At 41.3% G+C, this 71,307-nt stretch overlaps 2 protein-coding genes across 2 annotated transcripts; both read right to left on the reverse strand.

Moving 5' to 3' along the window:
- Positions 1–4,017: 4,017 nt before the first annotated feature.
- Positions 4,018–58,634, reverse strand: LOC143736368 (uncharacterized). Its single transcript, XM_077227107.1, has 11 exons — positions 58,262–58,634; positions 56,940–57,272; positions 44,457–44,786; positions 43,481–43,765; positions 27,397–27,415; positions 11,806–11,822; positions 9,830–10,156; positions 9,014–9,325; positions 7,791–7,916; positions 7,634–7,662; positions 4,018–7,002 (listed from the first exon to the last, which is right to left on the reverse strand). The coding sequence occupies exons 1-11, from the start codon at positions 58,428–58,430 to the stop codon at positions 4,018–4,020; spliced, it is 4,932 nt and encodes a 1,643-aa protein (XP_077083222.1). The 5' UTR covers positions 58,431–58,634.
- Positions 38,933–42,876, reverse strand: LOC143736308 (uncharacterized). The gene is made up of 4 exons (XM_077227052.1): positions 42,819–42,876; positions 41,988–42,134; positions 41,819–41,850; positions 38,933–40,162 (listed from the first exon to the last, which is right to left on the reverse strand). Exons 1-4 carry the CDS (start codon positions 42,874–42,876, stop codon positions 40,019–40,021), a joined length of 381 nt encoding a protein of 126 aa, XP_077083167.1. The 3' UTR covers positions 38,933–40,018.
- Positions 58,635–71,307: the final 12,673 nt, after the last annotated feature.

The following is a 71,307-nucleotide window of genomic DNA, read 5'->3' on the forward strand; positions in this document are numbered from 1 at the left end:
TGCAAGACCTAAAGCGTATTTTGGGCATGTTCAATTACTTAGGGAAATACATTCCAAATTTGTCTACAGTGTGTCAGCAACTTTATGACCTGTTAAAGTCCAAGTCAGTATGGACGTGGGACCACTATCAGCAGGAGGCATTCCAGCGGATTAAAGACATCCTGTCCACTTCTCCAGTCCTGAAGTTTTATGATGTGAACCGGCCTACTGCTGTCTCAGCTGACGCCAGCAGTTATGGCATAGGTGGAGTACTGCTGCAGCTACATGAAGGGGAATGGAAACCTGTGGCATACTGCTCACGTCGCCTGTCTGATGCCGAGACCAGATATGCACAGATTGAGAAGGAGTGTTTGGCGAGCGTCTGGGCCTGTGAGAAATTTGGAAAATACCTGTGTGGCCTTGAAAACTTCAAATTGGTCACTGACCACAAACCTCTGGTGCCACTCATGAATCAGAAAGACCTGGACAACGTGCCAATACGGTGCCAAAGACTACTCATGAGACTTATGAGATTTCAACCGATGGCAGAATATGCACCAGGGAAGACCTTAACAGTGGCCGACACACTCTCACGGAGTCCACTACAGTGCCTGGAAACAGAGACTGACACTCACTCGGACGTAGCGTGCTATATAGCAGCCGTTGTAGATGCCCTGCCTGCAACCCCACGTAGGCTTGAGGCCATAAAGACAGCCACAGCAGCCTACCATAACCTACAATTGGTGTTGCAGTACATAAAGTCAGGGTGGCCAGAGTATATAGGCCATGTCCCAGCAGCAATCAGAGAGTATTTTCCCATGAAAGCTGAATTATCTGAATGCAATGGGATCGTCATCAGAGGCAGCCGTATGGTAATTCCAGATGTACTGAGAACAGACATCCTGAACCGAATACACGACGGACACCAGGGTTTGACAAAGTGTAGAGAGCGAGCCCATGCGTCCGTATGGTGGCCCAGCATCTCATCAGCAATCAAACAAAAAGTCCAGTCCTGTCAGGTATGCTGTGAGATGAAACCCAGCCAGCGGAAAGAACCTCTCATCTCTACACCCCTTCCTGACCGGCCTTGGAAGAGACTTGCTATGGACCTGTGCGATCATAACAAACACACTTACCTTGTCGTGTCAGACTATTTTTCCTGGTTCTTGGAAATACTTCACCTGCCGACAACCACTGCCTCGCAGGTAATCTTGAAGTTGAAGACAGTGTTTGCAAGATTTGGCTGTCCAGACGAGGTCGTATCTGACAATGGGCCTCAATTTTCATGCCAGGAATTTAAAGACTTTGCGAGAGAATTTGACTTTATACACATCACTTCATGTCCACACAACCCCAAAGGGAACGGACATGCAGAGAGAGGGGTTCAGACTGCTAAAAGAATCTTGAAGCCTAAAAGGAAAAAGCCCTCATGTGCTTTCGGTCAACGCCTTGCACCACCACAGGTGTGAGCCGGCAGAGCTACTCATGGGCCGGAAGATAAAGTCAACCTTTCCAACACTGGAGGCAAATCTTCAGCCCCGATGGCCTGATCTGGAAACGGTCAGGACTAAGGATGCATGGGAAAAGGGGAAACAAGCGTTCTATTTTAATCAGCGCCATGGAACTAGGCCCTTGCCTTCTTTAAAGCCAGGTGATCCTGTCCTCATGAAGCTGGACCATCAGAAGGCCTGGAGTTCACCTGCCGTTGTCACTAGAGACAGCATCACACCACGCTCCTTTGTTATTGAAACACCTCAGGGAGCAACTTTGAGACGCAACCGGCGTCACTTGCAGCATGTTCTTCCGGTGGTTGGAGACACACACCCTCTAGCTCCAGATGGACTACAGCAAGGAGCTGCCACACAGCAGCCTGAACCTACAGTCTTCGCTGACGCTGCATCACCAACCCCCAGTGACAAACCACCAGAGACACAGACTGGACTGTTCCATACCCAGTCAGGTAGACTGATGTAGGGTATGGACCAATCAGACACATACTATTTATTCATTATATACAAAGGTTTATGAAACTCCTCACACAGCCCAAATGAACAAACACAAGTGAAAGAAACAGTGTCATGTTACAGGGCATGATAAGGAGATTTTACGACCTCCGAGGAATGTGGCCACATACTCAAGAGAGAGACTATGAAACAGAAACCCTCTTTAAAACAGACTTTGCTGCGTTAATCATAGACTAACTGATCTATAAATGAACATGCATAAAACTGTGAAAGAAACAGTGTAAATGGTTTACTGTCTCGTGTACTATTAGGTATATATTATGGTATGTATCCTGGTATACAACCAACTAACGATCAATGTAACCTCACCTGTATAATGCCTCCTACCTAAATAATCCTCATTTAATGACTCACACTTTGATGTACATCACCTTCTTCTAGAATGCAGTGTGGATGTGTTATAGCTATTTTAGCATTAATGAAGGTATAATCATATTATGGGACAAAGATCCGTAAATCAACTAAGAGCCACTTTCCCTCTCAGACATGTCCCCTTTCTGATTGGTCGAGTTCAACCCTTAGGGGAGGATCTTCTCCAGGCCTTATTAGAGACAGTCCACATGTGACCTCGCTCTCTTAGTTCTTTCATCCAGCCGGAACACTGTTCTGGTGTTACTGGGGAACCCCCTTTCCCCCTCCACGGGGGCCCCAGGGCCCAACAGGCCTCGATTCCAACCAGATATGGGCTCAGGCAGGAGAGAGATGACTCTCTCACAAAGAACCAAGGACAATCTCAAGAGTTTAGGAACAAAGACTCCAACCAACAACGACTCCAATCACCCATCCTTCCGACTTCCTCACTTCTCCTGGGTGCTCGGCGTGGCCTCAACAGAGTCCCAGGCCTTCACCAAACCAGTCATGCGTTCCTGGAGAAAGAGAACGCTCAACCAACTTCCACTTGACACTGCCGTAACCATCAACGACTCCAATTTTCAACAACTTCAAGAATTGTTCCCATTACAAATGCAAGTATTCAATTCAATGAAATGTGAAAATGAAATTCTGATGGTTCTTCTCATAGACCCTCTTCCGGTTTCCAATTTCATCCTATCACTAACCTATTTATGTATTCATGTGTGTATGTTGTTTAGTTTATTTATATTCATATAAATATCTATATTTAGTTAATAAAACTTGTACATAATATGTATTTGGTTCTGTTTTGTTTGCAATACAAGTCACTTCACGATCACGGTTTTTGCTACTGGCTCAAAGTACTGTACAGGCGAAGAAATAATTATTCTTCGGTGGCCATGGAAGATACCATTTATTAGAATAAATTAATAATCAAAAGAGTTCGTTGGAAGAACTGATTAATTGATTGTAATATTAATTCAGCCACTTCAAGTTAATCCAATTAACTGACCCAAATATTTATAATTAATAATAACAAGATATTATTGATTATTAATATTTCCAAAAAGCTGAGTTCCTTACACTGAGTAAACCAGTTGAAAGGTTGAATCTGTGAAGGTGTGGCTATTTTGTTCATTCTTCAAGCCATGGACTGTGGGGAGGGGGAAAAGAAGACTTAAGGGAATTGTTTATTGATTTTGTGGACTGAAAAGTTTATTGACACTGTGAAGAGAAATTATGTTTAATGAGTAAGCCTATGGATACCAGGGCCTTGCCGTTTAATCAATGCAGTGCTGGATATCTTTGGTAGCTTGTGTATTCTCAGAGAAAGAAACACAACTTAAAAGGGGAGATGTCATACAATGTGCACATGTAAATGTGTTTTATACCTTTAAGGACATTCTGCTACGTCGCTACGCACGTATGGGGGGTGTGCCCCCGAGGGAAGACGCAAGCTGTTGTAGAGAGTTTAGTTCGTACATGCCTGTATGCTACCTGCACGTTTGTTTAACAATACAAAGTATTCATTGAAGTCTAAGACTCGTGTGGACATTTGAATTATTTACAGACATCAGCTTAGTGACACCCGTCAGCGAGAACCTAGTTCTGATCACTTTCCGCTTAATTATTGACAGCCGGCAACAAGGCATCATTCTGATCACTTTTGAATTTGTTGACAGCCGGCGACAGAATCGTTCTGATCACTTTTCCCTTCTTTATTTAAAGGCGGCGACAGAGAATCGTTCTGATCAATTTTCCCTTCTTTATTGACAGCCGGCAACAGAGAATCGTTCTGATCAATTTTCCCTTCTGTATTGACAGGCAGTGACAGAGAATCGTTCTGATCAATTTTCCCTTCTGTATTGACAGGCAGCGACAGAGGCTCTTTCTGATCAATTTTCCCTTCTGTATTGACAGGCAGCGACAGAGGCTCTTTCTGATCAATTTTCCCTTCTGTATTGACAGGCAGCGACAGAGGCTCTTTCTGATCAATTTTCCCTTCTGTATTGACAGGCAGCGACAGAGGCTCTTTCTGATCAATTTTCCCTTCTGTATTGACAGGCAGCGACAGAGGCTCTTTCTGATCAATTTTCCCTTCTGTATTGACAGGCAGCGACATAGGCTCTTTCTGATCAATTTTCCCTTCTGTATTGACAGTCGGCGACAGAGAATCGTTCTGATCAATTTTCCCTTCTGTATTGACAGGCAGCGACATAGGCTCTTTCTGATCAATTTTCCCTTCAGTATTGACAGTCGGCGACAGAGAATCGTTCTGATCAATTTTCCCTTCTGTATTGACAGCCGGTGACAGTGGCTCTTTCTGATAAATTTTCCCTTCTGTATTGACAGGCAGCAACAGAGGCTCTTTCTGATCAATTTTCCCTTCTGTATTGACAGGCAGCAACAGAGGCTCTTTCTGATCAATTTTCCCTTCTGTATTGACAGTTGGCGACAGAGAATCGTTCTGATCAATTTTCCCTTCTGTATTTACAGGCAGCGACATAGGCTCTTTCTGATCAATTTTCCCTTCTATATTGACAGGCAGCGACAGAGGCTCTTTCTGATCAATTTTCCCTTCTGTATTGACAGTTGGCGACAGAGAATCGTTCTGATCAATTTTCCCTTCTGTATTGACAGGCAGCGACAGAGGCTCTTTCTGATCAATTTTCCCTTCTGTATTGACAGTCCGCGACAGAGAATCGTTCTGATCAATTTTCCCTTCTGTATTGACAGGCAGCGACGGAGGCTCTTTCTGATCAATTTTCCCTTCTGTCTTGACAGCCGGTGACAGAGGCTCTTTCTGATCAATTTTCCCTTCTGTCTTGACAGCCGGTGACAGAGGCTCTTTCTGATCAATTTTCCCTTCTGTATTGACAGGCAGCGACAGAGGCTCTTTCTGATCAATTTTCCCTTCTGTATTGACAGCCGGTGACAGAGGCTCTTTCTGATCAATTTTCCTTTCTGTATTGACAGCCGGTGACAGAGGCTCTTTCTGATCAATTTTCCCTTCTGTATTGACAGGCAGCGACAGAGGCTCTTTCTGATCAATTTTCCCTTCTGTATTGACAGCCGGTGACAGAGGCTCTTTCTGATCAATTTTCCCTTCTGTATTGACAGGCAGCGACAGAGGCTCTTTCTGATCAATTTTCCCTTCTGTATTGACAGTCGGCGACAGAGAATCGTTCTGATCAATTTTCCCTTCTGCATTGACAGGCAGCGACAGAGGCTCTTTCTGATGAATTTTCCCTTCTGTCTTGACAGGCAGCGACAGAGGCTCTTTCTGATCAATTTTCCCTTCTGTATTGACAGCCGGTGACTGAGGCTCTTTCTGATCAATTTTCCCTTCTGTATTGACAGGCAGCGACTGAGGCTCTTTCTGATCAATTTTCCCTTCTGTATTGACAGGCAGCGACAGAGGCTCTTTCTGATCAATTTTCCCTTCTGTATTGACAGCCGATGACAGAGGCTCTTTCTGATCAATTTTCCCTTCTGTATTGACAGGCAGCGACAGAGGCTCTTTCTGATCAATTTTCCCTTCTGTATTGACAGGCAGTGACAGAGGCTCTTTCTGATCAATTTTCCCTTCTGTATTGACAGTCGGCGACAGAGAATTGTTCTGATCAATTTTCCCTTCTGTATTGACAGGCAGCGACAGAGGCTCTTTCTGATCAATTTTCCCTTCTGTATTGACAGGCAGCGACAGAGGCTCTTTCTGATCAATTTTCCCTTCTGTATTGACAGCCGATGACAGAGGCTCTTTCTGATCAATTTTCCCTTCTGTATTGACAGGCAGCGACAGAGGCTCTTTCTGATCAATTTTCCCTTCTGTATTGACAGGCAGTGACAGAGGCTCTTTCTGATCAATTTTCCCTTCTGTATTGACAGTCGGCGACAGAGAATTGTTCTGATCAATTTTCCCTTCTGTATTGACAGGCAGCGACAGAGGCTCTTTCTGATCAATTTTCCCTTCTGTATTGACAGGCAGCGACAGAGGCTCTTTCTGATCAATTTTCCCTTCTGTATTGACAGGCAGCGACAGAGGCTCTTTCTGATCAATTTTCCCTTCTGTATTGACAGGCAGCGACAGAGGCTCTTTCTGATCAATTTTCCCTTCTGTATTGACAGGCAGTGACAGAGGCTCTTTCTGATCAGTTTTCCCTTCTGTATTGACAGCCGGTGACAGAGGCTCTTTCTGATCAATTTTCCCTTCTGTATTGACAGGCAGCGACAGAGGCTCTTTCTGATCAATTTTCCCTTCTGTATTGACAGGCAGCGACAGAGGCTCTTTCTGATCAGTTTTCCCTTCTGTATTGACAGCCGGTGACAGAGGCTCTTTCTGATCAGTTTTCCCTTCTGTATTGACAGGCAGTGACAGAGGCTCTTTCTGATCAGTTTTCCCTTCTGTATTGACAGCCGGTGACAGAGGCTCTTTCTGATCAATTTTCCCTTCTGTATTGACAGGCAGCGACAGAGGCTCTTTCTGATCAATTTTCCCTTCTGTATTGACAGCCGGCAACAGAGGCTTCTTCTGATCCCAGGAAGTCTCGTCAGACATCCATTTAGCAGTATCCATCTGTGGATTCTCAGGCTTATGAAGGGAGGTCTCATTAGTGACAATCTTTGATTTGTCAATAAGGGACTCCTAAAAGAAAGAAAACAAAGTCACAGTTAAAACAAATGTTCATGATGTTCAATGATTCAGTTACACAAACTCAAAAATGTGTTTTACCCTGTGATGTTTCATTAAAGTAAAGACCCCTGTTCTTCATTCTGAAGTGAAACAGCTCAAGATCAGTGCTCTCTTAAATACACCAATTATAATTGGTGTATTTGTGTGATGATTTCTGAATGAAACCACAAAACATTCACACAGAAAACACAAACAGATACACACCACCTAAGTCTCCATTATACTCATGGTGAAATTACATGACCAGTGATATACTGTATGCAAAAACGCTGCATGCACTGCTGAGAGCGAGTTTAGATGAATATGAAAAAATGTGCTGCACACTTTCCTCTCAATACTAAAAAGAAACACTCAACAAAAATTACAGGGGTGAGAAAACAGCCACATCTTAAACATAATCGCCACGAACCAAGGGAGTTTAAAGCAAGCGGTTTCAAAATCCCGGAACAAACTCCAAACAAACTTTGTTTGGCCTGATTTCTTTTTAAATGATGTCACTAATTCACTTTAACAGTTCTCACAGCTGTCAGTCTGCAGTAAATTCAGTGTTTTGCAGATAGATTTAGTGCTCACAGTATCTCACCTGATCATGACAGTATCGTCTCTGGTCTCCTGTTTGAAAAACACCATCTCCCAAATTAGAAAACAATTACATACATTAACATAATTTCTAAAGATTATTTTTGCACAATAAATCTCATAATTTACATGTTGTATAATCAACTGTACGTTATACTTGCCATGTTTCCCTGGTAGTGTAGTTTTCCTGCAGCGATAGTAAATCACAGCAGCGACTGCTACAGTCACAAACAGCAGAGCAACAGCAGCACTTATTCCTGCTATAACAGCTGAAGACAAACCTGAACCTGGAACAGACGAAGAAAGCAGTCATTATTAATAGAGATCAACGGGGAATTGGTTTTACCAATACTGTTGACTGATAATTACATTTATTTACAGTATGAAAGTCGCATGATATTGATTTAAAGGGGTGGTATAATGCCCTTTTCACAATAAGTAAAATAAATCTCTGATGTCCCCAGAGTGTGATTATGAAGTTTTAGCTCAAAATACCCCACAGATATTTTTATATAACATATTAAAGTTGTCTCTTTTTGGGGGAGCAAAAACAGAACGTTTTTGTGTCTGTCCCTTTAAATGTAAATAAGTTGCTGATCCCAACACAGAGGGCGGAGCTTCAAGAGCTTGTGTGTGTTAGCAGCTTCGATTACCTCACACAGCCATGCACTGAAAATTTCAAAAACTTTTAGTCTTTTATGTTCAAACCGGAGTCAGAAAAATGGAGAGACTCAAGAAGAAGTGACAACATTTCTTAATGATTAGTTGATTAATTTATGTAGCTTATATGTCAAGTTATCTTCTAGTCATTGATAGGCATATTCTGTCATGATAATCTATAAATCGCGTTCCCAGGGGTGGGGTTTATGTTCATTTTAGGGATGGTGATGTCACTAAGCAGGGAGGAATGTCGTGTAGTCCCTACCAGCCGTTTGTTGTAGTCCTTAAAAAGCAATTTCTTTAAAAGAAAATATCTCCCTTTGCTTTGAACTTTGAGCATCATAACTTAGCAGTTGTTGTTTATGCTCAAGCAGCAACATAACACACTGACTAAAGTTACTGTCAATCATGTGAATAAAGTGAAATCATAATCAACCACCCCTTTAACTTGTAAATTGCGCCATCTGTGTTTTGGAGCAACATCAGCTAAAACAGCATCAACTCTGTGAGCTCAACAGAAAACAATGTTCACAGGAAAACTGACTGATATTATGCACTTTTGTTATTAACAATAGACTTCAAAATTATGAGTCTGCTTTGAAGATGATAGAGAGGATCTCAATTATATTTTAATATTGAGTCAGAAAGCTAACTTTTTCAAACATTTACTGGGTTTCTAAAAATGCTCAATGGAAAATGTACTTAATGACTTAATGAGACTCACCAGTGACAGAAACACTGAAGATCTTTATGATGTCGCTGCTGATCAGTAGTTTATAAACTCCAGAGTCTGTGTTTCTGGTGTTTGTGATGTTCAGAGATCCAGTCTGATGATCCAGCTTCAGTCTGTCTCTGAATCTCTCTTTACACTGATCATCTGTACAGATATTACTCTGATCTCCAGTGATTTCAGCGATGAGAGTGTCGTTAAAATACCATGAAATCACATCAATTGTTTTTTTTATTACACCAGTGTATAAAGTGACAGATTCTCCCTCCTTTTTCTTCACTTCATCTCGTTCAGCAGAAGAAACACCTGAAACACAAACTAACAGATGCTGAAAGGATCTTGTTTTGAGGGACAGACAACATGAAAATGGATTATATGAAAGAGATAAAACTCTCTTGACTTTCAGTCTGAAAAGCAACATGTATTCACATTTTGTCCTTATAAACATATTTTACATCTAATCCTCTATTTCTGGTGAACAACAACAACAAAAACTATTGAGTATGAAATAATAAAAGCAGCTTATTTTAAAAGATGAACAGAGATGATATTATGAGAAACTGTCAATCACGTGTACCAGAACAAAACCAACTATCAAAACTAACAACCAATGGAAAAACTAACCAATTTAAATCATTATGATTAAAATTTACTTTCAGTAAATGTTTATGAAGAAATCTTCTTTATACTGCATGTGAATTAATATACAGGTAAAGAGAAAAAAAATGCTTCTGAATGCCACTGCAAAAGTATCACTAAACACATGAATGAAGTGATTTAAATGTACAAGACTTGCTTTTAAACACTCACCAGTGACAGAAACACTGAAGATCTTTTCACTGTCGCTGCTGCCGGTGATCCATAGTTTATAAAGTCCAGCATCTGTGTTTCTGGTGTTCATGATGGTCAGAGATCCAGTCTGATGATCCAGCTTCAGTCTGTCTCTGAATCTCTCAGTATCTTTATTACACTGAACATCTGTACAGATCTTACTCTGATCTCTATTGATCTGAGCGATGCGAATGTCATTATAATACCATCTTATTCTGTCTTGTTGGTTTGTTTGAACACCAGTGTTTAGAGTGACTGAATCTCCCTCCATCACTGACACTCTGACTGTATCAACACCAGAAGCTCCTGAAGAAGAAATAAACAGTTTATTAGGAGCTAAACAACATTATACAAAATGAAAGTACTGTAAAAATGTTTTTCTATCTGGATACATAATCTATCATGCAAACAAACAGCAGAAGAACATCATTGATTTACAGCCCATGTTCTTGGAGATCAACCTTCCTGCAGAGTTCAGATCCAATCCTGGTCAAAAACTCCTGTCTGTAATTATCAAGATCTCCTGAAGATCTTAAAGGTGTTGTATGTTACTTTTTCACTCTCCTAAAGCATACAAATACCATACTATGTTTGCAGATATTTAGGAAACACTGTAAGTTCACATACTTGTTTCTCCTAAAAACACTTCTACAGCCAGTTATTTTACTTATTATTTTACACGTTATTATTGTCAGTCGGCTTTTGTGATCTCAACCACTGCCAGTTCACCCATAAGTACTTTAACACCCCAGGATGCCAGTTAGCAGGAAACACAGCGTATTGCAGCCAGCAAACAAACTGGGTCAGAGATTGCAAATTCCACAAAACCTAAAAAGCCTCGGTATCATTTATGAACGAGAGTATATTTAAACGCGGATAGATCAACTCATTAACTTACAGTGTGTAAGAATCCTCTGCAACAAATTGCGCTCGTTCCTGTTGCGTGCCCTGAAACTGGTAACCCACGTGAGAGTCGAGTCTGAGGAGGAGAAGGCAGGGGAAACAACTCTCTCCAATATTTTGAATTTGGACTGCAGTACCAATTCCAACCACTAACTGTCATTCTTGCAGACAGCACCTTTAATTTTCAGCTTCACACACAGGTGTTTCCTATGCAGAAGTCTTTATTGTCCAGAAACCTGACGCACGTGTAAATTCTCCTCCCCCTTCACAACTGTCACAATCATTTTAATTTATGCTTTACTTTTGCAGTTTTAATAAACCCCACATCTCACATATTTCAACAGGGCATCTTGCTTTATTATTAATTATTATTAATTTCTTAAATAACCGAAATTCAGCAACGAAAGGACAGATCCTCTGAGCGCAGCTGATGATGCTGTGAAGCTCGAGTGATCAATAATATTCCACATAAGATGTCCCTCTGTCTTCATTTTCTTCCCTCACATCCTAAAACAGGAGCAGCTGAGACATGAGGAAAGGAAGCGAGGACACACAAATAAGAAATATGAAGCACTAATGACTTCTGTACTGTGCTGGTACCCAGAATGCACTGCAGCATGAAGCTTTTAATTTCATGTCATCATTGTTGAGATTCATACGCTGATACTTGATCTGTGTGTTTGAATGTCACTCCCTGAAATGAGCTTTTACAGGGTGGGATTTCAACAAGCCTAAATGTCTTACAATGGTCAAGTAAAAACACACACTACAAAATACAGATGATAAATGCATTTCTGTCGAATAGCCGATAATTCAATTAGATAAGAGAGAGACAATAACATAAGCTTAATGTCTTACCATGATTGATTAAACACAAGAGCAATAAAGGATATATAAAATGAAGCGTCATTTCCCCCACTTTTCCTTTAAAACATTACTGCATCTTTTGATACACAACAGTGCTGTGCTCCTCCTCTGCATCACGTCGACACCAAAGAGAAAGTAATATTTGGAGATGCTTACTGGTCCACTGTAGCGCGATGACGTATGACGATTAGTCACGTTCAACCTCTGACGCGTACGATCACATAATTGTTGCAAATATAATATGATTTTGTAGGTTTTACGGTGTTTTATTTTATTTGTGAAACGCAGCCCTCGATTGTGTCCCCGCGCCCTCAAACGTGTCTAAAACCATAACAATGTCCACATTGTTTTATCAGAATCACTCCCTTCCATTTATTAGCAATAATAAGGAATTAAATTACGTTGACCTAAAGAGAGATAAACAATTGTCTATCTGAGGTCGTGTAAAAATACGATTCCTGCGATTAAGACGACCTTTATTTTCACCACTTTTTTTTCCTCAGACAAATAATACATAACATAAGTCGTTCTTTGCTCTTCACAGGAGAAGCAGTTCTTGAAAAAAGCCTATAAACTGGGAACCTTCCTGTAAGGGCAGTAGCGTGATATTCGCAACAAACGTGATCTGTTTGTATATATTTTTTGTTGGCTAAATAGGACAATTTCTATGGCCATGCCCCGCTACTTTTACCAATGACGGAAATAAAACAGCTAAGATCGCAAAATACAGCTTTGTGAGAGAGCATTAGGCTATGTGACTATTAGGCTTTAGCCTATTTCTTTTAACAGGTAGTAATTGTCAACATTAAATCAAAACCAAGTTTCTTATAGTTTCTAAAAGAATGGGTTTAATGACTAGACTGACTTCTTGTTGCAACTGAAATGGTTATTATTAATAGGCTACGTTTAAAATGCGTGTGCACTGGTGGTCACATTACAGTTGTTTTTATTTAAATATCATTTTTCCACTGTTTTCAGCCGATATTGATATAGTTACTACATCAGTATTTTCCCTAAAATAGGCTTCAGTGGAAATTGTTTTAAGTTTGTTCTTTTCTGTTTATTTTATCTCATATAAAGGTTTTTAAAGGGTAACTAAAACCCTGGTCAGAGCCTGACTCCACCCACTGGCAATATTTGAGAAGTGCAGTAAAAGTGGGCAGAGCCCAGCGGAGGGGGGGCGTGCACCTGAGACGCATCTCTCTGTAGGCAAGGGCGTGGTTAGCTGGCACTAATTGACGTCAGAGGGTACCACAACTTCCAATAGGAAAATTCAACTGCAGTAGCCACCGTTCAACCTGAAGAGGGCAGCACTCAGACGTTTTTACACCATATATTGTAGAATTAAAACACTTTAACCCCAAATGTCAAAAAATGTACTCGAATCAATGAACAGCATTTTTGAAGCTCCATTCTTACAGATCATTAACTTAAAAAAGTTGTTTTAGTGTTAAGTTACCCTTTAAAAAAAAATGTGTTTACAGAAAGTTAGAGGAAGATAATGTGGACTGTTGTTGCTTCCACTAACCTCCTGCAAGAACCTCACAGTCTGACATAAGCATGATATAAAACTTAATCTGTAAATTATATATATATATATATATATATATATATATATATATAATTTCCCTTGCACTGGGATTGCAATATTTTAAGACAATTTATTTTTTATCGCTAAATTTGCCTTAAATTTGAACTATTGAACACAAAACACTATTTTCTTGAAAAAGGACGTGAACTTTGTATGTTCATCGGACAAATGCAATTAAAAGATCTGATTTTCTCATAACAGATCAAATACAAATTTGCTTGCCACTAAATGATTTGTTAGTTTGTAATATAACTGAACTATGATTAAGTCATGATTTGAGTGATTATTATTGTTTAAATCTAAACACTGCTGCACTAAATTTTCACTTTTTTGGAATGGTGTTATGACTCTACATGGCGCACTAACAGCTCGTTATGCAGATTGATACTGCAAACTGGCATTTCTGTAATCAATCATGCAAAACAGCTCAGACAATTTATACACAAACTGCATTATTTTGAAAATTTGAACAGTTTATGCTTAGCATTAAAACCCTATTACCTTTTCAAAATAATCCATTAAGCCAGTTGTGATTTGAGATGCGTGCACTTATTGCTGCGTCCCAATTCAGAGGCTGCATCCTTCGAAGGCCGATTGCGCTAGTACTATGAGTATAAAGAAACAGAAACTCTTACAGATGCCACAAGAAGGCATGATTAACATACTGGTGTCTCACATGATTGCTACACATGGGTATTTGTTGTTGTTTTTTTGTTGTTTTTTACACACCAATAACTGCATTGTCATTGTGTAAATTCCGATAACTAATTTGATACTTTCTCTTAGGCAACTCCCTACTAAAGCAATCAGAAAACAGTATGCTCATGGCATCGTGATTGTTACGGTGTGGGTTTTGTTGTGATTCCTGTCTTGTGTTCCCCTTGTCTAGACTTTTGTTATTTCTTGTTCTGGGCCATGTTTTGTAGTCCTTTGTAGTTTTTCTTGTTTAATAGTCTTCCAATGTGTTTCTGATTAGCCATACCCCCTTGTTATCTTGTTTAGCTTGTTTGCCTTTGTATTTAAGCCCTGTCTAGTTCAGTCTTTGTGAGTTCTTAATGTTCATATGTTGTATGTTGGTTGTTCTGTTCGCGAGTCCTTTTTCCTAATCTGAGTCTGAGTCTGAGTCTGAGTCTTTGTCCAGTTCAAGGTTATTTAATAAAAAACTCTGCTGCAGGTGGATCCTGCTTCCTGCTTCTGCATCTGGTTCAGCCGCAGCACAACAGAAGAACTCACTATAGTGATGACAAAATGAGGCTTCCTGAACCACTGAGACCTCGCAGCCCATTGCTTCACCCAAAGGTTCATTACTCGAAGCTTCATTCAGCATTGCTCACTAGTGACACCTAGCTACTCTGCAAATAAATGGCACACAAATTAATTAATTCTGAACCAATGACCTGAGCAGACTTATGAAGCCCCGCTCCCCCCCCCTTCCTCGTCTTGGACAAAACCTCTCCACCCTTGGAATTTCCTTGGAAAGGAAAATATCCTTTCACAGGGAACAGAGGATGCAGGGGAACATAAAAATGCCAGTACCAGCTGGTATAAATGAGGATACTGATGCTTCTGTTGAGGCCAGATAGGGGAGGATCTCCTCTTTCTTGCTGGCTCCATTACCAGGAAAAAGAAGAGTCACAAAAAGCAAACAAATTCAAAAGGGCAATCCAAAGCGGCAATGACAATCCTATATTGTTCCTTTATTTTGCCATATTTGATGTATTGTTTGGAGATATTGGGTAATTCTTATTTCACTAATTTAATGCCCTTATTTATTTTGCAAAAAATGGCCATAAGAATAATTAATGGAGTTGCTCTAAGAGAACATACTACAGGACTGTTTCTGGAGTCAGGACTACTCAAATTGAAGGATTTGGTTGCTTTACAAACTTTATTAGTTGTTCATAAAGCAAAACACTGCCTGTTACCGCGTGGACTGCAAACCCCTTTTACTGTAAATAGTGAGACAAGCAGAAGAAATAATGACTTTAAACAACCTTTTGCTGGAAATACCCTCAAACAAGGGTATCAGTTTCTGGTGTGAAAAGATAGAATTTTCTAGAAAATGATCTAAAATGTTGTTCAAACATTCTAAAATTTAAATACAAGTTTAAACAGAGGATACTTAATTTATATAAAGATGAATGTGAAAATTGATACAATTATAAAAACAATGGTGGTCTCGTTGTGGTTTTTGTTGCTAGAGTTGTCATTATTGCATCATTGTTGTTTTTGTTTGTTTAGTGTTGTGTAAGCAGAATTAATAATACAAAAAAAGAGATTTTTTTTATCTTTTATTATGTCGGTGAGGCCATCTAATTTGTATTTTTTTTATTTTTATAAGAATGGGGTAGGAGTTTATAAGATTTAATTTCTTCATCCTACTCTCTTCTTGTCATGGAATGTACTTTTGTTGTGTTTGTTGGATTTGTTAAATTGCTGTTGTGGCATTTCGTTGCATTACCATGAAAAGAGAATACATAAATAAATTAAATGAAAATGAAAAAAACCAAAAGCAGTCCAGTCCAGATCCAAAAATCCAAAGCAATCCAAATAATATTATCTAATTAATATAACAAGACTATAATATAGCTACTATAATTAACAATAACAATATACTATAGGTATTCTAACCTGATAATGTAATAATATACAGCCCTAACACATGTATGACACAATAACGACAATGACAATAAGAGTTCTCTAACTCTCTGACTCTGACACTACTACTCCTGACAACAGCCACAAAGTGGCGCGAGTTTGAACCCACTTTTTCTGGAAGCGACACTCAGACCGGACCGATGACGTATCCACACAAACCGAGGCCTCGTTTGTCATTAGTCACGTGATTTTCACGTTAACAACACAAGCCTTGAATCGCGGCTTCATCTGGCACGCCCATTTTTTCTCGACACAAGCTCCGACGCCTCGGTTCAAATGTCACATCACTAGAACTCACCAAACATGGATTAAGCAGCACAGATCATGTGGCTCCGTCAGGCAGACAGGCCCATTGAAGAGTACATCCTGAACTTTATTGAGCTGGCACATTTAATGAAGTTTTATGTAACAAAGTTTGGGAGGAGCACGTTCAGGTAATCGACCAATCAGCTCAAGAGGAAGCCAGTATAAATAAAGCTTTTCCTCACCTCCTGTCTCACGACAAGTGTCTCAGCATCCCTCCACCACCCCATCACCTCACACTCGGCTGGGTCTACCCCAGTATGGGGGAGTACTCTGGGTTCGGGCAAAATTCCGAGCTCGGAGCCCTCCCCCGGACAGCAAGCCAAATACGCATAAATACATCTTTAGATTTCATGTATGTGTGAACTCGTGAAACATCTTTTGATGAGGTGTGCTTGATGATATTCTTCCGTGGAGGGCTATCCGAGCCGCTCAACTCCCTGATGCCATTTCATCACCCTAGCTGGAGTCTTAAAAAATATATTGTCCATGCTCTTTTGCTGGCCAGTTCAACTCTTACTGTGGGTTTGGTGGACGAGGAGCCCCGCAACCACACAGTACCTGCCAAGTCTCTTCACGTCATGCCTGATCTTCATGTCACGCCTGACCAGCTTGATCTTCACGTCAGCCCTGCCAGGAACAGCCCGAAGGGTCGTCTCCGCCCTGGCCGCCCGAAAGATTCTGTCCGCCCTGGCCGCATGAAAGGGTCGTCTCTGCCCTGGCCGCCCGAAGGGTGGTCTCCGCCCTGGCCGCCCTAAGGTTCGTATCTGCCCTGGCCGCCCGAAGGGTGTTCTTAACTAACACAATAGTTATATTGTGTTCTTAACTAACACAGAAGAATATTCTTTCCAGGCTTTCTTTTTAACCCTCTGGGGTCCGAAAACGCACCGGCGCGTTTTGCTCGATTTCTTTCACATAGCAGCAAAATAGACTTAAAATAGTCTGTCATTTTTGGTCATACAGACTTAAGAAATATAAAAAAATAAACTGTTGAATATGTAATTTTTTATGTGTCCACTTACAATCGAAATAAAACATTGTGCTTTTGTAAAATTAAGAAAATAAACAGGGTGTGCTTTCTGCCTCTCTGTCTCCATTAACTTTTTTTCTGGAGCAGGTCTCCAAACTTAAACAAAGCTCAGCGAATACTATTCACCCAAGTATGAGCAATATATCTTTATAATCATTTAAGTTTGTACTTTTATAATATCTAATTCAAAACTAAAATATATATTCTTTGTTTATGTAATCTATTAAAAAAGAGAGAGGTGTCAGCCGATCTCATTATTGTTCTCTCAGCTCATTATTCTGCTAATGTGACACGCCCACGGAGAGTGCGCGGCATTCAAACGCAAATGATCTGAAGCAACACATGCAAACGTGTCAGCCCCTCATAAACGCGATAACACAACAAATGTAATCATCAGATTAATGTACTATTTCTTGTTGCGAGGCTGTGTGAGGAATAATCCTGGGACATTTACCTCAGAACATGTGCTGGTTTATTTTCATTTCGAGGAGCAACGGATCCATCTGAAAAGTACGTTTTTTTTTATTATTGTTCTAATCGCAATATCATAGTGTATGTAAACTGCAAAAAGACTGTTTAAATATGAATCGCGTGTGTGTGTGTGAACGAATGAACTGAACCGTTTTTACCAAACCCTATTGCTATACTGAGATGAGTGAAAATCGACTGAAATATGTTGAAATAACGTTAAAATGTCTTTGTATTAGCAACGTATTAAACTGCAAATTAATATTTATATGCCCTAATATAGGCTCATAAAAACAACAAACGATATGCCTATGTTACAGACGAAATATGAAAGACAACATTTCGTTGACTAGTTTTGGATAGATTATAAACTGTTTACTGTAAACTAGACTACTGCCACATTTAATAAGCTTTTGTTCACTAATTTCTGCTTAAATGTTAAATATATTAGGCTATGTTTGTTTTGTCAAAAATAAAGTCATCAACTAGGATGCTATTATAGTGTTTTTTTCCTATGTAGACTTTATTCAAACTAATGAATCCTTAACTTCGAAATATGTATGATAAAATGTATATTTTAGTTTTTACAAAGAAATATTACACTTGAAATATTGTTATTTTAATTGTTGTTGTAACCTTTTTAATAAAATAGCAAATAATATATTTACAAGGTAGATGTAAACAAAATCTTAAAAGGTCAATATAAGCCTTCTCTTCAAATTATTTGTATTGTGTTTTATTAGTGACAAATTTGGGGAGAGGATACATATCCAAAACTTTCTGAAAATACAGTATGATAATTAACTACACAATTACAAGAAATGTTCACCTTGGATAATATAAAATTTGCAAGCAAAAATACAAGTGGAAAAATACTATTTTTTTTTCTAAATGTTTCCAACTGTGAACCAATTTTGTAGCATATATATATATATTTATTTTCTTGTGTCCTTGTATACTTTTTTTTGTGGCTCAGTGACACACCTGTGAAAAGCTCATTATGCAGGCTCATTAAGCAGGTCTTTTGTCTTCACAGGTGTGAATCAGACCATTATACATGATTCACGCCCATTTCGCATATTGCCTTTCCAAACAAAAAGTGTTTTACTAAATTTAAATCAATGTATTGTTTTATGTGAATGATTTGGCAGGATGATTTTCAGATCATTGAAGCAAATGATCCTAGGTCACCAAATGATCCATGAAGCAAAAATCCTAGGCGAGAACAGCCATTAGTCAAAAGTCTTGTGGACACATATTTAGTATGTGTTTTGTGGCCTTATTTCAGAGACTTTAGTTTTTGCAATAACCATGCACAAACAATATTCTCTCAAAAATACAAACATTTACATACATCTTGCTCACATATTATGGTAGCCCTGTTTGTGCTATATAGAGTGGATTTACACCTTTGCCATTAACATGTTTATAAATAACTGAAAAAAGCACAAATGTCAGAGCATGTCAGAACACCTCCAGTACCCCCAAAACACCTCGGACCCCTGAGGGTTAAAGGTTTAGTTCACCCAAAAATGATAATTCTTGGGTGATAATTCTTCTGCAGGTGCCATTAAATAAAATGCATTATTATTATTATTATTATTTATTAATTCTGTCATTAATTACTCACCTTTTGATGAAATCCGAGAGCTTTCTGAATCTGATCCCCTCTTAGACTGTAGCATAATTGCCACTTTCAAGGCCCACACTAGTTGGTCATGTGACAGTAACAACATGGCGGATGTAGTATGTCCGAATTTCATTCATACTACCCATATTCATACTATAGAGCGTACCTTTTTAAAAAAAAATGTAAACACATATACAGTAGGTCCAGATATTTAACATGCCAAGCGTCACAGGCGTCGGCGACTCTTCTGTGATTATGTCACATCGCATCTTAGATAATTCACACTGCGTGATTGTCACTCGGGTGAATGAGCACCGAGTTGCCTCTGGCGAGTGAAAATCAGAGCTAAAATCGCAGATTGTTGACTCGGGATAAGTAAATTCAAATTTATTCAGACAATAAATTATGTTAATTACCTGTCCAGCGATGTATATTATGCTGAAATAATAGTTAGAATTTTTTAAAACATCACGTGTGGTTATGTGTAGTGAGTTCTCACGTGATTCATGTTTCGCACTTCAGAACTTCCGTTAAGGGAAAATAGGGAGCATCGATGCTTCCTGGTTTTAACGGTGCATTGTGGGACTTTTTAGGGATCGAATGTTTCAGTGCACTGGAAGGATTTTCAGACAGCGGTTCAGACAGCCCTTAAAATGGCAGACTCCCTGACCAGTGACTACTGAACTACGAAGCTGATTGAGGCGCATCAAGAATCAGTTGTACATTGCAGTGCATCGTGGGATTGCACTCGATGACATCCACTATGATTTCGGACACCACTACAAAGGGCTGTCCCCTCAAATAGTGCCCTATATAAGGGAATAGGCGGCGATTTTGGACACAGCCACAGATTCTTATCTTGTTTGTTTTTTGTTTTTTTTTACATAGATTAAAAAGACTTAAAGTTCACCTGCACTCAATAATTTTATCCCTTTATCCCTCAACAGCCAATTTTGAATCATATTACACATTTGAGTGAACAATTTACACACTTGCGGTGTACACTACAGTATCCATGCTCACGACGGCCCAGACACGAATATTTTAACGATTTATAAAAGATGAATCACTGTGGTATTGCATCACATTGTGAGTGTATATTAGGGACCGTTTGTTGTTTTTTTGGGGGCAGAGCGTTTGGACCCGGACTTAACAAGCGGATTGGCCCATAGCGTTTCCTTTACAAAGTCACATCGCCATCTACTGGCCTGGCAGCAGAATACAGCGTTTTAGCCGTTTTTGTGGATTTGTGTGAATGAGGATCGTTTTGACAACATTGCTGTCTGTAGGCAAAAAACACAAAGAAAAAACTTTTCCGTGTTTAGTACATCATTGTCGTGTAAACGTACCCTAAAAGTTTTTGAAGATAAAACAGATAACACCACAACATATAATTAGAAACGCTTTAAACAAAGTCGGTGGAGAAAGGCATAGTTCATCATAACATCATAATATATATCATAAACATAATTCACCCACTATATTTTTCCTTTCCCTTAGTAAAGGTATATTTGTGCTCACTGTGTTGAAAAGCCCAGAGCATTATAGGAGTGACAGGAAAATCCTGGCCACCCACGTTGACAGGACTGGTCACATGTCTGTGACGTAGAAAAGAAAATACTCAGTAATGGTACTGACCTATATTTGCAAATGGTTTGTCTTTAAACATATTAAAAATACCACATGGACATAACCAACATTAAAAACTTGATATTCACCACAGGGGGTCTTTCAAAAGATGCTCATAGTAGAAGGAAGGAAGGACCCTGACCTACAAACTAAACACACTTGCACTGAATGCCCACACACAAGATGTTTGTAGACCCACCAGATCAAACCAAGTCTCTGAAGAACACCGACCGCAGCAGGTTTCACTTTCACTCAGAAGATGAACGTCAGTAAAACTAGTAATGTGAGCCCATACATGGTTTTAACTTTTTACTTCGGTTTTTCCATTCACTAAAATTGAGAACTCAATAAATATACACAACCATCAACCATTTTAAAATCACTAGAAATACACTAACATGACATGCAGTTTATACACAATTCACACGACATTCTTCTCTTTAGCCATTTGACAAAGTCAGGCAACAATCTTACGAAAAGTATGTTAATCGATAAAAATAAACAATATTTTCAACCATTAAGAACAGTTAAAGTCTTAATAAGGGCCAGGTAAACTATAACATATATGCAAATACGACTTGTGAAACTAGGAGGGTCAAACTGTGTCGTGGGAGGATTCACACATATAGACTGAGTGTTTTCAGTGGATAGTTTCATCAGACACTGAACAACTGAAGAAAATGTTTCACATGTTTGTTTTATTCTGTTTGTGCTGGTGGAGTCTGACTGGTGAGTTATAAACACATTTTAGAAGATTGAATTTCTTTCTGGAGTAATGAAGCTGCTGCTTATTAGACTATTTTCATATTTGCTGTATTCAACAAATCTTGAATATTGTGAGCTCTACTATCTTTGAATTCAGGTCTCTGTTCAGGATTTTACACTGAAATTTCCAGGTCTGAAATGGTCTTGAACAATAATGGACATGTGACTTTACACACTGATTTTAGATCGAGGTTCACGAACATATCATATCATTCATATCTCATCTATCATTTTGTGTTTCTGCTGCTGTTGTGAATATTCTTCAGTTCACATGTAAATGATAAAAACTACAGCTGATTTCAGGATTCAGGAAACCATCAGAAACATTAATCTCTGTAAATCCGTTTGATCATCAGGTGTGTTTGGTGATTCAGTGTCAGTGATGGAGGGAGAATCTGTTACTCTAAACACTAATGTTACTGAAATACGTGAAGATGAAGACATACTGTGGAAATATGGTGCAGAAAAGTCTGTGATAGCTAAAATCAGCATTGAGACCAAAGTCTTCTCCACATATGATGATGTTCCTGATGGGAGATTCAGAGACAGACTGAAGCTGGACAATCAAACTGGATCTCTGATCATCACAAACACCAGAACTGAACATACTGGAGTTTATCAACTACAGATAAAGGGAGTGAAACAATCATCAAAAACATTCAATGTTTCTGTCTATGGTGAGTAGAGATCATTTGTCCTGTCCTTCAAATTTTTAAATTTTTTTATATTGAATTGGAGGATTTTATAATTTGAAATAACGCACTGTATAAATACCCATTTAACACTAAACTGAAAATATTATTGTTGAGTAGATTTTCTCATATTTCTCTTTATTTTCTCGTTTTCCAGCTCGTCTGCCTGTTCCTGTCATCATCAGTAACTCTTCACACTGTTCTTCAAATTGTTCATTGGTGTGTTCATCAGTGTTGAGTGTGAGTGATGCGACTCTCTCCTGGTACGCAGGAATGAGTGTATTGTCCAGCATCAGTGTGTGTGATCTCAGCATCAGTCTCTCTCTACCTCTGGAGGTGGAATATCAGGATAAAAACACCTACAGCTGTGTGCTGAACAATCCCATCAGCAACCAGACCACACATCTGGACATCAACACTCTCTGTCACACATGTGCAGGTACCACAGCACTGATGATATATGTGTGTATTTACTGACATGATTTCTGATTTTGTTATCGATCAGACACATTCACTTCCATTTTGTCCATTACAGATCAAGGCCTGTCCGTATTTTCCATCGTCCTGATCTCTGCTGGATCTCTGATGATTGTTGCTGCAGTCGTCGGGATCTTCTGCATCTGCAAGAAATGTAGAACAACTGATAAAGAAGGCAAGTGTAACCTACTACTAGTGAGAAATGACATGCAGGGTTTTCAGTTGATAAATATATTATCAATAGGGCTGGGCGATATATCTCACGATATTGTTATGCGCATCTCGTCAGTAAAGCCGGTTCCTTGATTAGTAGTAAATCGCCTTCACCTGCTTTCAGATGGAGCGACATTTACTCTACAGCACAAACTCCAGTGTTACATTAACACTCAAGAGTGTTAAAGTTAATGAGATAATTAAGTGATTAATTTAGTGATGTTTGAGCATTATTGAAGACACCTGATGTTAACAAGCAGAATCATTGAGGGAGAAAATCACAAATTGTAAGCAACCGTTATGGCGCTAAGTGTTTGCTTTAGTTGGGCTCTTAACCTTTATACTTTCACTTTAAATTTGTTTGTTGGCTGTTATTTGATTATAACAGTTAAATGAATAAAGAAAACTATGATCTGATAGTGTTGGTTGTTCTGGCATGATCATGCTGTGATCTGAAAATGAATCTTATTGAGACAGTTTGGTTAAACTTATTGGCAACAACTTTATGATTTTAGAGCATATATGAGTATAGGTATATTTCTTACAATCCAAAATATTTAACAAAGATTGTTCTGATCAAAACATTTTTAATCAATTTTAATTTGAAACACAAACATCAATAATCAGCCTGTGAATCTCAACAATGGTGACAATAATAAAGCATGTTGCAGTGGCTGCCACCAATCACAACTCATTAATGGCTCCCATCATGCATTGCGATATGAATAAATAAGGATATGAATTTTCTATGTAATTTACTTTTCCTAATTGAATATTCTGCTCGTCACCATTGTTGAGATTCATAGACTGAATCTTGAAGTCTGTGTGTGCCTAAAAGAAAGATTTTTTTTTGTTTTAGAAAACAACTTTTAAGAAATCCTTTATATTAGAGCTAAAATTCTGGATATTTATGCAGAATCACAGTTATGCTGTAACAAACAACATAAATCAAAAACATAAAGTTCAAATGATGATTGTCATAATATAACCAACAACATCAGATCACTTTTTTTCTTTGCTCATCTGGCAGTTATAACTCAGATAAAGCAGACAAACATAATTTAAAGTTAATAATATAAGGGTCAAGAGCCCAACTAAAGCAAACAATGATCGCCATAACGGTGGCTTACAATTTGAGATTTTCTCCTTCAGTGATTCTTCAGGTGTCTTCAGTAATGCTCAATCATCACTAAATTAATCACTTAATTATCTCATTAACTTTAACACTCTTGAGTGTGGACTCATATACACTCCCAGGAGTGTTAATTTAACACTGGAGTTTTTGCTGTGTACAAAGAGCCGTAGTTAACTGACAAGCTGAGCCATATCGCATTAATTATCGCTGGCGATACGTCCGCGATATTGATGCGATATGGCTCAGCTTGTCAGTGAACTACGGCTGGAAGTACTTTAGCTGACAGCTCTAATAATGTTTCAAAGAATCAGATATAGCTAAGACTGTGTTTTGTGGTTTTAATGCATCTATTATTGTTGTTGTAGAAACAGTTCAGACTCTTAACAGAAAGATCACTTACGCTCATCCGACATTCCACAAAAGAAACGCACATAAATTGGTAAGATTATGTGTTCCTAATTTATGTTCTGAGTCTCTGTATCATTTAAGTATCTGTATCATTTCTGATCTATCACTCACACACAGGGCAGGATTAAGAGTTCAGAGTTCCCTGGGCACAATGTCTTGTAGGCCCCCCCTTAGGCAGGCCAAATGTATATTTTGTCCAAGGACATTTTAATATGGCATTTACAGTTTTACTGACTTAAAAGGACCTTGTTGTGCTATGCTGGAGTAAAGTTCATAAATGGTCGTTCTTTCCCATAGGAATTTGTAAAACTATGTTGGGTGGACCTCTGTGCCTCTAGGGGGGTTCGGGGGCATGCTCCCCCGCAAGAAAATTTTGTACATTTTAAGGTTAAATGCATCAATCTCGTGCTCTTTGAGAGATCAAAATTAAGAGCTTCAACCCATGAACAAAGAAAAAGCATTGATTTCAGGAAAATAAAGAGGGCTCAAACATCTTTTTAGTTATGAGAGTCTCAGTCTACATTACATTATCAATGGTGTTTGGATGCCAAACAATTATTATAATAATGTAATAATGATTTATATAATTATTCCTATGACGTAAAATCCATATAGCCTATAAATGTAGCCTACTATATAAATAAAAATGAATATTTCAAAAGTATATTTTAGTCTACATTACACTATAATACAGGAAAATTAAAATACTTTTGTCCTAATTTCTATACTTGCAAGAAATAAACCCTTGAGCTTTTATTTAGGAGAAAACACCAGATAACCATGCTGTTCAAAGAGCGCACTTTTCTTTAAATCACGCAGCACAAACAGGATGCCTATTCTTAAAGTCTTGTGCTGTTTTATAAACGCACAAAGCCATATCATGGTTTCGATTTTAGTTCGTTGGCAAAATATAACGCTAGAGACCTTATGTTAGGTAAGGTTATACATTTTACATCTCATATGTGTTGTAGAGCCCTGCACGGGCCTCAAATCTAGGCCCTAGCCCGGCCCTGGCCCGAGACGCTCAGGCCCTAGCCCCGCCCGTGTCCGACAGCTCATCAGAATGATCAGCCCGAGTCCGACCCGAGCCCGTAAAAAAAAAAGAAGAAAAAAAAAGAAAGGATAGCCTACACAGCCGGTGTTGGCTGTGTATGTTGCAGTCAGTAAAACAGATATGTTTTGTTCTTAATGGCAAAGTATTTACTGGTAAGTTTATTTTCATTTCTTTATAAACTTAATTAAGAATTTAATTTAAAAAAGAATTTTTATGACAACCAAGCTAGCCGACAGAGTTAAACATGCTTGATCCATTTATAGCCTCTCAAATCAAACACTTCACTTGGCTACAAGAAAATCCATATATATATAAAACAACTTAAGCATAGCCTACCACACAGACAGTTAACGTTAGTTTAAACGTTTATTGTCATTTTTGAAAAGCTGAGGCAAACTGCTCTGCTGCTCAGTCGCAACAGCGCTCGCAAACAAAATGAGTTTACAATACAGTATAATACAATACAGAGAATGCAATCTAAATAAATCAAATAACTTACATTAAAAACAAACAGACAGGTTAGCTTACCTCAAAAATCAAGTCTTGACTACAGAACATGGCCATTCTTATTTCCAATAGTTTCCAACAGACCCATGAAAATAAAGTCCAAAAAAAAAAAAAACCTCCTAACATGGCTAAGAACAGTCTCAGAGCATCGTGAAGAAAAAGCACAGCATCCACAGTGCAAGGTTTTAATCCAGTCGTAGGCCAACTTTTTCCAGCTGCGCTGAAGTCACACTCGCTACCGACAGTAAACACAGAACGAGCCGGTCGCGCGAATCTCAGATCGCGCTGCCGGGAAACCTGTGTGCGTTAGCGTGAGCAGACTGTCATGTGTCAGTCATATGTCAGTGTGATGGGTTATAAAACGTCTTTCTATGTTTGCTTTTCAATCGTCATCGTCTCATATTTTATTTTAATTAATGTCTAAAATAGGCTATTAAAAAAGATAAGCCTAAAACAGGCCCGAGGCCCGGCCCGCGTGTGAACTATGATGTGAAAATTGGCCCGAAGCCCGGCCCTAGAAGCGTAAATAAGTCGGGGCCCGTCGGGCTCGGGCTGAAATGCAGGCCTCTAATGTGTTGGGAAAAGGGAGAAGAGAGAGTTCGGCAAAAGGCGGATTCGAACTCGGGTCAAAAGCTACTTTTTAGCACTTCACGCGCTACGACCTGCGCCACTGTAGCTATTCCTTGAGGGGCGTCTTTTTGCTAAAAAGACAGGCACTTAGTCCAAATATACGCTCCGTTATCTAAAATATTTGTTTTCTTCCCCTCGCTTGGGCCACAAGTGCACATGGCGAACTTGCAATGAATACATTTTATCAGACCGTCCCTCGCGGCCTCGAAACACTACCGGCCCACCGGGGAAACTCCCGACTCTCCCGATTGCCACTCCGCCCCTGGGGCCCAGGGCCCCTTAGATGTCGTGGGCCCCTGGGCAAGTGCCCAGTTGCCCTAATGGTTAATCCGGCCCTGGTCACACAGCAGAACTATATCAGATATTTATGAAAAAACGTATCATTATTCAGTTCCAGAAATGCACAAAATATCTGCTCTGCCCAAATGTAGTTCCAAAAAAAGTCAAAGTATGTTATTTTTGAAGCAAATGAGAAAGACTGAAAGAGTGCTGGATCTCTAACCTTACTATCAGGTATAACTTGAACTTTCAGTCAGTGAATATGATATACATTTAGAAAAATACTTGCTCTTTGGTCATTTTTGACTGAAAAATTTTACATTTGTCTTTTTTAGAATTTTTTACTTCATCAAAAGGTTTCGAAACTTGGTAAAGATTTTGGCACTTGCTACACACACACACACACACACACACACACACACACACACACACACACACACACACACACACACGCGCACGCACGCACGCACGCACGCACGCACGCACGCGCACACACACACACACACACACACAGAGAAATTGTCAGAAATTAGTGCATTGAAACTAATGTGAAGTGGAAACATTTGGTACTGCGCCCAAATATTACAGAAAGCTCGTTTTTTTGACGAGCAAAAAAATGAAAATTTGGAACACAACTTGTTTAAATTTATGGCTTTGATTTTCTCACAATTTTACGGAAAAACATGTTTTGGAAAATATATATTTCATATAAAATTAAAACATCTAAACTTTTTCATAACAATAAACTTAAAAAACATTTTTTAGTTTCACTTTTTTAACTTGTTTCACTTTAGCAATATTCTGTGCCAAGTGATTCAACTTAAGTCTGTGCTCTACACCAGGAGAACACATTCACAGAGTTTTTATAATAAATATAATATATTATTGGAATGAACAAAGTTAATTCTCACTGAGCAAAGCAACACACTTAACACTAAAAACTAATGAACTAATGAACAGATTTCCTAAAAGACACATTTAATTACCGTTCATTTCAACATTTACTCTCATAATGAAGTACTGTGAAAAACATGGTGGGAATCCACTGTCCAGTTAGTTATTTCAACAGTCCCAATACTAAACAATTAAGCAATATTTTAAAAATTTAAAGGGACTGTGAGGACTTTGCCTCCTCATTGCAGAAAAGATGTGTGCGGTCACACAGAATGCAATTAAATAAAAATGTAAATCTTGCAAAAAGGGCACTTGTTTAGTCAGAAGCCAGCATGGCACTAGGAGTCTTGTGCATGTGCCTGGCTTGAACATTGTCTTTGAATTGAGCAGGGAACAGCGTTTGTTTGTTTTTTTTGTTTGTTTGTTTTACCAGAAACTCACAATGTTAAACCGTCTAACAGGAAACTGAAGCATTCAGGAAATGAAAGTCATAAGAATACATCTTTTTTTTGATGGTTTACACAACAGTCAACAAGAAAATGCGCTTTTTACATCATACGATGATTGTGACATCTGCTTTATAACACAACGGCTGCATCTTTTTCTTTTCTTTTTTTGCAGACATCTAGATTGAATCTTGTTACAGAAAAATCAGGTTTTAGTGTCCAATTTGGCATTACTTCAAAACATTGTATATTCATATGAAGTTGTTCACAACTAGGAATCTGTCTGACTATGAGGTCTTTATAAGAGGGACACACTTCTTTGTTTTTCATTATTATCATCTCTTGTGTTTTTTTTTTTTTTACAGAATGTTGAAGAGGAGGATCATGTGGAGTATGCAGCTATTTACGTATGATCATCAATCATCGATATTTATCAGATCAGCTGCTGTGTCATCGCTTTCACTATGAATCTCCTGCAACAACCTCAGATTCTGAGTCAGTGGTTGATGAGAGAATCATCACGTGTTTCATCAGGAAATAACAGCAGACATGCAGCAGGATCATCCTGAAGTGTTTGAAGTGCGATACGTAAAAACTAAAGAATTATCAAAGAATATGCCTTGTAATACAAATGATCTAAATCATATGGACCATTGAAGTGTTTTCATGTTTAACTCTTAAATGCTTAAGAGATGTGTGCATGTGCAAAATGTAGATGCACATAATGCAAAAGTTTTGAAAGGAGTGAACCTTGTTGTTATAGGTACAGAAATGTGGTTGTGTAGCCGAACAGCTTGTGCATGAGCACGTATACTGCCGGACGCTTGTGTTTGATGTTTGAGTGTCTCTGAGGTGTGAATAGCGTGTCTGAGTGAACAGAATGCGGTCGAAGGGCTTTTTTCCATTGCTGCTCACATGAAAACATTTGGCACCTGCTTAGAAAAAATTACTGAATATTGAATCTGACAGATAAAAGATTCACAAAAATCAAACAGTGAAATTACTGTGCGATCTTATTATGCATCTGTGAAATTCTAAGATTGAAAATAAAGGTCAGGGTATATATCTCCACGACCTCAGACACTCATGCTGTGATCCTGCAGATTAGCTCTGCTAGTTTCCGCACTTATTTCTAGCTCTAGTAAGAGGACTTTTTTTAAGAAGAAGAACAATCCTTCATCTCTCAAATCCTTTTTTAAAAATAAATATAAACAGGAATCCAGAATGATATTTGAGACCAGTGGCACCAGCACCTGATTTGGCACCAAAAATAATTAATAATTATGTTTGGGAAATGCACATTTAACACGTTTTTTTTTTTTTTTTTTTTTTTTTTTGGAAATGCACATTTAGAAGCAGCTTGAGTTGACAATAGCAGTAGCTTGAGCTTGAAATGCAGATGCAAATTTATTTTCATTAACAAAAACAGTAACGGTTAGCCCCAAATGTTCCTGATAAATCATTGGCTGCGTCTGAAAACTTAGGCAGAGACTTGATGCCTAACTGCCAGGCAATGACTTTGCAGATAGCGTTTGTGTACAAAGGCACTTAACAAAACTGATTTCGGGCAGACCTCTGAGGCAGCGTAACAGTTTCATGATCAACAGCAAAATATAGAGAGCTTTGGTGAGAACTAAGTGAATATTTAATTAATACAGTCATTTTTTTTTTTGCAAGAAATGACATCATAAGTTGAAAAAGGTTGATCAACCACTGTATTAGTAAGATTACAGCAGATAAGGCTGAACATAGGCTTTCCATATTCACTGAAAGTTATCATTTACATAATTTAAATTACTTTAAACATGCAGGCTGATTGTAAATCGAAGTGACGTGAAAATATACTGCACATCCATTTCGATGATATACGCCTTCGCCTCCCATGGAATCCTCAGCTTGCAATGACAGTCAGATGATAATTCATAAAACAACATTAACTACCAGACTTGCACTTATCACTGTGTTCATGAGTCGTATGTGAATTTGTGTTTAGTTGAATGAAGACATCCCATTTTGGTACTGATTTGATCGATACTGTCTGTTAACTGCTAAAAAATAAAAAATAAAATAATATTTGCTGTTTTATGTCACTTCTGTGTTATATTTCATGTGTCAGATTTATAAAATTCTTATAAAAACAAAACATTAGGTATGGCCAAGAATCGAATAAAATGTAAACTTGCATTGATGATGAAGTTAATATTATTGTTAGCATTTTTTTTTCTTTAAATGACCATGATAAATCAGACTTCCAAAGCATAAATATAAGGAGTTAGTAATTAATATTATCGACCAAACCAATTAGTAAAAGTTTAGGCCATTTTAGCAAGGCGATTTCTGGCATGGGTTCCAGTTATTTCTGTGAATTGCAGCTATCCATTTTGCTTATTTTTTTCTGTATCTTTTGACACTCGGTAAAAAGATAGCTCTGATTACTTGTTTCTCTGATTACTTGTTTTTCATGTTTGCGCAGTCACTCACACCACCAGAGACCCAAACTCTTATGCAGTCAGCGTGAGACTCATGCAATTGAGACTTCTCACGCCACAAGTCCATTTTCTCACACATTGAAAAAACCTCTCGTAGCGGAGAGGAAACTGACGACGTGCAGACAGTACACACACCAGGCAGCAGACACATGCACATATAGACCCCAGGACCCCTCTCCGACCTACTTGATCACAAACACCACAGCGCTCTGCAGAGCAGCATCCACGTCTCTCGACCTGACTTCATTGCGGACGGCCACTTAACTAAAAACCACTTGACTTCGGGACGATGGAACCGGAAGTGCTAAAATGCTAACTCGCTTCTGGGTTTTGGCCTACAAACATGTGCTATTCCACCACTTTAGCCACATTGCAAGTATGGCCGCCGAGTGAACAGACTTTCCTTGAAAGGGACGATGGTTTAGGTTAGTAACTACTGTAATATGCTGATTGATTTTAGCAGTCATTTTACATAATTTTATGATAAAAACCAGGGCTGCCAACTTATGAGTTCAGCTCGGAGAGAGAATTCACACAGTCGATATGCCACTTGCAACTGCCGCAAATGTAGCCTACTGCAAATGTCAGAGATCGTGGGAGTCCATTTCCGGTGAATAAGCCAAGTGGAAATGAGACACATGCCGATTTAGTAAGATTGTGGTCAGTACTGGAGTTCGCATGAACTGTACGCTATTTTTTTTTTCTTATGCTAATTCGGATAGACCTGCCGGTGTACAGCCAAGTTCAATTCGTACGAATTTGTACGAGTGATTAAAAAGTGGCTAATTCGTATGAATTCGTACGACCTCACTCGTACGAATTTGTACGATTTGTCTAAACCCATGTGATGGGTAGGTTTAGGGGCGGGGTCAGGGGTAGGGCAACTCGTAAAATATGTATGATTTAGCAAAAATCGTACTAATTCGTACAAGTGAGGTCGTATGAATTCGTACGAATTAGCCACAGTCTCGTAAAATTCTTACGAACTGCCGTGAGATCGGGCTCGAAAAAACAGTGTTCACCTCACCTCTGTGAAATCTAAATGAACCAAACTTGACGTCAACTAGTGTGAAAGTACCTAAATTTACTTTAATTCATTCTACCTTGTAGGGCCTCAGTTTTAGTGGCTGTTTACACAACACCGTTTTCAACCAACAACTTTTTATGCGTTTTGGCCATTCATTTATACGACAACGGAGTTTTGGGTGCCTGAAAAAGAAACTTTTTGAAAGCGGTCTCCTTGTAAGCAACAAAACCGCTAATCTCTGAAGACGGCGACATCATGCATTTGCATATTACGTGTTCAGTCTATAGTGTTTCATCGCCATCCAATTGCTTGGCAGCAGAATACAGAGTTTTAAGCCGTTTTCATAGATCTGTGTGAATGGGGATCGTTTTAACAATGGTGTCGTCTGTAGGCCTACCCGGAAAACTCGAGGAAAAACATCTCCATTTTAAGCATATCGTTATCATTGTCATGTAGGGTAGACTGTTGAGACACCTTAAATAACTTGCGTGTGCAGCAAGCACAAGTTGTGATTTTTGCTGTGCACGTGTGTATTAGTGTCCTCTTTGATCATGGGAAATTTTAACAAAGTAAACATCTCCTATCCGAAGATATCAGCAAAAGTGTTTTTTTCTAAGATAAGACTTTCACTTCACCATGCACACTCCACAATGAATAGCTTATTATCCTTATGTGACTGTTAAACGTAACTGGTATCATCACAAACGTTATTCTGTGCCCTAAAAACTGGCATATTCCATGATATTGTGTCATGCAAGATCATTGCAAAATCTAGAGAAATGTGCGAGGTGGCCAGCGGGGTAAGTTGAGACACACGTGTATCTGTACCCCCGATATATTTCTATCAGGAAACACACTGTTTAGTTGTTCAGTGTTATGATAACAGGTTTAACGTCGTAATTAGCCAGCATACGACACAAATGAAAATAAAATTTGATATTTGTGATATTTAAACTGTGTATTATTAATAAATATATTAAATATATTGTTCCTGTTTTATATATTTTAACCAGTGCTAACCTAAATAAAATTAATTAATTTAAATGGATGAATAAATAAATTGCCCAATTGTTATTTTCTTTATTTGTCTTTATTTATTATATTTCCAATGAACGTTTAGTTACCTTTACATCATTAAAAATGGGTGTCTCAACTGTACCACATGGTACAGTTGAGACAAAGTTGAGACCTTATTTAAAGTTAAGACCTAAAAAGCACCTTATTTTTATGAGCTAATTGAGGAAAATTTAAACTACTTATGGGTATTATTGATTGATAATATCTTAGTCCACAAGCTAATGAAATGTCATGTGGAAATTCACTTCTTTTCAGTATCTATTTTTGTGTGAAAAATCAAAACGCAAAAAGTGTCTCAACTGTACTCAGTCTACCCTAATGATTGTGTATCCTTGTCATTGTCCTTGTCATGCTAATGACAGCTTAGCCGTAACTATCTGATGTGGGACATGGAACAGCAAGGGAGTAATTTTAGTAGGTGAGGGAATATATCATGATTCCAGCAAATGGCCAGAAGTAATTAAACATGGACTTAAAGACACTTTGGTACAGAGAGGGCCAGATCAAACCAAAAGCATAATTTTTCCAAAACACAGTGGGAACAGTAGATTTTCAGAGGCTCATTAAAGTCGCATTAGCCAACTGGGATGGACAGACCATGGCTTGTTTATTTAATTAGCAAGAACGTTACATTTTGCCTTTGTTGTAAGCTTTATAGTGAACTCGAGAGAAAGTCTGCTCTATCTAAAGACTGGAAAAATCTCTCCAGCATACTGAACTCATTCGAGAAGTCAAGTAACATGAGTAGAACGGAACAGACAACAATTGTGAATTTTGTCACAGCTCTGGATAGTGTTGATTAGGGAGCATTTCTTAGAATTTGCGCATTTTACAAGGGTTCAATATGCGGGGGAAACAGTGGTGTCCAAAAGAGATTGCAGGATAAATCCAAGGGTGTTCAATATCCCATGTAGTGCTCACTCTCTTCACGTAGTAGTGAATGATGTGGTGTTGTGCATAATTCTTTACAATAATTCGAGAATTCCCTCCTCGCTGGCAGGTGTAGAAACGGCAGATAGGTGAGATTGGACTTACAGTTAAGCCTCTTAGCAGTACTAGAGGAAAAAGCAATATTGATGCACTTAAACCCATCCGACAACATTTAGGAGATGTTTGACACCCTTCTATCAGTAACAGATGTAGAAACAATAGCAGAAGATTGTGGTGTCAGAACCAGGTGTAAAATATCGAGAGGCATTGCAATCAAAATCAAAACATATTAATTTTAATATGAGATTAATTTCTCGCGAGAGAACCAGTGCAATTCACTTATTAAATAAAAGTATTAAAATAGTAAGAATTTAAACAAATTTACACAGCTAGAAGAAAACGGCTGTCTATGAATGAGGACAACTAAAAGAAAAAGTCTCGCTACTGTATATTAATGCAAGTAAAAGTTGTGAAGTTATTTTATACAGCTGATAAAGGTATAGAGAGAATTGAACATTTCAGCTCTGTAGTCATTTTCTAGCTTCATCTATTGATGCTGAAGCGTATTTATATTACCTTTATATATTTATTCATTTAAACTGCGTAATAATAATTGATTAACTAAAATTGTACATGTGTGATTGATAAAGGGTATACACATAAATAATATCTAAATCATACAAATTTATTATTCTAAATAAGCATCACTAAAAACCAGACGATTTTGCCTTTAAAAATCATTTGCTATAGTGACCTTTAATTTGGAGTAGAAACAGGTGGAGTGACTTTATCGCATCAGACATGTGTCACTTTGCTCACAACTGGTTAAGTTCGGTTTGCAACCTCTTACCTGGAACATAACCTGCCCCGGACCAGGTTACCCGTGGAGGCAAGGCAAGGCAAGTTTATTTATATAGCACATTTCATACACAATGGTAATTCAAAGTGCTTTACATAGAAGAAATTCAAATAATCAAAAGAAATCAGAATAATTAAAACAGTTTAGAATAAAAGATGAAATACAGAAATAATCAAATGAAATCAGAATAATTAAAACATAAAATAAAATACAGTGCAAACAGTCGGACGAACAGTGGCACAGTGCTCATTCAGTAAATGCACAGCTAAACAGATGTGTTTTGAGTCTGGATTTGAATGTGACTACTGTAGGAGCACATCTGATCTCTTCTGGAAGCTGGTTCCAGCTGCGGCTGGCATAGTAGCTAAAAGCAGACTCGCCATGCTTAGAGTGAACCCTTGGTATTTCTAGCCGATGTGATCCTAATGATCTGAGTGATCTGTTGGGTTTATATTCACTGAGCATATCTGCAATGTATTGAGGTCCTAGGCCATTGAATGATTTATATACCAGTAATAATACTTTAAAATCAATCCTAAATGTAACTGGCAGCCAGTGTAAAGACCTGAGGACTGGTGTGATGTGTTCATATTTTCTGGTTCTGCTCAGAATCCTAGCGGCAGCGTTCTGTATGAGCTGCAACTGTCTTATGGTCTTTTTGGAAAGGCCAGTGAGAAGTCCATTACAATAATCCACCCTACTGGTGATGAAAGCATGCACAAGTTTTTCTAAGTCTTGACTGGAAACAAAGTATGTAACTCTTGCAATATTTTTCAGGTGACAATATGCTGATTTAGTTATTGCTTTGACATGACTACTGAAACTAAGGTCTGACTCCAGAGACACACCCAGATTCCTGACTTGATTTTTAGTTGTTTGACCCCTAGACTGAAGGTATGCGTTCACCTTGAGAACTTCATCTTTGTTTCCAAACGCAATGACTTCAGTTTTGTCTTTGTTTAACTGAAGAAAGTTTTGGCACATCCAATTGTTTACTTCATCAATGCATTGGCAAAGGGAGTCAATGGGGCTGTAATCGTTAGGCGATAGGGCTAAGTAGAGCTGTGTGTCGTCTGCATAGCTATGGTAAGCGATTTGGTTCTTTCTCATTATTTGGCTCATTGGGAGCATGTACAGGTTGAATAGGAGTGGCGCAAGAATTGAGCCTTGAGGGACTCCGCATGTCATGGATGTCCACTCAGACTTATGGTCTCCTATACTCACATAATAACCTCTGCCTCCTAAGTATGACCTGAACCATTTTAGGACTATCCCAGAAAGCCCGACCCAGTTTTCCAGCCTGTCAAGAAGTATGTTGTGATCGACAGTGTCAAATGCAGCACTGAGGTCGAGTAGTACCAGCACTGATAATTTGCCTGTATCAGCATTTAAGCGAATATCATTTATTATTTTTATGAGCGTGGTCTCTGTACTGTGGTGCGGTCGGAAACCAGATTGAAAATGGTCAAAGTATCCATTCGAGCTTAAGAATTTGTTCAGCTGATTGAACACAACTTTTTCAATGATCTTGCCTATGAAAGGAAGATTTGAGATCGGTCTATAGTTGTTTAATATGGTCTTGTCCAGATTGCTCTTTTTCAGGAGGGGCTTGACAACAGCAGTTTTCAGGGAGGTCGGAAAACTCCCAGAGAGAAGTGAGGCATTTACCACTTCTAGGAGATCTGCTTCTAAGCTGTGTAACACATTTTTGAAAAAAGATGTGGGAAGTGCGTCAAGGGCGCAGGTTGATGTTTTTAGGTGCTGTACGGTTTCTTCCAAAATTTTGCCATCAATTTCTTCGAAATCAGACATAGTGGCTACTTTCTCGTGCTGTTGTCTGATTTGCCTGACCCCAGCGCAACTCAAGGATGAGCTGATCACCTTTCTGATATTATTGATTTTCTCAGAGAAGAAGGAAGCAAACTCACTGCACTTTCTCACTGAGAGCATTTCACTGGGAATCTGGCTTGGGGGGTTTGTCAGTCTCTCTACAGTAGCAAAAAGAGTGCGTGTGTTGTTTATATTGCTGTTTATAATATTCGAGAAAAAAGTCTGTCTAGCTTTGCTTAGTTCCTTATTGAGAGCATGGATGCTGTCTTTGTAGATGTTATAATGGACTACAAGTTTTGTCTTCCGCCACATGCGGAAGCGTAAGTTACTATGGCGATGAACACAGCTAAAAGCCAAACCACTTTCATGGTCCCTAAAACCCAGGGTTGACGCAAACTAAACTGAAACATAGCTGGCTAGCCACCTAAACCGGCTTCATGGTATAGGCCCCAGTGCAAGTTAGCCGAATAGATGGAAACAGATGTAGTCTTTCCTACAAAGTTTGATGGCGAAAAAGAAAGAAAACGTTTTTTTAATGAAGGAGATGACATCATTCATTGACACAAAACTGAACTACAGGGTGAGCTTCTGGGGTACTTCGTTTTCCAGTCACACTCAGGACTTTCGCGGTTAAAAGTGACCGGACCCCTTAAAGGGTTAGTTCACCCAAAAATGAAAATTAAGTCATTAATTACTCACCCCCATGCTGTACCAACCCCGTAAGACCTTCGTTCATCTTCGGAACACAAATGAAGATATTTTTGATTAAATCTGAGAGGTGGATCACTGCTACATAGGCTGCCAGAGGGAATGAAACTTGACGGCCCAGAAAGTCATTAAAGAAAATGTTTAAATATTCCATGTGCCTACAGTGGCTCAACTATAAGTTTATCAAGCGACGAGAACACTTTTTTTCCGAAAAAAAAAACATAAATAATGACTTTATTCGACTATTCCTTTTCTTCCTTGTGGGCCTGAGACGAGAGTTCAAGAGATTTCCACGACGCATGCGCGAGAACTGAGAAGAGGACGTTCTTCTTCTAATACTTCTTGTTCAGTTCTCGCGCATGCGTCGTGGAAATCTCTTGAACTCTCGTCTCAGGCCCACAAGGATGAAAAGGAATAGTCGAATAAAGTCGTTATTTATGGGGTTTTTTTTCGGAAAAAAAGTATTCTCGTCGCTTGATAAACTTATAGTTGAGCCACTGTAGGCACATGGAATATTTAAACATGTTCTTTAATGACTTTCTGGGCCGTCAAGTTTCATTCCCTCTGGCAGCCTATGTAGCAGTGATCCACCTCTCAGATTTAATCAAAAATATCTTCATTTGTGTTCCGAAGATGAACGAAGGTCTTACGGGGCTGGTACAGCATGGGGGTGAGTAATTAATGACTTAATTTTCATTTTTGGGTGAACTAACCCTTTAAATCAAATTATTAATTTTTTTCAGTAAAATCAATTAAATGTTTTTTTGTTCAATCATATTTTTTTTTCGTTTTTTCTTGGGTGTTTTGAGAGAATTTTATGATAATAATTAATATTTATGCAATAATTATGATCCATTTTTTCCCATTGAATATAATAGAAAATTATATATATATATATATATATATATATATATATGTAATTTTTATTATTTTTTAATTAACCAGGTGCTCGACTGTGCACTCTTCCACTTTTCCCTGCTTGGAGTTCTTGAATACATATTTCGAGTTCTTCAGGAGTTCTTATAACTGGAAAAAGCCCCGAAACAACACCACACACTTCTAGTGGACAATTAGTAATGATTGACATTATTTTTGTAAAGCCTTTTGTATTTTGAGTCTACTTTATTTTTGGTTAGGCTACACTTAATCTCAGTGGTGCAGTTTAGACTTTTTACTGTTACTTTGCAACATGTCAACTAACTCTCAGTAGAGTAGTACACTTTCTAATATCTGTAACACTGCATTTGACTATAAGTAACTTTGCAAGTATGTCAACTTATTGTACTAGTACCCTAATGAGAGTTGACATCAGGATCTTCTTCAGAGAAGACTTTACAAGAGCGCCATCTAGTGTCCATTTCTGTAACATACTTTACCATCTAATATGAGTACAAAAAATAAAAAGCTTGATTAGAAAAAAATAAACAATTAGTAGATTATTGTGTCCTTATTGCTAAGGACTGTTTTAGTTAGGTTAAAATGTTAAAGGTGAAAGTCTAAACCTTGTTAAACTAAAATTTCCACAATACATGATCTACAAATGGTTCCTTGTTAGCTTAGTTACTTCTGATCAACTCAAATCATTTTACAACAAACACGTTTTAATAGTATGCATCATATGAAAAATAAAGTGCGTGTGTTTACATTTTAAGAAATAATTTAAATAGGGTCAGCTTTAAAAGATGAGAAAAAAACTTTAAATGAGCTTTTTTGAAAAGAAATCTATAACAAAATTAATATAATTTTATCAGTAAACACGTTTGTGAAATGAGCTTAAAACATCATTCAGATGGTTAATTCCATTATAAGGCTGCAAATTAGCCAGTAACATTTATGAAATGTATAAAAATTTAGTTTCATAAACATAATTGTTTTTTTGTAGCAGCTTCAATCCAGTATCTTTCAGTGCAGTTTTACAGGTTCAGTTCCTGAGATTCAGGGTTTGATCAAGGACACAATGCTTATATTTCATGGATGAACTCTTGCAGGATTTGGACTTTTAACCTTTCTTTAAACCACAAATAAATAAACCAAAACTGAAAGCATTAGTTTTGACAGTGAATGTTTTTAAAACACCAGTTTAGAGGTTACCAAGCAGCTTAATAAGGTCACGGTGTAAAGACAACAGCCTCCAAAAGTCAACATACTGCTGTTTTCATCATGTATGTTCTTCTGTGTTATCAAGATGCAAATGCTACAATTGTAAAGATGTAACATTAACAGTCATTCTACAGTAGTACAGATTCAATTGAGTAACTGATTGTTTCTGACTGACAGTTACCTACATATTCTCATTCTCATTTCTGCATATGATATGTGAAGAGCACACTGACATTACTAGGAATCCGATCAAAACAGATCAGTGTGTTACTGGATCTTACAGTGTATATTCTGCTGCTAATGATTGAAGAAACGGCAATAGTGTGAAGAAAGAGTGATAATCCGGCACTGTTTCTGTCTGGATCCTTTAGCAGCCTCCAATAATCCCTCCAGTTACACACTGGAAATCCTCAAGTACTCTGATGGGTTGCTTTGCTTTGAAACTTCAAGTCACCATTATTGGTACTGACTACTGATATTTTAGTATCACGACAGTATTTCTCCACGATTGTAAAATAATAAATAATGTTACTGTGAAATCCCGTGTCTCACTAGAAGACAACTCATTATCAGCTCATCGGTGGAGTCTCAGTCTCATTATTAACATCCATCAGTGCAGTCTCAATCTCATTATGGGACGTCCCATCATCATCATCCATCTGTGGAGTCTCAGTCCTCTGATTAAGGGGCACTGCTTCTATGACATCCTTCTCCTGAAAGAAAGAAGCAGATTCACAGAAGTTTAAACATGATCAAAACTGATAATTCAGAGACACAAACACAAAAATGTGTTTTTCTCTGATGTTTGTGAATGTAAAGACACCTATTCTTAATTCTGAAGTAAAACAGCTCAAGATCAGCGCTCTCTTAAATAAGTCAGTTATTATTGGTGTTTCTATGTGATAAATTCTGAATAAACCCCCCCACACACAGACAGAAACCACATAAGGCCCTGACACACAGAGAAGTTATTTTCCGTTCTTCACTAAGGGGCAAAAAGTTATTAAAGTTATTAAGAGTTAGTGATTACTGTTAGTGAACATCCCGAAGCCTTTCACACTGCTGAGAGTGACGTTCAGATGAAGCGGTGAAAAAACGTCAGTTAAGAAAGATCTGATCATAGTGACGTGGATATGTGTGCACCAGATCTGCACTCCAGTAAACTCACGTCACGTTTATATAGAACTTTATACAACTGTATTGCTTTAAATCAGCAGCTTTACAGTATAAAACACAAAAACAGTATCAGTGTAAACGGACTGAACTGAAAAAATAAAAGAGGATATTTCCAATTTAATGAGGGCTGAGCCATACCTATGTGGTGGATTTTTAATAGATAAAGATTATGTTACTAACCATAAAGATCTGAAATAAATATTTACATCTTGTGATAACACTTCCTTTCCTTCTATGTCTGAAGATGACTAAAGCTTCCATTCCTGATTCTAACAATAAATCTAAATCAATCTTACTTACTTTTTCTCTAGGATGAAGCCATCAGACGATGTCTAACCTCCTAAACTTTTGACTTAATAACTTTGGTCAAAGGAACTTTGAAATTGGACTAACCGTTATATTGTGAAATGATTGATTACAATATTAACCCCTCACAATGTTTTTGATGATACAGGATATTTTTGCTGATGTTACTAACAAAGGGTAATGAAAGGGGGGGACTTGCTTTGAAAATGTAACCAATCGTGATGATGGAGAGCGTTATATGTTAGTCATGATGATTCTGTTTTGAGATGTCTGGTTTGAGAACTCGTGATAATGTATCATGTCTATTCTATAAAAACTGTTGTATTTGTGTTGACTGGTGGGATTCTCAATGGGATTTGTCAGAGATCCACGGGCCTTGCTTCTTCTTGGGAGATTATCTGAGTATTGCTCGAGAACTCTCCAGATCCTAATTAAAAGCATTTAAAGGACATTTGCTGGAGTCTGTCTGATATTACTGCTGCGCAGCAGGACAGATAGGGAAGAAAGTAAGTAAGAGTTAGGGAACTCAGCCAGTTGTCGACAGAAGATGCAGGAGCTAAAGTATAAAAGGTTATTAAGTGTCGATTGGAGACGCTGTAGATTAAGTGTCGACGTAGACGCTTGGGCGATGACTGGGCGCCCCAAATAAATGTATTTAAAGTAATTAGGTTCCAGGTACGCAGTTAGGTTTAGGGAAAAATCTACAACACCTACATATAAAGTAATCGCCATGTAGAAGCCGGAAAGTTTACTTTGACGAGCTGCTTTGAACCCCCGAAACAAACTTTGTTTTGGCCTGCTTATGTTCAAAATCATGTCATTAGGGCCTTAACAGTTCTCACAGATCTGAATCTGTAGTAAATTCAGTTTTTTTTCAGTTTTCTTACCTGATCATGATCATGGCGCAGTGTCCTGTTTCCTGTTTGAACAACAACAAACTCTTACGTTGGTCAATTAGAATAAAAATACATACTTTTACATATTTTTTAAAGATTCGTTTTGTACAATAAAACTTTTAAATTAATTGCATTTTGTACAATCAGCTGTAATACTTGCCTTTTTGTTTTGCTTTCCTTTTCCTAGATTTCCAGTGTAAACAGTAAATCCCAGCAGCAGCAGCAGCAGCAGCAGCCACCATTAGAATAACAACAGCAACACATATTCCTCCTACAACACCTGGAGACAAACCTGAATCTGGAACAGCTAAAGACACACACAGACATTATTACTGGAGATTACCTGATCATTTCAGTAGAAAGACGTATGATATTGATTTATTTGATAAATAGCTGGTTGATTTGATAAATATAATGGTGTTTTATAACAACATCAGCTAAAACAGCATCAGCTCTGTGAGCTCAACGGGAAACAATGTTCACAGGAAAACTGCCTGATATTATGTTCTTATTCTTATATAATAGACTTCAGAAATATAAAATTCATAATGCAACATTAAACTCAATTTAGCAATTGTCAGTCTCTTTTAGATGTCTAAGGATCGATAAGTTTTGCTGAATAATCGAGAAGTGTCTCGCTGCAGCCTGCGGTGGACATCCAACCCCGCCCACATCCAAGTGTGATGTCAGAAGCCACTCCCATGTCCAATAGGTCATGTAAATCACAAGACTGATATCCTACACCAAACACTGATCCCTAAACCTACCCATCACTGTTACCCAAAGCCTAAAAACCCTTTTAATCTTTAACCTACATACTGAAACCCACCTAAAACCTACCCTACCTATTGGATATGGGAGTGGCTTCTGACATCACACTTGGATGTGGGCGGGGTTGGATGTCCACCGCAGGATGCAGCGAGCCATACTTGGAATAATCGGCACTGATAACCGACTGGTGAAAAACTTTGTTATCGACAAAACTCCATACCGATAGTTTTTCCGGGTTGCATCCATTGCTGGAGCGGCTGAGAAGGACCCGCTGTCATTATACAGTACGAGAGCGGCCTCTAGAGGCCTTGTAGTGTTTGTTTTGACACATGAGGCTGAGAGCTGCACAGGATTTAAATCGGATTTAAAACAGACAACCAACTGGTTTGTAAATAGTACACTACAATGCATGTTTTCATTAAAGGAATACGTCACCGTTTTTTGAAACAGGGGTTGTTCACCGTCTCCCCTACATTTAGATAGGTGGGCAAACGCATTTTTGTCTCAGTGCATGCATTGTCTTAGTCTGGCAGCACCGCCGCTTGCTTACCATAATGAATGGAATCCTTTGTTGCCGGATAGCAATTTCAATTTGTGAGTAAAAGTGATTAAAAAAAGAAGCTAATTACTTCTTGAGGCCTGCATATTCACAACGAGTACAAATACCAATGCAGATTAAGACTAGGCGATTTCCTAGGCAGATATTGACAGGAGATATCGCAGAGATATGCCCTGCCCTCGCGTTCACAGTACAAAAAACGGTGACGTGTTCCTTTAATTATAAAGTAATTAATATGTTGACTAGATGCTGCATTAGTAGAGATAAATTATACTCACCAGTGACAGAAACATTGAAGCTCCTAATGATGCTGAATCTGCTGCTGTTGATCTGTAGTTTATATTCTCCAGAGTCTGTGTTTCTGGTGTTCATGATGATCAGAGATCCAGTCTGATGATCCAGCTCCAGTCTGTCCCTGAATCTCTCTTTACACTGATCATCTGTACAGGTTTTACTGGGTTCATCACTGATGTCAGCGATGAGAATGTCATTAATATGCCACGATATTGAATCATTCAGTTTTCTTATCACACCAGTGTATAAAGTGACAAAGTCTCTTTCATTCACAGACTTTCTCTTAATTCTATCACGTTCAGCAGCAGAAACACCTGAAACACAAACCAACAGATGATTAGAGGATCTTTTTTTGGGGAAAAGACACACAATATGAGAGGACTGTGGATATGAAAGCGATAAAACATTTTCAGTCTGAAAAGACACATTTGGTGCTTATAAACATAAGAGGTGGGTGTGGTAACCAAAAACTCAAGTAAAAGTACAATTACTATTACTTTACAATTAATTACTAGATTAAGAGTAAAAAAGTATGCAATGAAAAAAACTACAAGTACTAATTAATTCAGATCTAATTCAGAAAAAGCAAGATGATGATGATGATAATTAAGTCAGTGAAACTTGTATTACAATAGGGATTTCTTCCGATTATGTCCACACATGACAGATGGTGTGTCATCTTGCAGTACCTTTTTAAAATAACAAATTAAAATGACATCATGACATTATTATTTAGATAGAAATAATACAACTATATAATACTAATGTAGTACTATTTTAATTAAATTATTATACTACATGGGATATCTTTGCAATCTGCACATCGTAATTTATATTTAAATCTAAAAACTCCACTTATCATTGTTTTTTTGAAGAAATCTATATTATCTGTACTGCATATGAATTAATATAAAGGTAAAGAGGACAACACTTCTGAATGTCAGCAAAAATATCCCTAAAAACGTTGATGATGTATATGATTTGCTTTTAAACATAATGACTCACCATATAAAATAGCATTGAATGTTTTTTCACTGTCGCTGCTGCCGCTGCTGATCTGTAGTTGATAAACTCCAGCATCTGTGATTGTGATATTCATGATGTTCAGAGATCCAGTCTGATGATCCAGCTTCAGTCTGTCTCTGAATCTCTCATTTCCTTCATTACACTGAACATCTGTACAGATCTTACTCTGATCTCTATTAATTTGAGCGATGCGAATGTCATTAAAATACCATCTAATTCTGTCTTGTTGGTTTGTTTGAACACCAGTGTTTAGAGTGACTGAATCTCCCTCCATCACTGACACTCTGTCTGTATCAACACCAGACGAACCTGAAGAAGAAATTAACAATGCTTCATTATAAGCCAAACAAAATAATACAACAGGAAAGTGCTGTGAATTATGTTTTGTTTTTATGTTTGTGTGTACAGAAATACAGTGCATCCGGGAAGTATCCACAGCGCTTCACTTCTTCCACATTTTGTTATGTTACAGACTTATTCCAAAATGGATTAAATTCATTATTTTCCTCAAAATTCTACAAACAATACCCCATAATGACATCATGAAAGAAGTTTGTTTGAAATCTTTGCAAATTTATTAAAAAGAAAAAAAAGAAATCACATGTACATAAGTATTCACAGCCTTTACCATAATACTCAAAATTGAGCTCAAGTGCATCCGGTTTCCACTGATCATCCTTGAGATGTTTCTATAACTTGATTGGAGTCCACCTGTGGTAAATTCAGTTGATTGGACATGATTTGGAAAGGCACACACCTGTCTCTATAAGGCCCCACAATTAGCAGTGCATGTCAGATCATAAACCACAAGCCATGAAGTCCAAGGAATTGTCCTTAAACCTCCAAGACAGGATTGTAGTGAGGCACAGATCTGGGGAAGGGTGCAGAAAACTTTCTGCAGCATTAAAGGTCCCAAAAAGCACAGTGGTCTAGGGATGGGCAAATGAAGCACTTAGGCTTCCCCTGGTTGTTCTGGGAAAAGATTTGAAGCATCAAGAGTGTCGAAAAGAGCGATATCTTGTGGCAGGTCAAATTTATAGCAGCCGTGCGCAGCGCCGTTGTTTATCTTTTAGGCACAAATAGAGTCTGACAACGTTGAATGTTCAGTTTTTTGATAATATAATGCACATATTAAAGTGTGGCAATAAATTAAATGTAACAATTATATGAATGAATACTAATTATAAAAATGCCAAAAGAGTTGCTTGATGCAAGTAAATGGTGGTCTAATTATTTTATGGTTTCTATGCTGTTTATAATATGACAGAATATATGATCATGTAACATACAGTAGGATATAGGCTTATTCATAAAAAACATTTCAACATGCAAAGTGAAGCATTCACGTGACTGGAAAGAAAGCGAGGTTTAGTTGTTCGTTGATCACGTGTTTCTCTGAAAACAATACGCGCTCCGACACAGAGCTTCATGAGAAATTTTGCTGCGAACTCGATACAGTCTTTGAAGCTTCAGTGTCAAATGTAACATCACTACAGTTACAGTGGCCACCATCAAACGTAAATGGAAGAAGTTTGGAACTACCAGGACTCTTCCTAGAGCTGGCCGCCGGCCAAACTCAGCGATTGGGGGAGAAGGGCCTTAGTCAAGGAGGAGACCAAGAACCCGATGGTCACTCTGACAGAGCTCCAGCGTTTCTCTGTGAAAACAGGAGAACCTTCCAGAAGAACAACCATCTCTGCAGCACTCCAGCAATCAGGCCTGTATGTAAGAGTGGCCAGACGGTAGACGGCCACTTCTCAGTAAAAGGCACATGACAGCCCACCTGGAGTCTGCCAAAAGGCACCTGAAGGACTCTCAGACCATGAGAAACAAAATTATCTGGTCTAATGAAACAAAGATTGAATTCTTTGGCCTGAATGGCAAGCATCATGTCTGGGGGAAACCAGGCACCGCTCATCACCTGGCCAATACCATTACTACAGTGAAGCATGGTGCTGGCAACATCATGATGTGGGGATGTTTATCAGCTTCAGGAACTGGAAGACTAGTCAGGATTGAGGGAAAGATGAATGCAGCAATGTACAGACACATCCTTGATGAAAACCTGCTACAGAACGCTCTGGACATGAGAATGGGGCGACGGTTCTTCCAACAGGACAACGACCCTAAGCACACAGCCAAGATAACAAAGGAGTGGCTACGGAACAACTCTGTGAATGTCCTTGAGTGGCCCATCCAGAGCCCAGACTTGATCCTGAGTGCGCATCTCTGGAGAGATCTGAAAATGGCTGTGCACCGACGCTCCTCAACCGACCTGATGGAGCTTGAGAGGTTCTGCAAAGAAGAATGGGAGAAACTGCCCAAAAATAGGTGTGCCAAGCTTATAGCATCAAAAAGGCTGTAATTGGTGCCAAAGGTGCTTCAACAAAGTATTGAGCAAAGGCTGTGAATACTTGCACTTACTTTGCACCCAAGTTTTTTTTGTTTTTTTTTTTATATTTGCAAAGATTTCAAACAAACTTCTTTCACGTTCTCATTATGGTACGGAGCCCCTAAAGGAACGTGGTGGTGAAAAAAAAAAATTAGGATGTGAGAATGTTTTTCCCAAAATCTTTTGCGTTCCCTCGCAAAACGACTCGGTTACTAACGTAACCTCGGTTCCCTGAGAGGAGGGAACGAGTATTGCGTAAGTAGCTTACGCTATGGGAAAACTCCTTTTCTCGAGAATATTGAAGTCTTTATGTAAAACGCATTGCAGCTGCACAGCTGACAGCAATGAACGAAGGCAGCTCGGTCATTGGCTGTGCTGCGGCAACTTGCTCGAACCAATGACGGGGCGACTCTGAATGCGCGACCAATGAGCGCGCTTCGCGCCCGCGCGCGTCAGAGCCCGCCAAGATGGGCGTGGCCAAGAGCTATATATTGGGCGCCCCGTCATGAGAGTTCTTTAGGTTAAAATGACTGAAGCGAACTAACCAAGCACAAGCACGGCAGCTTACGCAATACTCGTTCCCTCCTCTCAGGGAACCGAGGTTACGTTAGTAACCGAGTCGTTCCCTTTCGAGAGGTCTCTCCTATTGCGTAAGTAGCTTACGCTATGGGAACACCATGCAAAACGCCGTGCGTGCTGAACTTCGCCTTATGATAGCCAGAGGCAGGTGCCTGAGCTAAAAAAGCAAAGTTATCATCCAACTAGCCGGCAGAGGCGAGCTTTATATGTGGGAAAGAATACAGAGCGGCTAGAAGGCGCTCAGTGTGACACAAGCACATACATAATCTAGATACGAACTCGTAGTTCAACTAGCATCATGCTGATAGTACATTGGAATGCAGTGTCGGGACCTGTAGGTTGTAGAACCTGATAAATGTGGACGGTGAGGCCCAGCCTGCCGCCGCACAAATATCCTCGATCGGTATCCCGCTCGACCATGCCCAGGAAGAAGCCACACTCCTGGTGGAGTGTGCTTTGACTCCCCAGGGGCATTGAAGTCCCTTAGCTTCATAAGCCAGCGCTATAGCTTCAACTATCCAGTGAGAGATTCTCTGCTTTGAAACGGCGGAACCTTTCGTACGGCCGCCAAAGCATACAAACAGTTGTTCTGTCTGTCTGAATAGGGCAGAACGCTCCAAATACACTCTGAGAGCCCTAACGGGGCAGAGTAGATTAGCGTCGTGTTCGTCTGCTGGGGACGATAGCGCAGTTAGGGAGATAACCTGTGCTCTGAAGGGAGTGGTGAGCACTTTAGGAATATACCCATGTTTCGGTCTAAGGACGACCCTGCAGTCGTTAGGTCCGAATTCTAGGCAGGCAGCGCTTGTCGAAAGCGCGTGCAGGTCGCCCACTCTCTTGACCGAGGCGAGTGCCAGCAAGAGCGCAGTCTTGAGCGAGAGCTGTTTAAGGTGCACGGTTCGGAGTGGTTCGAACGGAGGCCCTTTAAGAGCGTCTAGGACAGTAGCTAGGTCCCAGATCGGCACTGAGGGGGGGCGTGAAGGGTTCATCCTCCTAGCGCCCCTTAGGAAACGAATAATTAGGTCGTTTCTTCCCAATGGACGTTCCATTACAGGGTCGTGTGATGCTGTGATGGCCGCCACATATACTTTGAGCGTGGAGGGGGCGCGGCCCGCCTCCAGAAGCCCTTGTAGAAAAGCGAGTACGTTCGTAATCTCGCATGTTTCAGGGTTCAGGCCCTTGGCATTACACCAGACACTGAACACTTTCCATTTCTGGGCATATAAGCGTCTCGTGGAGGGCGCCCGCGCCTCAGCGATGGTTTTTAGTGCTCCGCTCGTGAGGTTCCTGGGAACCCGTTGAGGGGCCATGCATGAAGGGCCCACAGATCGGGGCGGGGATGAAATATCATCCCGTTGGCCTGACTGAGGAGGTCTGGCCTCAGTGGAATCGGCCGTGGTGCAGATTGCATTTGCATCAGATCTGGAAACCATGTTTGGTTCTTCCAGAGTGGGGCTATCAGCAGCACTGCGTCTTTCTCCTCTCTGACCCGACTGATGACCTGCGGTAGCATCGCGATCGGGGGAAAGGCATATAAGGGACGGCTCGGCCAGCTCTGGGCGAGCGCATCCATGCTTTTCGTGAAGAAAAGAGGGCAGTGCGCGTTCTCCTTGGAGGCGAAGAGGTCGATCTCCGCTTTGCCAAAGGTTTTCCATAACCAGTGAATCGTCAGCGGGTTGAGAGCCCATTCTCCTGGGAGAATTTTGTCTCTGGATAGCATGTCCGCCCCCTGGTTCAGGGCACCTGGCACATGCGCTGCTCTCAGCGAGCGCAAGTTGTGCTGGGACCATAAAATGAGTCTCCTGGCCATTGAATGCATGGAGCTCGACCTGAGTCCACCCTGGCGATTTATGTACGATACTACCGTCATGTTGTCCGTTCGGACCAAGACGTGTTCGTTTCTCAGCTGTGGGAGCAGGGCTCTGAGAGCCAAAGCGACCGCTTTCATTTCCAGACAGTTTATGTGTAGGCGCTTCTCCGGGTTTGACCAAAAGCCGGAGACAGGCCTGCCCTCGTAAAGGGCCCCCCAACCTATTTTGGAGGCATCTGTCGTTATCATCTTTCTCCTTGTGTTCACACCCAGACTCACGCCTGACTGGTACCAGTCGGCGGCTTTCCAGTGCGTCAGGGCTTTTATACAGCCGTGGTTCGCTCTGATTAAAAGGTGGCCCGAACGCCACGCGTGAGTAGGGACGCGGCTCTTGAGCCAGCGTTGGAGAGGGCGCATATGCAACAATCCTAGCTGGAGTACGGCCGATGCTGAGGCCATGAGACCGAGCATCCTCTGAAACCGCTTGACGGGGGCGAGCGCGCCCGCCCTGAATGATGTTGCAAGGCGCCGGATGGTGAGCGCGCGCTCTGATGAGAGACGCGCTGTCATTTGCATCGAGTCTAGAACTATTCCCAGGAAAGAAATCCTCTGGCTGGGAGATAGTATGCTTTTTGCAAAATTGATTCTTAGACCCAGGCATTCTAAATGGCTGATAATCCAAGATCTGTGTGTTATTAACTGACTCTCTGATTGTGCTAGAATCAGCCAATCGTCGAGATAATTCAGTATTCGCACTCCCCTTCGCCTTAGGGGGGAAAGTGCTGCATCCATACATTTCGTGAATGTACGGGGAGCCAGGGACAGGCCGAACGGAAGTACTGTGTACTGGTACGACTGTCCCTCGAAAGCGAATCTCAGAAACGGCCTGTGATGAGGCGCTATTGGAATGTGAAAGTAAGCATCTTTCAGATCCACTGAGAGAAACCAATCTCCTGGGCGTACTTGCGCGAGGATATGCTTGGTTGTTAACATTCTGAACGAGCGAATCATTAGTGCTTTGTTCAGGTGTCTGAGATCTAGGATGGGGCGGAGACCGCCATCCTTTTTCGGGACGAGAAAATAGCGGCTGTAAAAACCTGCCTCGCTCAGAGAGGGGGGAACAGTTTCCACAGCACCCTTTTCTATTAGTTTGCGCACCTCGGTGCGTAGAACATGTGAGCACTCTTTTCTCACTTTCGTCTCGACCACAGTCGTAAAACGTGGTGGTCTGCGAGCGAACTGGAGCGAGTATCCGTGCTTTACTATATTCAATACCCATTTCGGCATATCTGGAATATTTTCCCATGCCGCTGCGTGTACAGATATGGGCTGAATACAGGCTAGGGGCGGGCCGCTGTGACGCAGGGACCCGGCCAGCGAATCGCCTGAGCTCATAGCTCTCAGAGGCGCGGGCGCGCGCTGAGCAGCTGAGTGAATGGGCGCGTGTGTGATTACAGCAGCGCGCGCTGTGTCTGTAAAACTCGCAGCCTGGGCTGGGGTTGTGTTTGACACTGTAAGGACAGTGTTTATAAGTGGGGGTGCATAAACAGTGGTAGGCACACGCGTCACTTTTATAATGTTTCCCGCTTTTACTGGGGATGAATTTATAACTGTGTGAACAGTGCTTGTGTGTAGTGGTGCGTACATGACCGTAGGCACGTGATCTACATTCATGGGGTGCGCAGCTTGAGCTGGGAATGAATTTGGCACTGTTTTGACAGTATCTGGGAATGCACACCTTGTGGACATGTGAACCCTTAGTGACACAGGCAGAAAAAGACTCTTTTTGTGTTTTCTGTGCGTCGCCGTAAAAACGGCGTTTGTTTGCAGGTGAGCGAGCTCTGTGACTGGCCCATTGACTGCTGTATGAACATATCCAGCCGCCTGTAAGGGGACTGGGTAATGCTTGAGCTTTTGCAGAGAGAGTGGTCCGGCTTTTGCGAGACACGCACTCTCTCTTTTCATTCTTGTGGCTAGGACGGCTTTCGAGGCTCGGGGTTCAGCACAATCTTGGGCCGAGGACCCCGTCGCTCAGAAGGCGGCTTGCGGTTGTGAGAGCGCGAGCGGCGTCGAGCGTCAGCCTGAGGCGCGGGCGGAGAGGCGGTGGGGGCTGTTCTAGCCCGCTGCGGCTGCGGCGGCCTCTGTCTGCTCTGCGATGAGCTGGAGCGCTTGGGCAGGAAATGCCGCATAGCTTGTGAAGCATTCTGGGCCTCAGTGAAGCGTTCGGCGAAACCCTTAACCGCCGGTCCAAACAGCCCGCTGGTGGAGATAGGCGCGTCGAGAAATGGCGCCTTATCCGCGTCCTTCATCTCAGTCAGAGTCAACCACAGATGGCGCTCGAGAAAGGTCAAATTAGCCATGGCACGGCCGATAGACTGGGCGGTGGCCTTCGTGGCTCGCAGGGCTATGTCAGTCGCGCTGCGTAGGTCCTTAAAGGCTTCGGGTTCGGGGCCAGACTCGTCCATAGAGCGGAGAAGCTTGGCTTGGAACACTTGAAGTACCGCCATAGAGTGAAGCGCTGATGCAGCTTGGCCGGCGGCGGCGTAGGCGCGACCGGCGAGAGCTGAAGTAGTGCGGCAGGGCTTCGAGGGGTGGGAAGCTTTGGCTTTCCATCCGGTGGTGGAGGGCGGGCAGAGATGATTGGCCACGGCCTCCTCGAGGGGCGGTGTTCCCTCGTAGCCTCTTTCCTTCGCGCCGTCCACAGAGGAGAGCGAGGAAGAAAAAGAAGGCTTTAGGCGCGCAGAGTGGGGGGCTTTCCACGACTTGGTGAGTTCGTCGTGAACTTCCGGGAAGAAGGGAGAAGGCCTTTGCCGAGGGGCCTGCTGGCGCCCCTGCAGAAACCACTCATCCAGTCGGCTCCGGGTTGGTTCTTCGGGAGAAGACCAATCGAGCCCGAGGTCTTCCACGGCCTTAGAGAGAACGCGGATAATCTCGCTATCCATGGTGGAGCCCCCGCTCGCGCTAGCTAGCGTCGACGGGGCGGGGTCGAGAGTGGAGCCCGGCCAGTCGTCCGATGCAGCGTCGATTGACAAGCTGTCATCCATTCCCCCGTCGTCCTCGGACGCGCCGAAAGTCACAAGGCCCACCGCTCTGCTAGAGGGGTGTGGGTCCGGCTGGGTGAACTGAACCGGCGGTGGGGAAGGCAAGAGCGGCGGTGAAGCACGCGGAGACTGGCTCGGCGTGACGTCACTGAGCTCAGGTTCAGGAAGCCTCTGTGAGCGGCGCTTTTTCTTAGTGCGCGGCTCGAACAGAGGGATGGCGGCGATGGGCTCGCTCACGGCGAAAGCGGCGAGGCGAGCCCGCAGTGCGGAGAGACCCAGGTCGTCACATTCGGGGCATCCGCCCTTGGTCAAAGCAGCTTCTGCGTGGTCCCGGCCCAGGCAGCGAGCGCAGATGATGTGACGATCCCCGTCCGGGAGAAGGTCTCTGCACGACGCGCAGGAAGGCATTTGAAACAACGCCTTGGAAAATTTGCTCTTTTACAAGTGTCGCAGAGCGAACAGATGTAAATACTTGCGTGAGCAGTACGCCGGATGGCTCAGTAGGATCGCGTTAGAAGGCGGCTGAAGGTGCCGACGTCCTCGTAGCAAATCCCGCTGGTATGCTTTTCGACGGCGAAGCTTCAATAATCCGGAGGATCCAGCGAAGAAGGTGTTCGCTGAAGGAGATTAAATCTAAAGAACTCTCATGACGGGGCGCCCAATATATAGCTCTTGGCCACGCCCATCTTGGCGGGCTCTGACGCGCGCGGGCGCGAAGCGCGCTCATTGGTCGCGCATTCAGAGTCGCCCCGTCATTGGTTCGAGCAAGTTGCCGCAGCACAGCCAATGACCGAGCTGCCTTCGTTCATTGCTGTCAGCTGTGCAGCTGCAATGCGTTTTACATAAAGACTTCAATATTCTCGAGAAAAGGAGTTTTCCCATAGCGTAAGCTACTTACGCAATAGGAGAGACCTCTCGAAAGGGAACTTTTGCGCTCCATTAACGTACGTAGCTCTGAAGCACTGCCAGACATTAAACAGGAACTGTCTGTCCGAGCTCCCAACAGGTTTTGCGTGGGAATGCAAATAACTTTGTGAGGGAACGCAAACATTTAAACTGGGAACGCAAATATCTTTGTGAGGGAACGCAAAGTTTTCTGGGGAACGCAAAAGTTTTGCGAGGGAACGCAAAAGATTTGGAAAAAAAATTCCCCCATCCTAAATTTTTTTCCACCACCACGTCCCTTTAGGGGCTCCGTATTATGGGGTATTGTTTGTAGAATTTTGAGAAAAATGTATTTAATCCACTTTGGAATAAGACTAAAATAAAATCTGGAAAAAGTGAAGAGCTGTGAATATTTTCGGGACACACGGTATGTCTTGATTACTTGTATACAAACTAGAGGTCGACCAATAGTGGATTTTACCTATACCGATATTTAGGTTTGACCGTACATGGCAATAACTAATTATTCAACCGATATTTTTTTTTAATAGATACTGGGATTAAAAGGATCATGAAACCCCCCTCTTTCAGCTCAAGTCTAGCTCACAATATTTAAAAAAAATGCAACTTAAATGGGCGTGGATGGCTGTGAGAAGAAGGGAGGGAGGGAGTGGGTGTGGTGTGGCACGGCAGGGGAGAGGGGGGGGGACTGTCATCAGCCAGTGGCCCATGCATATCGACTCTCACTAAAAATCAGTGGTAAAACGTGAGGAAATGCTAGATTTTTTTTAGAGCTGACAAAGTTAAAGTCTAATGAAATACACAGACACTTTTGTATTGTCCTTTCAAAAGTAACTGAATGCCCTGCTACATATATTAGCCTACAGTAATCGTAATTCTATTTAAAACATATTAATGTACATGTCTAATTATAATGTCATTATAAAATATATATTTGTTTATATGCACACTATAAATGCATATATTTGAAAATAATTAATTTTCCGCTTAAAAAAACGTTCCGTGCATATAGCCTATAGATCTTCGCGCCCCCTGAACCCCAATGACACATATTTAATTACACGAATTAAGCATACAATTGATGAATTATCGAAATATCTAAAATTTTAATAACGACCGCTTATTTAACAAAAGGCAAGTAAAATGACCAGGGTTACATATTAGACACAGGCATACCTCTGAAGGGATAGAAAAGTCCTCGGGACTTGGTATTACTCGCAAGACGCGTAACTTCCATTGGTCATCGACAAGGCCGAAGTCCACCATTCTCCAATTCTCGAAGCTCCTTTGAGTAAAATGTTTGCGGCACACGTACAGATTAGATGTGTCCATGGTTGATGGCCAACCAACCGCCAGAGTCATCGCGGGGAAATATATTCAACCCACTTTGACTTTGACTTGCGTCCCATGATTGTCTCTCTCCTCTACTACGCGATATCACAGTTTGACATGTCTGTCATTGGAAAGATCCACGTGGTGTCATGAATAATTAAGAGATCCTGTCTTCTCACAGGATAATGAAAACTCAAGGGGGTAATCCATCAGCCGGAAACTGAAGCCTCGCGGGGGCCGCCATTGTAGCAGACAATCACCTGCTGTTAGCATTCCATTGACTCCCATTCATTTTGGCGTCACTTTTACAGCAAATAACTTTACATCTGAGGCATCCATAGACTTAATTTGTCCATAATTTATTTCTAAAGAAACACAACAATGTATAAAAGGCTCCATTACTTTGTATCTTACGTTATGGCCCCATAGAAGCCGTTTTTGTAAAAATAGGCTAACGATTGCGTCATAACCACGTTCTGTCGCACAATAGAGAAATTACCGTTTAGACAAGAGGAGAAGCTCACAGGCAATCTTTTACTGTCTATGAGGCAATCGGGGGACATAGTGGCATAAAGTCAAGGGAGAAGCCGATAGATACAGAGTCCATAAAAGCAACAGGACTAAATATTTCAACAACGTTTTTGAGGAATTAGGTGATTCAGATTTGTCTTGGCACAGCTACTAGAAGGTGTACAACTGTCAGACTGTCGTCACACTCAGTTTGAGCCTGCGCAGTCGCTCAGGAAGGAAGTGCAATAATCGGGCTTCAGTCTCCTCCGTTGAAATCAATGGGGTCGCTGTGTCCATTTCTTTTATGGGAAAACTAATAATTATTAAAAAACTAATAATCATTAATAATTATGAGAGACCGATGAGTCATCAACGCACTATAAAGTACTCTGCCACGTCACAGCCTGCAGTGAAGATTTTAAACCCCAGAAGATGAAAATGGTGGAAAAAAACTAAAATTTAACCATTTTCACCCTATTAAATCTAACAGATGCTAACATTGTCTTCAATGGTGTTCAACACACATACCTCTGTTAAAATCTCAGAAAATTTGGTTTAGGGTTTCATGACCCTTTAAAAACAAACATAACACTCCAAGTAAAACAGTGCTGAACTGAAATGTTCTAAATGAAATACATATATGAATATATATTGAAATGAGAAGTTCTACAGAACAAACTCTACAGAAAATAATTTAAAGATTAAAGTCCCAATTGTTAACAAGGATGTATTAGCTAGCTTTTATGAACTATATGCATTGTGCAATATATGTTTTTACTACATGTATTAATATTTGAGCAATACAATTGTACCTTGATCATTCATGTTAGTTCGTACAGGTAATAACAGATAAAACTCAATTTAAAATGTATTAGTAGATGTTAAAATTAACAAACTAACAATACTAATCTTATTGTAAAGTGTTACCATTTCATATAAATCCAAAGAGTCATGCTTAAAGAAGATGGCCATTTAAATCTCTGCAAAGGCCAGAACATTAAAATTACAAAAATGTAAGCCTATATTACATGTATAGTCTCTCACTTTATTTGCTTCTATTTTAGAACACTTGACTATCTAATCAAAATAACAATATGTATTGTATTGATTAAAAAAAAGAACTGAAATCGAATCAGTTTCTGATTTGTTTCTGTTTCTGTCGGCTACATGAACACATCATTGTTGAGAAAGCAATCACGTCACTGGCTTTAAATATGAAACTTCGCAGGCTAATGAATGCATAAAAGTGACCAGCTGTAAATAAACTAATGCAAATAGATGGCTCTCCATATAATGTTTTCTCTCTGTGCTGCGTGCAGCCTCCCGTAGTGTTAACGTAAACAACTCGGCCAGTGATAGTTTCCATTTGTCCTTTAAGGGGGCCGCTCTTGCTCTGTATAATGCCCCCTGTCTCTTCTCAGTGCTCTGATACTGGTACTATCGGCAAAACTGATGAATCGGTCGACCTCTAATACAAACAGCAGAAGAACATCACTGATTTACACATTCACTCATCAGATAAAAATACATGAGTCTTATTGACAATCTAATGCGGCTGCTGTTTGTTTGTGGCTCCCAGTGACTGACTGTCTACAACTCAGCATTGCTTTACAGAATGCGGTGATGACGTGTGATGTCTGCGCGCGCAGGTGGGCGGAGGTATGGAATTACATTTGACAGAAAGAATGCAATGACTGGAAGAAATTGTTTTAGTCCTGAGACTTCCACAGAAAATATATGTAAATGTTTTAATATTTAGACCACTTTTATTATTGATTGCTATCAGGATGTGAAGAGAGTTTCATCCAGAAAAACAAAAAATATTAATGAAAAAAACATTGCATACCCTATTTTTAAATGTACAAAACTTGCTTTTAAACATAATGACTCACCATGAACAGTAACAATGAAGGTATTTTTAATGCTGCTGCTGATCTCTAGTAGGTAAACTCCAGAGTCTGTGTTTCTGGTGTTTGTGATGGTCAGAGATCCAGTCTGATGATCCAGCTTCAGTCTGTCTCTGTATCTCCCATCAGCATCTTCATACTGATCATCTGTACAGATCTTACTCTTATTCTGATCTCCACTGTTTTGAGCAATGCAAATGTCATTAAAATACCATTTTATATCTTCTTGTTGTTTTATTTCAACCCGAGTGTTTAGAATGACTGAATCTCCCTCCATCACTGAAACTGACACTCCATTTGAAACAACACAGAGAAAATCTGAAAAATAAATGAACAGTTCATTATACGCCAAACAAAACCATTTACATATAGACCACAACAAGTAGAAATAACTTAAATAACAGAACCAGTTCAAAGGTTTAAATAACCCTGACGTGTCGTTACCTGGATGATTAATTATAATAAATGACTGCGGTCGACTGAAGGACTCATACGCAACTATTACAAAAACTGGAACCATTCATTGATGCTAACGAAAGAAACAATGCATTAAGAGCCCTTATGGGTGATCGGGGAAAACAGTAGGCCTACTTGTTTTGTCTTCTGGGAAACATGCAAATACACGTTGCTTATGAAGCAAAATAAATTGTTTAAAAGTTTACACCCCGAGCTCTTAATGAAATTTTTCATCTTATTTAATAGTTTGAGTCCCGAGTTGTCCTCAATGTGAACCATTACAGGTGTTGTGCCGAATTCTGACCCCCACCAAATTATTACCCCCCTAGAATGGTAGGTTTAGGATTAGTTGTGGGGGAGGGGTTAGGATTAGGCAATCAGATACTGATTTCAACGAGGGGGTAAATAATTTGGCAGGGAGTCGAAATTCGGCACAACACCTATTCATGTGTATAAAGGAAACGCATAATCTTAAGATATTTAAGGGTGTTTCCTGCTGGACTAACAGGGACTTTACTGATCACAGCACCTATGTAGTGTTGTTTTAACTGCTTCTATTGTTCTCCTGGTTTTGAATAAGCGTCTGTTATTTACGGAAGCTCTAAGGTCGTGGATTATAATTATTTTCTATGTTGTTTTCTCGTGATGATGATAACTTAATTTTATTGTGATATCGAGATAACACAAGTTGTTTTCTCGTGATCATGACTTATTTTTCCCGTGACATCACGACGTAACCTTATCTATCTGGGCCTGTTAAGCAGCAACGTCACATATTCGTACTTCGTTTTTTATCGCTAACAGTAAGTGAGATTTTAACAAATAAATGTTGATAAGCATAAATGTCTTACCATGGTCGAGTAAACACCAGAGCAATAAGAGCCAACTAAAGAGAAGCTTCATCTTCACACTGTTTCTTAAACCAAAACAAAGTTTGCACTTCTTCTTCTTCTTCTTGTTATTTTGGCGGTTGGCAGTGACAACCATAGACAGTATAAGAAGTGGCCAGAGCCATCTCATTGGAACTCAGTTGAGACCATAGACGGGTTGAGACCATATACAGTAAAAGAAATGGACACAGCGACGCCGTTGATTTCAACGGAGAGAGTTGCAGCCATAGACAGTAAAAGAAATGGACACAGCGACCCCGTTGATTTCAACGGAGAGAGTTGAAGCCAAACATGGGCACTCACTTCCTGATAGCCAAGCGTTCTGCGCAGGCTCAAACTGAGCTCGATGACGTAGATGTCACGTGAGCAACCTGACTGACAGTTGTAAATCTTCTAGTAGCTGTGCCAAGAATATGTGAAGTGTATTAACAGTAGCATTATGAGCAGAACACATGGGTACGCAGTATGACCAATATAGACAGATATGTGCAGTTTAATAACAGTAACATTTTAAGAGTAGTGTGGGTGTGTGTGGTTGACCCTGTCAAAGCAGCCCCATGGACGTGGTTATAATAATTAATTTAATATAACATATTACGCTATATAATTACAATATGACATGATAAAAGAAGTGGCTAAAATCGATTTTAAAATAGCCTACTTTAGGATTGTAATCGTTTGAGTAGCCTATCTGCAGTTCTAGTAATTTTAGTTAGTTAGTTTAGTTTATTTTGAACATGTTTATGTATATATCCATTAGATTTAAATATTTGGCTAGTACACACACACACACACACATAATACAATCAAACATAACAGATAAATAAATGCATGTAGGCTACAGCACAATCTTCCAAAATTATTAAAAATGATTCAAATATAGGCACATATGCAAATAATTTTTTCCCTTCTTTTTCGTTTCCTTCTACATCAAAACAGAATAATAACCCATCCAAAAAATACTTCTTAGTATGAGCCCAGGAACCATATAATAATGTCCCCTCGAGTCATTTTCGTATCCATTCAATATTACATGACCATATAATATTCCAATATATAAAGAATTGTGAGCTAGGTGTAAAATCATGTAGTTTTGGCTAATAAATCACGGTCACAAACACTTGAACAAAACCGTTTTTCTTTATTTCACGTTATGTAGGCATTTTGTACATATGGCTTCCGAACGGGATCACATTCATCTTCAAGCGTAGATGTGTAAATAAATAAAGGAACAACGTTAACCGCGATAGACATTGAGATGTTTTTTTCTTCTTCCATTGCCTGTATAATTTCCTGATAATTAATTTCCCCATCCCCCGTAGGTGTAGTAGTAGATAAATAATTTAAAGTTCGTGGATAAATGTTACTTCATATGTATTCACTTGCCACATATCGAATTATTTCCAATTCCTCAAAAACGTTGTTTAAATATTTTGTCGCGTTGCTTTTATGGACTCTATCTATGCCATGGGCTGACTTTAGACAGTAAAAGACTGCCTGCGAGACTGTGCGAGCTTCTCCTCCTGTCTATACGGTAATGTCTCTATTGTGCGACATAAAGTCGCGTGATTATGACGCAATTTTTAGCCTATTTTTACAAGAATGGCTTCTACGGGGCCATAACGTAAGATACAAAGTAATGGAGCCTTTTATACATTGTCGTGTTTCTTTAGAAATAAATAATGGACAAATGGAGTATTTGGACACCTCAGATGTAAAGTTATTCGCTGTCAAAGTGACGCCAAAATGAATGGGAGTCAATGGGATGCTAACAGCAGGTGATAGCCAGCTACAATGGCGGCCCCCGGAGGCGATATTTTTTTTCACAGGATGGTAGGGGAAGACTCATGAATATACATTAGGGAACTCATGCCTGATTGGTCTGATGACCTACCCCCTAACCCCGCCCCTAAACCTACCCGTCACTTGGGGTCTGATGACCTACCCCTAACCCCGCCCCTAAACCTACAGTCACTGGTGTTAAGACCAATCAGGGATGAGTTCCCTAATGAATATTCATGAGTCTTCCCCTACCATCCTGTGAAAAAAAATATCGCCCCCCGGAGGCAGCTTCAACTTCCGGCTGATGGATTACCCCCTTGGTTGAAGCCTAATATGGACGCGTGATTTTTTTTCCCAAACCACTTCAGCGGAAATCCCGCCCTGCAGCCGATTTCATTGGTTTAGGTTACAGTGACGGGTAGGTTTAGGGATCAGTGTTTGGTGTAGGCAATCAGTACAGTGATTGACATGACCAATGAAAACTTTTAAATCGGCTGTAGGGCGGGATTTCCACTGAAGTGGTTTGGGAAAAAAAATCACGCAATATGGACACGAAGGCCGTTTCTCAATATGCGTTCTTGTCTGTACTTGTGTTCTTGTGGACTTGTGAAACGTCATCAGTCGCTGCCCAAGTACTGTCTCAATACACAAGTTTGCATTTTGGCAAGAACGGTTAAAAACCCCGGAAGTGTTCTTGACACGCCCATTTTACCGAGGATGCATTGGTTGGTAACGACTCGGTTACTAACGTAACCTCGGTTCCCTGAGAGGAGGGAACGAGTATTGCGTAAGTAGCTTACGCTATGGGAAAACTCCTTTTCTCGAGAATATTGAAGTCTTTATGTAAAACGCATTGCAGCTGCACAGCTGACAGCAATGAACGAAGGCAGCTCGGTCATTGGCTGTGCTGCGGCAACTTGCTCGAACCAATGACGGGGCGACTCTGAATGCGCGACCAATGAGCGCGCTTCGCGCCCGCGCGCGTCAGAGCCCGCCAAGATGGGCGTGGCCAAGAGCTATATATTGGGCGCCCCGTCATGAGAGTTCTTTAGGTTAAAACGACTGAAGCGAACTAACCAAGCACAAGCACGGCAGCTTACGCAATACTCGTTCCCTCCTCTCAGGGAACCGAGGTTACGTTAGTAACCGAGTCGTTCCCTTTCGAGAGGTCTCTCCTATTGCGTAAGTAGCTTACGCTATGGGAACACCATGCAAAACGCCGTGCGTGCTGAACTTCGCCTTATGATAGCCAGAGGCAGGTGCCTGAGCTAAAAAAGCAAAGTTATCATCCAACTAGCCGGCAGAGGCGAGCTTTATATGTGGGAAAGAATACAGAGCGGCTAGAAGGCGCTCAGTGTGACACAAGCACATACATAATCTAGATACGAACTCGTAGTTCAACTAGCATCATGCTGATAGTACATTGGAATGCAGTGTCGGGACCTGTAGGTTGTAGAACCTGATAAATGTGGACGGTGAGGCCCAGCCTGCCGCCGCACAAATATGCTCGATCGGTATCCCGCTCGACCATGCCCAGGAAGAAGCCACACTCCTGGTGGAGTGTTCTTTGACTCCCCAGGGGCATTGAAGTCCCTTAGCTTCATAAGCCAGCGCTATAGCTTCAACTATCCAGTGAGAGATTCTCTGCTTTGAAACGGCGGACCCTTTCGTACGGCCGCCAAAGCATACTAACAGTTGTTCTGTCTGCCTGAATAGGGCAGAGCGCTCCAAATACACTCTGAGAGCCCTAACGGGGCAGAGTAGATTAGCGTCGTGTTCGTCTGCTGGGGACGATAGCGCAGTTAGGGAGATAACCTGTGCTCTGAAGGGAGTGGTGAGCACTTTAGGAATATACCCATGTTTCGGTCTAAGGACGACCCTGCAGTCGTTAGGTCCGAATTCTAGGCAGGCAGCGCTTGTCGAAAGCGCGTGCAGGTCGCCCACTCTCTTGACCGAGGCGAGTGCCAGCAAGAGCGCAGTCTTGAGCGAGAGCTGTTTAAGGTGCACGGTTCGGAGTGGTTCGAACGGAGGCCCTTTAAGAGCGTCTAGGACAGTAGCTAGGTCCCAGATCGGCACTGAGGGGGGGCGTGAAGGGTTCATCCTCCTAGCGCCCCTTAGGAAACGAATAATTAGGTCGTTTCTTCCCAATGGACGTTCCATTACAGGGTCGTGTGATGCTGTGATGGCCGCCACATATACTTTGAGCGTGGAGGGGGCGCGGCCCGCCTCCAGAAGCCCTTGTAGAAAAGCGAGTACGTTCGTAATCTCGCATGTTTCAGGGTTCAGGCCCTTGGCATTACACCAGACACTGAACACTTTCCATTTCTGGGCATATAAGCGTCTCGTGGAGGGCGCCCGCGCCTCAGCGATGGTCTTTAGTGCTCCGCTCGTGAGGTTCCTGGGAACCCGTTGAGGGGCCATGCATGAAGGGCCCACAGATCGGGGCGGGGATGAAATATCATCCCGTTGGCCTGACTGAGGAGGTCTGGCCTCAGTGGAATCGGCCGTGGTGCAGATTGCATTTGCATCAGATCTGGAAACCATGTTTGGTTCTTCCAGAGTGGGGCTATCAGCAGCACTGCGTCTTTCTCCTCTCTGACCCGACTGATGACCTGCGGTAGCATCGCGATCGGGGGAAAGGCATATAAGGGACGGCTCGGCCAGCTCTGGGCGAGCGCATCCATGCTTTTCGTGAAGAAAAGAGGGCAGTGCGCGTTCTCCTTGGAGGCGAAGAGGTCGATCTCCGCTTTGCCAAAGGTTTTCCATAACCAGTGAATCGTCAGCGGGTTGAGAGCCCATTCTCCTGGGAGAATTTTGTCTCTGGATAGCATGTCCGCCCCCTGGTTCAGGGCACCTGGCACATGCGCTGCTCTCAGCGAGCGCAAGTTGTGCTGGGACCATAAAATGAGTCTCCTGGCCATTGAATGCATGGAGCTCGACCTGAGTCCACCCTGGCGATTTATGTACGATACTACCGTCATGTTGTCCGTTCGGACCAAGACGTGTTCGTTTCTCAGCTGTGGGAGCAGGGCTCTGAGAGCCAAAGCGACCGCTTTCATTTCCAGACAGTTTATGTGTAGGCGCTTCTCCGGGTTTGACCAAAAGCCGGAGACAGGCCTGCCCTCGTAAAGGGCCCCCCAACCTATTTTGGAGGCATCTGTCGTTATCATCTTTCTCCTTGTGTTCACACCCAGACTCACGCCTGACTGGTACCAGTCGGCGGCTTTCCAGTGCGTCAGGGCTTTTATACAGCCGTGGTTCGCTCTGATTAAAAGGTGGCCCGAACGCCACGCGTGAGTAGGGACGCGGCTCTTGAGCCAGCGTTGGAGAGGGCGCATATGCAACAATCCTAGCTGGAGTACGGCCGATGCTGAGGCCATGAGACCGAGCATCCTCTGAAACCGCTTGACGGGGGCGAGCGCGCCCGCCCTGAATGATGTTGCAAGGCGCCGGATGGTGAGCGCGCGCTCTGATGAGAGACGCGCTGTCATTTGCATCGAGTCTAGAACTATTCCCAGGAAAGAAATCCTCTGGCTGGGAGATAGTATGCTTTTTGCAAAATTGATTCTTAGACCCAGGCATTCTAAATGGCTGATAATCCAAGATCTGTGTGTTATTAACTGACTCTCTGATTGTGCTAGAATCAGCCAATCGTCGAGATAATTCAGTATTCGCACTCCCCTTCGCCTTAGGGGGGAAAGTGCTGCATCCATACATTTCGTGAATGTACGGGGAGCCAGGGACAGGCCGAACGGAAGTACTGTGTACTGGTACGACTGTCCCTCGAAAGCGAATCTCAGAAACGGCCTGTGATGAGGCGCTATTGGAATGTGAAAGTAAGCATCTTTCAGATCCACTGAGAGAAACCAATCTCCTGGGCGTACTTGCGCGAGGATATGCTTGGTTGTTAACATTCTGAACGAGCGAATCATTAGTGCTTTGTTCAGGTGTCTGAGATCTAGGATGGGGCGGAGACCGCCATCCTTTTTCGGGACGAGAAAATAGCGGCTGTAAAAACCTGCCTCGCTCAGAGAGGGGGGAACAGTTTCCACAGCGCCCTTTTCTATTAGTTTGCGCACCTCGGTGCGTAGAACATGTGAGCACTCTTTTCTCACTTTCGTCTCGACCACAGTCGTAAAACGTGGTGGTCTGCGAGCGAACTGGAGCGAGTATCCGTGCTTTACTATATTCAATACCCATTTCGGCATATCTGGAATATTTTCCCATGCCGCTGCGTGTACAGATATGGGCTGAATACAGGCTAGGGGCGGGCCGCTGTGACGCAGGGACCCGGCCAGCGAATCGCCTGAGCTCATAGCTCTCAGAGGCGCGGGCGCGCGCTGAGCAGCTGAGTGAATGGGCGCGTGTGTGATTACAGCAGCGCGCGCTGTGTCTGTAAAAATCGCAACCTGGGCTGGGGTTGTGTTTGACACTGTAAGGACAGTGTTTATAAGTGGGGGTGCATAAACAGTGGTAGGCACACGCGTCACTTTTATAATGTTTCCCGCTTTTACTGGGGATGAATTTATAACTGTGTGAACAGTGCTTGTGTGTAGTGGTGCGTACATGACCGTAGGCACGTGATCTACATTCATGGGGTGCGCAGCTTGAGCTGGGAATGAATTTGGCACTGTTTTGACAGTATCTGGGAATGCACACCTTGTGGACATGTGAACCCTTAGTGACACAGGCAGAAAAAGACTCTTTTTGTGTTTTCTGTGCGTCGCCGTAAAAACGGCGTTTGTTTGCAGGTGAGCGAGCTCTGTGACTGGCCCATTGACTGCTGTATGAACATATCCAGCCGCCTGTAAGGGGACTGGGTAATGCTTGAGCTTTTGCAGAGAGAGTGGTCCGGCTTTTGCGAGACACGCACTCTCTCTTTTCATTCTTGTGGCTAGGACGGCTTTCGAGGCTCGGGGTTCAGCACAATCTTGGGCCGAGGACCCCGTCGCTCAGAAGGCGGCTTGCGGTTGTGAGAGCGCGAGCGGCGTCGAGCGTCAGCCTGAGGCGCGGGCTGAGAGGCGGTGGGGGCTGTTCTAGCCCGCTGCGGCTGCGGCGGCCTCTGTCTGCTCTGCGATGAGCTGGAGCGCTTGGGCAGGAAATGCCGCATAGCTTGTGAAGCATTCTGGGCCTCAGTGAAGCGTTCGGCGAAACCCTTAACCGCCGGTCCAAACAGCCCGCTGGTGGAGATAGGCGCGTCGAGAAATGGCGCCTTATCCGCGTCCTTCATCTCAGTCAGAGTCAACCACAGATGGCGCTCGAGAACAGTCAAATTAGCCATGGCACGGCCGATAGACTGGGCGGTGGCCTTCGTGGCTCGCAGGGCTATGTCAGTCGCGCTGCGTAGGTCCTTAAAGGCTTCGGGTTCGGGGCCAGACTCGTCCATAGAGCGGAGAAGCTTGGCTTGGAACACTTGAAGTACCGCCATAGAGTGAAGCGCTGATGCAGCTTGGCCGGCGGCGGCGTAGGCGCGACCGGCGAGAGCTGAAGTAGTGCGGCAGGGCTTCGAGGGGTGGGAAGCTTTGGCTTTCCATCCGGTGGTGGAGGGCGGGCAGAGATGATTGGCCACGGCCTCCTCGAGGGGCGGTGTTCCCTCGTAGCCTCTTTCCTTCGCGCCGTCCACAGAGGAGAGCGAGGAAGAAAAAGAAGGCTTTAGGCGCGCAGAGTGGGGGGCTTTCCACGACTTGGTGAGTTCGTCGTGAACTTCCGGGAAGAAGGGAGAAGGCCTTTGCCGAGGGGCCTGCTGGCGCCCCTGCAGAAACCACTCATCCAGTCGGCTCCGGGTTGGTTCTTCGGGAGAAGACCAATCGAGCCCGAGGTCTTCCACGGCCTTAGAGAGAACGCGGATAATCTCGCTATCCATGGTGGAGCCCCCGCTCGCGCTAGCTAGCGTCGACGGGGCGGGGTCGAGAGTGGAGCCCGGCCAGTCGTCCGATGCAGCGTCGATTGACAAGCTGTCATCCATTCCCCCGTCGTCCTCGGACGCGCCGAAAGTCACAAGGCCCACCGCCCTGCTAGAGGGGTGTGGGTCCGGCTGGGTGAACTGAACCGGCGGTGGGGAAGGCAAGAGCGGCGGTGAAGCACGCGGAGACTGGCTCGGCATGACGTCACTGAGCTCAGGTTCAGGAAGCCTCTGTGAGCGGCGCTTTTTCTTAGTGCGCGGCTCGAACAGAGGGATGGCGGCGATGGGCTCGCTCACGGCGAAAGCGGCGAGGCGAGCCCGCAGTGCGGAGAGACCCAGGTCGTCACATTCGGGGCATCCGCCCTTGGTCAAAGCAGCTTCTGCGTGGTCCCGGCCCAGGCAGCGAGCGCAGATGATGTGACGATCCCCGTCCGGGAGAAGGTCTCTGCACGACGCGCAGGAAGGCATTTAAACAACGCCTTGGAAAATTTGCTCTTTTACAAGTGTCGCAGAGCGAACAGATGTAAATACTTGCGTGAGCAGTACGCCGGATGGCTCAGTAGGATCGCGTTAGAAGGCGGCTGAAGGTGCCGACGTCCTCGTAGCAAATCCCGCTGGTATGCTTTTCGACGGCGAAGCTTCAATAATCCGGAGGATCCAGCGAAGAAGGTGTTCGCTGAAGGAGATTAAATCTATAGAACTCTCATGACGGGGCGCCCAATATATAGCTCTTGGCCACGCCCATCTTGGCGGGCTCTGACGCGCGCGGGCGCGAAGCGCGCTCATTGGTCGCGCATTCAGAGTCGCCCCGTCATTGGTTCGAGCAAGTTGCCGCAGCACAGCCAATGACCGAGCTGCCTTCGTTCATTGCTGTCAGCTGTGCAGCTGCAATGCGTTTTACATAAAGACTTCAATATTCTCGAGAAAAGGAGTTTTCCCATAGCGTAAGCTACTTACGCAATAGGAGAGACCTCTCGAAAGGGAACTTGTGTGAACTTGACGGCAGAAATATCCCAACATTCATTTCGGCATTAGAGGAAGGAGCGGGGAGCAGAAAGGCAGAACAACAGTAAGTCGTTTTTCTACAATTTCGTATGCTATTTCATCACTAAATTCACTTCTGAGAGCATTTGATGCGAGAAATCTACTGTGTTGATTTCAAATATTGCCATTTTTACGAAAATTTATGGCGAATCGAAAATATGCTCAAACATTTTCGGTAGTGAAGAATCTCCTTACGCGCACGCGGGTGTAGCTAGCGAGCCAACCGGCCAGTCATGCTAAAAACCTGGCTGTTATCATCAATAATTCTTGTTATGTTTGGGTACTGAAGACGGCGCTGTGCGGGGGTATTGCGCAATACCAGCAAGAACACATCGCCTCAAACTGTCAGCAGCGTTCTGTGTGCTCGTCACCTTGTAAGTTCATACTTCCAAGAACAACTAGCAAGAGCGTTCTCCCCAAGAACACAAGTCCGTTCTTTGCATTCTTGGTTTTGAGAAACGGCCCTCACTCACACTCACTTCCTGAGAGGCAAGCGTTCTGCGCAGGCTCAAACTGAGCTTGATTACGTAGATGTCACGTGATTAACCTGACTGACAGTTGTAAATCTTCTAGTAGCTGTGCCAAGACAAATCTGAATCACCCATAGACAGTCACCCAACGTTAATCGTGCACAGAGACGGCGAAGCGCGACCTGCAGCAACTGTGAGTAGTATGAAGCTGCAGACTCGGAGCCTGCAGTCCCCCACCCAGAGTCCCGCATTCTCAGACCCCTCGTTTTTCGAGACCGCGCCTCCTATCAATTTGGATCGGATAAACATGTGAAGAACTTAGTGAGTAGCCTATCGTCAATTTTATTTAGCGAATCATACTCATTCGATTTCTTTTTTAATCAAACTACTTTATAGCTCATTGATACACCAACATATGAATAGTCCATTTAATATTTGTAAATATAGTTTGTAACAAAATTTGAGCCGTTATTGTATGTTTTTCGCCTTTTATCCCCGAAAATATTTTGATAGCTAAGGTTAGCCTTTAACCTATGACTTTTTGTAGACAAGCCATTGTAAAAATTTGATTAAAATTAGTTGACATTAAAGTAGACCAATTAAATACATTAAGTGTGTTAATATCAAAGAATGTCATCATTAATTATTTAATCAGATTTACCGTTTGACCTTTTTTTAATTACCGGACCTTTTCTCCTAAAACTATAAATTGAATTGATTAATGCTGGAGTAATTATTTTACATTATATAATTTATGTAGACTACTTAAATTAGTTCTTATAAAACATAAGTATTAACTCATATTTACAACTCATACAATTGGCTAATAATCAAATTTACTATGCCTTCACTATGTATTAACCCAATAATACCAGTATGGTATTAACATGTGAGCTACAATGTGTCATAGGTATGCTTGTAATTTGTATTTGCAAAAAAAATATATATATTATTTATTATTACACAATATTTTTGAAAATGGCATTCAGTGAAGTCGAGGAATTTGACAGAGCGATTGAAAAAAGAAGGAAAAAAGAAGGAACATTCGCCTAGCAGAAAGTAATTATTTTACCTTATGCATTTACATTACATTTCACATTTATTCATTTAGCAGACGCTTTTATCCAAAGCGACTTATAAATGAGGATTTATTTTAATGCAATTGGAGACGAAAAGTAAAGATACCAACACAATGCTTTATTCTTTTTTTCTTTGCTTTGTCCTGTTTACACCAAGATGATGTTTAGGTGATCGTTAAATAAAGTACAGAATTGTTTATTATTGGTGTTTTGTCTATTCTTATTTGAGTTTTGCTTCGCATTCAAAATATCAAAAAACAGGTTCTGTAATGTTAGGATGGTATAATGTTAATTAGACCATTATAGGTTGAACTGAAAGAAAAAATGGAATTTGAATTAAAAACAAAAACATTGTAGCAATATAATATCACATAATATTTTTCAGAAGATAGTTCAATCTGTAATTGTATCCCTTTCATCAGTATTTTTCTTTCAATTACACCCATGCTCAAAAAACAACTACTGGGTAATTTGTTAGTCAGAGAACACAATGAGTTTTTTTGGCACATGCATTAAGCAGGGAACGCAAATATTTATTTGGTTAGCTTAAGACTTAATAACGAGACCGTAATATTGCATCCTATTGTTTTCAATGGCATTTGGATAAGGGTGTTATACAATCTTCCGAACAGCAGGAGGCGCTGTCTCGAAAAACGCGTGGTCTGAGAATGCGGGACTCTGGGTGGGGGACTGTAACTGCCATAGACATAGACATCATATAGATAGACGCCCTATCGACCGCTACTGCCTATTGGCACGGACGAGAATTGGAGCCGCCATCTTAAACCGGTCACCCGCTCCACTTAGTGTAATCTGAATGGCAGGTGAAATGAGCTGTCAGCGCATTAAATTAATCATATCTCACTGAATACTGAACTGATTTTCACGCGTTTTTTTTTTTTTTGCTGCAAAGGTCATTCATGTAGCTATGATACAGGACACATGGTTCGGCGTATTTTAATATCCATAGTAGGCTTAACAGTAATATAATATTCTGATATAAGATATAAAGTGACCAGACACATTATGTGTGATGAAGGATATAATGTATTTTATAAATCACACACTATAAATATAATAAAGCAGAAACAGATAGTTGCAGTAAAGTAAGATATTTTAATAAGTTGAAGAAACAATTTATGATTTGTGACAAGCACATACACACGAACATACACACAAACAAACAAACACGAACAGACACTCTCTCTCTCTCTCACACACACTTTCACACACAGAACGCAGCCACCGAATCCACCGAACGCAGGCACCTGTAATAAAAATTGAGAAGAAGCTTTTCAACGTGTTTGCATCAGTAATTTTAAAAAATTAAATTCGGACAACATTAAGCCTATACCTTTTTTATGTGGATGTGGGAGGGGAAAATGTCGAGACTAAAGCCCTATTCGGATTAACTTTACAAGGGTAGATGGAGTAAGTTAATAATGTAATTTTACCACAGGACTTCTGTAATATCAATAGCCAAATCGCGTGTGATAAGATATAGGTTATCAATAACACTAGAAGTTGGAGGGGTAACTCAATTTGCGCATCGCTGTCATGCGTGTATTACATTGCTTCCTGATATCATGTGCGCAAACACAAATAACCTATACAACAGGGGAGTTGAATGCTTATCTGATAACCTAGAAGCTCTTGTAATTATTACTTTAACAGTTAACGTTACCCCACCTCTCCATGCCGGGTGAACACCGGCTGATGCAGTAAACAGCATTTCACAACGATTTCAGTACAGTAATAGCAAATATCCTTGCTCATTCTCGATTATCTGGTAATATTCTATTCACAAAATACAACCAATAGTACAGTAATGTTAAGACTTACTTGTGAAAAGCCCTATTTTCGATGGTCCGGCGATTAGAACAGGAAAATGCTCCACAATGCTCTGGAATCTTATCTGCTGCCACGCAAGGAAACTAGGAGTATGACCGGTTCAAGATGGCGGCCGTATTTCTCGGTGCTCAGCGGCCAATAGGGCATCTAGTCTCTATATGATATCTATGGCCATAAACATCATATAGATAGACGCCCTAACGACCGCTACTGCCTATTGGCACGGACGAGAATTGGAGCCGCCATCTTAAACCGGTCATCCGCTCCGCTCCGTGTAATCTGAATGGCAGGTGAAATGAGCTGTCAGCGCATTAAATTAATCATATCTCACTGAATACTGAACTGATTTTCACGCGGGGTTTTTTTTTGCTGCAAAGGTCATTCATGTAGCTATGATACAGGACACATGGTTCGGCGTATTTTAAAATCCATAGTAGGCTTAACAGTAATATAATATTCTGATATAAGATATAAAGTGACCAGACACATTATGTGTGATGAAGGATATAATGTATTTTATAAATCACACACTATAAATATAATAAAGAAGCAGAAACAGATAGTTGCAGTAAAGTAAGATATTTTAATAAGTTGAAGAAACAATTTATGATTTGTGACAAGCACATACACACGAACATACACACAAACAAACAAACAAACACGAACAGACACACTCTCTCTCTCTCTCTCTCTCTCTCTCTCTCTCTCTCTCTCACACACACACACACACTTTCACACACAGAACGCAGCCACCGAATCCACCTAACGCAGCCACCTGTAATAAAAATTGAGAAGAAGCTTTTCAACGTGTTTGCATCAGTAATTTCTAAAAATTAAATTCGGACAACATTAAGCCTATACCTTTTTTATGTGGATGTG

This window comes from Siphateles boraxobius, unplaced genomic scaffold (assembly GCF_051911475.1).
Source record: "Siphateles boraxobius isolate OS27281-9 unplaced genomic scaffold, OSU_SipBor_1 13, whole genome shotgun sequence".
NCBI lineage: Eukaryota > Metazoa > Chordata > Actinopteri > Cypriniformes > Leuciscidae > Siphateles > Siphateles boraxobius.

Excerpts from the sequence above, each read along its gene's own strand:
- LOC143736368 (XM_077227107.1), bottom strand. The coding sequence starts at position 58,430 with ATGAGATGGCTCTGGCCACTTCTTATACTGTCTATGGTTGTCACTGCC. Across the intron at positions 43,766-44,456 it reads ATTCAATGCTATTTTATATG|GTGTTTCTGCTGCTGAACGT; the intron begins GTGAGTCATTAT and ends TTTGTGTTTCAG. Across the intron at positions 9,326-9,829 it reads CTTCAGTGTTTCTGTCACTG|GTGTTTCTTCTGCTGAACGA; the intron begins GTGAGTGTTTAA and ends TTTGTGTTTCAG.
- LOC143736308 (XM_077227052.1), bottom strand. The coding sequence starts at position 42,876 with ATGACAGCGGGTCCTTCTCAGCCGCTCCAGCAATGGATGCAACCCGGA. Across the intron at positions 42,135-42,818 it reads GCAACCCGGAAAAACTATCG|CTGTTCCAGATTCAGGTTTG; the intron begins GTATGGAGTTTT and ends GTGTGTCTTTAG. Across the intron at positions 41,851-41,987 it reads AAGGAAAGCAAAACAAAAAG|GAAACAGGACACTGCGCCAT; the intron begins GCAAGTATTACA and ends TTGTTCAAACAG.